At 43.9% G+C, this 72,089-nt stretch overlaps 1 protein-coding gene and 1 pseudogene across 1 annotated transcript; both read left to right on the top strand.

The window, feature by feature from the left end:
- The first annotated feature begins 19,059 nt into the window (after positions 1–19,059).
- LOC128411121 (uncharacterized protein K02A2.6-like) lies at positions 19,060–21,242 on the top strand (annotated as a pseudogene).
- Positions 21,243–39,254: 18,012 nt separating this feature from the next.
- Positions 39,255–71,019, top strand: RRP15 (ribosomal RNA processing 15 homolog). Its single transcript, XM_053383152.1, has 5 exons — positions 39,255–39,377; positions 44,775–45,049; positions 48,481–48,578; positions 50,534–50,735; positions 70,392–71,019. Exons 1-5 carry the CDS (start codon positions 39,305–39,307, stop codon positions 70,551–70,553), a joined length of 810 nt encoding a protein of 269 aa, XP_053239127.1. The 5' UTR covers positions 39,255–39,304; the 3' UTR covers positions 70,554–71,019.
- The last annotated feature ends 1,070 nt before the right edge of the window (positions 71,020–72,089 follow it).

The raw sequence follows: 72,089 nt of genomic DNA, 5'->3' as shown, positions 1-72,089 counted from the left end.
CCTTACAAACCCACCACATATGATAAAAGGTACCCTCTTTCTGCATTTCCAGCATTGGTTATTTGTTTTGAACATTTTTGCTAATTTCACTAGTGCTATGTACCATCCATACATCATTTTCATTATATTTTCTTTAAGAGAACTGCAAGCCATAAAATTTATTCCATCTTTCCATAGTTTTACCCAATCTTCTTACTGTATATTATAACCAATATCCTTAGCCCAATGTATCATAACTGAGTCTTCTTATTTTCTTACTAGCACAGAGTGCTTTTCTAGAAGGGGCCTTTTCTCTTAATGATGTACTGATATATTAATAAGTAACATATTCAGTAGCATTTTCTACATCTCATTTGTCAGCCTCTAACGATTGGCAAAACATTTCGTTTCAGGATACTGCTACAGTAATGAAGATTTTCACTGGTATTTATTCTATAGATACTCAATTGCAAGATTTCACCAATAACACTTCCAAATTCATCATCAAACTGGGGAAAATTACTGTTGGTGGTGGGAGTAGGAAAGGTTAAAAGTACTGAGAGAACTCAGGACACCAAGATGACTTTGGAAACACAGATCAAAAACAAAGAGACTGGAAGTATAATTAACTCCATTACTGCTCAGTCAAATGAAAACATCCGTGACACCCTTCCTTATTTATGACAGCAGCAAATAGCTCTATTCTCTGGCTGGTTATTGCTGTAGGACAGCATTGGTTCTATGGGAGATGAAATGGAAACAAGCCTGCTAATATTTATGTCGCCAAGATCAGGTTATAGATACAAGATTTATGCAAAAGTTGCATTAAAAAAACCAAACCCCTCAGTAGCTTTTTATGTCTTCATTCCACAATCCTTCTCCAACAGTAAACAAAATAGCTTTTAGATTTCAATTTTGCAAGTAATATTATGGAATTATAGCAGGCTTTCTTTAGCTGACTGCGGCTGTATTTCCATTATAGGGATATTTGGCCAACCTTTACAATCTGCCCCCACCCCCCAATAGGAATTAAAAGCGGCTGCTTATATTTATGAATGCAGTTATGATTTGCATTGGAGGAAGGCTTCTAAATTACTGGAATCCAAGATTGTATGAGCAGATCAGGGCATGCTAGTTATATGAATACCTATTTTAGGCAACATTTCTAGGGCAGGAGTCAAACATGACAGTGTTGAGGGTTGTGGGTCCCCTTAGCATGCCATCAAAGTAGGACTTGGGGGCAGATGTCTGGAGCCCCACTCAACAGAATACATGGGGGGCAGGATTCCAGATTTGACATAGCACATTACAGTGATGTAAAGGGAGGTTTGAGTGAACACCCTCTAATATACGCGATGGAATCTCCCCAAATCACTATATCACTAAATGTTATAATGAGAACTTCTCTTAGAATTATCCAAATTGTAATGGCGGGGACATATTGGTGCCTGGGACAAAGTGATACGCCACATTTGCTTTTCTCAATCTCTACATTGTCTTTGAGTTGGTTTCTAGACATTATGTATTCACTTGGTTTCAGGGCAAAGCAATCAGCTTGTTCACTGGAACATGCTGGTCTGACACTCTAGCGGGCCACAGACAGTCAGTGGGTACAGTTTTCAGCTAGATGGTACAATGGTCTGACAGCTTTCAGTGGTCATATGTTCCTCCTTCGCATGCAGGTTCAGTTCCTGGGTCGTGCACAGGGCCTTGCAGAGTCAGGCAGAGGCCTGGGCCAGGTAGATAATGTGCCCCCCCTTTTTACCCTGGGAATAATTGAAGTCTTATAAATAAGTAAGCATATAAATAATTTTCACAAAAGTTATGCTGACAAATAATTTTATTTCAAGGCTTGAACCATATCTGCATATAAAGACAAAATGGAAAATATAGATAAATATACTGACCGAGGCCCCCTTTGGAATCAGAGGCCCGGGCCTAGTGGCCCATATGGCCCCCCCCCCTCTGTCTGGGCCTGGTCGTGCACTTCTAGGTTGCCCAGATATCTGACTACTCATAGACCGAAACGGGACAACTGCTTTGGGAGGACTTTGGTTTTGAAAAGCAGCACAGTGTCTTAAGTAATACAATATTTGTTTGAATCGCCATTCCACGTAAATATTTATTTGTGGGGGAACAGAAGTCGATCCTTTTGTTGCACCTTTAACTGCTACACTTTTGGAAACAAATGGTGGCCGGGATAAATCTGACAGGAGCTTTTGATTTACAACAGCTTCCTTGAATGAATATTCAGGTTTCCATTTACTTCTGAGGCAGGTGGAATTTGGCAGATTTAACATCCGGTACAAATGCTCTCACTGCAACTTTATGAAATACAACTGTAAACATATTGGGAGACCAGATGCAACTGGGAGAAGAGGTCTGCCTTCTTCTGGCAATGTTGTCTTCTGCACAGCTTCGAGGCTTTAAAAGGTGCTCACCACACTCACTGTGACCACTTTGGGCCACACCTCATCTCATACCACTCACTTTGACATGCAGCCCAAAGCAAGCTGGGTCAACGCAGCCCAAAAATGGTTTAGCCACCCCAATAAAGGTACTGTTTTGCTTTGCATTCTTGTCTGAGATAATATAGGGCACTGTAGTGTTAGGATTGTATGCTGACATGACATTAACCAGAGGAAAGCTGCTTTCATTAATAATCACTATGGATCAGTTATTTATGTTACCGCCTTGGACTACAATGTTCACTGCTGTGAATGCAACAGTAATTAAAATGATGTAATGTGCACATAATGAGTATGAGGTTTAGTGCACTTGAGGGGCTGTGTGTGTTTATGCATATGCAGAAAATATTTTTTAATCTCTCCTCCCAATGCGCTCGCGCTCTCTCACTCTCTCTCAAACACACACACATGCACACATGTGAAACTGTCCTTCCAAGAGGAGTGCTTGTAGGCCAATCCCGGTGGAGTGTGCGTGTGTGCTTTAAAGTCCTGTCATAAAATCTCTAAAAGGGGTTTTTCATAGAGACATGATAATTTATAATACTTCTGCCGTTTTCAATTATTCAGATGTTCATAGCCCAACAAATTGAATAATGAATGGAATAATGAATTGAACCCTGACAAGATGATAACAGAAAATATTATGAGTAGTCACTACACAGTGAAGCCCCCATACTGGGGAGGAGTGGGGGAGGAATCCCTGAAAGAAATCAACTTGTTTGAAGGACTCGTTTTCTCTTCCAAGTTCAAATACTTACACTGTGAGGAGGAAATCTGTCTAGGGCTTAGCCATTAACAAATAAATATTAAAGATGAACACCTGTAAAACAATTTATTTGATGGGGACTAAACAGTGAATCAAAATCACAAATAGCCCAGTTATATTTTCGAAGGGTGTAGCTTATGCATTTCATTATTGCTTTTGCCACGGCGAGAGAGAGGAGAAGGACAGCCATATAAATTCTTAAACACTGTAGCTCCAGGCTCAGCCTTGGAGGACGGATGATATTGCACAGATGCTAAAACACACGAGTTTCCTAACAGTATTAGAGGCATTTGCATCAACACTGCAAGGCGGAAGGTTCAATAATAAAAATGATAAACATGCTTCTCAGGTAGGAGGGTAAGCCATGCATATTTGTATCTCCAAGCCAGGAGTGTAAAAGATGAAGGTTATGCTCATGCAGTTAGCATAAGTCACATCAAGAATTGCGTTTTGGGATGACTGTTTCCGGCCAAGTAAACGGAAAACTCAAATAGAAGTACATTATCTCTACATATAATGGTCAGTTCCCAACATTCAGTCTCTTTGTTATATTCTGAGCTGTAATGCTCGGAGCGTGTGTCAAAGAAAATGACAATCTGCAAGAGAAGGTTAAGGAAGCAATGCAGTTGCAATGCATAGCAAAGGTTCAACCCAGGATTGCTGTGGGACAGCGGAGGGATGGAGTACAAGAGCTGTGAGCCAAATTATAGGTGGTCCTATAAGTCCTTGGATGGACACATTTTCTGTCAGAAGCAGCAAGCGCGAGGGGCTCCAACTCACACCAGGATTTTCCTCTGTATAAGAAAGAGGAAGGGGTAAGAGATGGCCCAAAATGTGCCTGCTAACAGGGATGTTTTCCAGGTTTCAGTTGTTTTAATGATGTGGCAATTCCACACCCACACCAAAATCCATGGAACTTCCTTGAAGGAAAGAAAATGACCTTCTAGGAAACATTTTTAAAGTACAAAATCCCTTCATGCATTTGGAAAACAGTCTTCTCTTGATATCTGGTGAGAAGGATGTGTGTGATATCTGAGATGGTTTTCAAAGATTCTTTGAGTCATTTTGTTCTTTTAATGGGAGCTCTGTATAGGAAGAGAAAGCATCCTATTTTATCCTCAGCTGCTTTGCAAAGCCTAGCCTTTTTTTCTTCAAGTGGCTTCTTTAAAGCAATAGATTTCTGTTCATAAGAGGCCACTGATGGATAATGAAGAGCCTTTGGCAAGACTGCTGTGCAGCTCTATTTGATAAGCGTTTTGTATTGTTTTGGTCAGTGTTCATTGTCATATTGATTATGCCTATGAATGAGTTGTGCCTTTTTCACAAATGATCCCTCTTCTTAAAAATCCTGGCTTGTGGTGAGGGGGAACCAGCCCTTTTATAACAGGGTTGCACACTTATTTCCCTATTATTCTTATTCTTATTTTAAGTTTACAGTTATTCAGCTGCTCTGAATGCTTCTGACCCCCTTTTGTAGCATGGGATAAGAAACTCTCCACATCTGCAAGGCTATGTCAACGATGCTTGGAGTTGTACTCTGGCGACATGTGGAGGGCCACAGGTTCCCCACATGTAAGAAGAGCCCTGTTGGATCAGATCATAGGCCCATCTAGTCCACCATCTTGGAGTGAATACTTTCAATAATCTTTTTACATAGAACTGGCAGACGGAGAATTGAAAGCCCTTTTTATTTTCTCTCTCTTTCCCTTTCATTCCTTTCCTTATTCTTTTGTTGCTTTTATCTCCCTGCTTTTTCTTCTTTTTTCCTTGCTTTTCTTTTCTTTTTTGGGGACTTTTTGGTATGTGTGCTCCACTCTGGGTCACTGAGGGAATTATGCACACATGAAAGCGAAGGACCCTGTGTGAGAGGCAGGGAAGGGAAGATCTCTTGGAGTGAGAGACGGGAGGATCCACCCCTTCTGTGTGAGACAAGGATTAAGATTTATTTAAATTTCATTTATTAAATTTGTATGCTACCCTATACCCGTAGATCTCAGGGTGGTTCACAACATAAAATCACAAAATATCTACCTTGGAGAGAGGGCATTGTATTTTCTTCACTCTTTTTTATTATTATTACTTTGTTTTTTATTGTTTTTATTTATTATTGTTTATTATTATTATTACTTTGTTTTTATTATTATTACTTTGTTTCAATAAAAAATTATGGGAGGGGAGAAAAGTCTACCTTCCTGTTTCCCACAGCGGTCATGCACATGGAAGTCCACAAGCAAGACACGAGTGCAATAGCCCTCTCCACTTATCATTGGTGTTAGAAAATCACATCTCCAGTGTTCACAATGCAATTGTGAGTGCAACTGCAGAATATTTAATTATTAGTATTAAATTTACCACGCACCCTTTTCTAGCAGGTCCGAGGGTCGGTTACAACAATGTAAAATTCAGAATATAAAACAGTTAAAACAAATCCTTACACCAATAAAGGCTAGTGGTAGTTAAAACAAATTAGTCATAGGAATAGAGTGGGTCCTAAAAAGACACATCTCGGGTATCTAAGAGCCTCATAAAGAGGCATGTCTTCAGCATTCGCTGAAAGCCGTATAGTGAAGAAGCCAAGCACGCCTCTGTAGGGAGAGAATTGGACAGCTTAGGGGCTGCCACAGAGAACGACCTCTTCTGGGCCACCCACTGAACTTCAGAGGGAGGCAGAACTGCCAATAGGGCTCCCCCTGCTGACATTCCTACCTGAAAGGATCTGTAGGTAAGGGGGGGTGTCATCTTTAAGATATCTGCTGCCGTCACACGGCTTCATTTCTATTCAGTGCATGTCCCGTCACTTCCTGCTGAATTCCTGTAACTTTTTATACCACCAATATTCCAGTCCCTCCAAGTGTCCCTATTTTCCAGGGGCGTCCCTGATTTAGAGAAGCCATCCCAGTTTCTGCTTTGATCCTAGAATGTCCCACTTTTCCTTAGGATGCCCCAATTTTCATTGGAGAAATGTTGGAGGGTATGGAGTTATCTGACCCCCGAGGCATCTGAAGGCAATCCTGCATAGGGAAGCTTTTTTAATGTTTTATTATGTTTTTATATATGTTGGGAGATGCCCAGAGTGGCTGGGGCAACCCAGTAAGATGTGTGGGGTATAAATAGTAAAATTACCATTATGGAATGGGGTGTCCCTATTTTCATCAGAGAAATGTTGGAGGGTATGATATTCAGATTTATTTTTGCCCTGCTTTTGTTGTGCTGCAGCCCTTCTGGGCAGCAACAATGCTGCAGCCCAGGGCAGGGACGGACTTTGGCCTTTCAAATTTCAGTGGCGCCCTGTGCAAGGCCTTCCATTCTACTCAATTCAGCATGTCATCATTGTGATGCCCTTCAGTGCCCCCTAGGCTTGGCACCCAGTGTGGCAGAACTGCCCTAAATCCGCCTCTGCCTTGGGGAACCACCCCAGAACAAACAAAAGCAGAACTTATCCACCACTAATTGTCAGAATATACTCACAATAAAACAGCAGGCTGGGGAGGCGCTAACTTAGTCCTACAGCACCTTGCCTACTGCTCCCCTGCCTCCTAAGGCGCCTCGTTCACTTCGTCTCATGGTAGGGCTGGCCCCACCTCTGCCTGTAAAGGGAAAAACACAATGTCCTCATTCTGACGTCTTTAATTATATGTTTCCCCTTCCCCCCAAAAGCATATTGGAAATCACTGGTGGACATTTTCAGAGTGATGCTCTCGTACAGCTGGTGCAATTAACGCTGTCTGACAGTTTTCTCCCCAGCTGGCTCATAAGGCTTGTTTGTTCCTTCCTATTAGTATTTTAAAGGGGTGTGTGTGTGTTATTGTTTTCTGGAGGCTTAGAATGACTATCTTGCCCCAAGCTGAGGTCTTTACTTCCAGCAGCCTAACCTCTGCTTGCAGGGATTAGAAAGGGGATAAGCTCCGCCTGATACCACCATGGTTGCGCCTGTGCAAATCTCCCCATAGAACGCAGTCAGGATTTGTCATTTGCACATTTTATTTCCAAGCAAAACAAAACCACCACAAGCTAATGGTTTATGACCTAAAGGCTAGTCCCTCCTGCTTAATGGGAAGAAATATCCACACACAAAAAGGAGGACAGATTTGAGTTGGTGTGTCCTTATGCGCTGCCCGCTGTGGTAATTGCATGCCTTCACACTGTCGTTCTTCAGATGTTGTCACAGATTGTTCTGTGTCGCCTTGCTGTGCTCTGATAAATAGATGCTGCCGTTCTGGCGGGGCTGACGTGATTCCTCTGCCCATGGTGGCTCTCCAAAGCCGCGGAGTACTTTGAGATCTGGAGAGATGAAAGGCTTTCCCCTGTCTCCCCTCCCTCCAAATATCGGCTATTATGTGATTTCAAATATCCTTCAGTGCGCCAGTGCTTCTCTTTCTAGGAACGGCAGTACAGAGAACAGTTATTTCACAGGAGGGACATATTCCAGGAGTCCTGCACTCGTCCAATTCCCTATTTGACCCCAAACATAAGGATAATGTCTGAGTGTCAAAAGTAAAAGTGAGCGAGAGGCAGAGAGTTCTTGAAGGAAGTAAAAAGAGAGAGAACAGCTTTCATGGAGTCTTAGGGCGCTTCCCTCCCACCTCGAGACATTGTTAAATCATCACTGTCAGGGATGACTTTTATCCCAAGGGCTACTAAAAATTATTTGAGGAGGATTTATCTTTTATCTTTTCCCTCACCTGGGTGGTGCCTGAGTCCTCACGGCCTGCAGTCTTTTACTCCTTCCTCTCCCAAGGCCATGGTGTAAATCATCCTTCTACAGCCACAAGCACACTGTAACAAGGAAGTAGCTTTCTTCCAATGAGATGTATTGGTTTCTGTAGCTCCCTAATGCCAGCTAACATTTCCCTAAATTTAGCTATCCAGTATAAGTTCCAAGGAATTCAAGGGGCCTTGTGGTGGCACAGCCCCTTCTCCTGGATGCTCCCAGTGAAATACAGTGGGTGACTAGTAGATCTCACAGAGGCAGCACAGCATATTATGCAAGACATTGGAGCTACCCCTCAAAAAACAGCATTACAGTGGTACCTCGTGTTAAGAACTTAATTCGTTCTGGAGGCCCATTCTTAACCTGAAACTGTTCTTAACCTGAGGTACTATTTCTGGGTTAGCGGAGTCTGTAACCTGAAGCGTCTGTAACCTGAGGTACCACTGTACTGTGTGTTGCTGAGTTCGCCCACATAAAGGCTAGCTGTAGCATCTTCTTTACCCCGGTGCTAGTCTATTTTGTGCCATAGCTAAGGTGCAGGTGCACCCCCCTAAAAAAATGGCTAACTTCGGTTTTCAAAAACTTGTAGAAATGATAAAATTATTCAAAATATAAAATATTATCAGGAATTTATGGGGTATAACAAAAACTAATCATATAATTGTAGAGCTGGAAAGGACCCTAAGGATTCTTGTCCAACTGCCTGAAATGCAGCGGTTCCATTCGGGATTCGAACCTGCAACCTTGGCATTATCAGCACAACACTATCCAGGTGTAATCTATATGAAACCATGCCCCTCAAAGGTAAGCACGGCTCCCCTCTGAGGTCTGCGCCCAAGGCATCTGCCTGGTTGGTCTAATGATAGCACTGGCCCTGACCCCATGAACCATATATTGAGATGCAATTCTGCATCTGAGTTACTTCAAATTAGAGTTTCCTGTGCAAAATTTGAGATCTAGCCAGCAGAGCTATGCAAAGATTTACTGAGAAGCGGCCAATTAATGCTCATATTTTACAGGTGAGGATCGCTGAGGTTCAGGCAGAAGTGATTAGCACAAGGCAGCTATAATGGTTTTAAAAAAAACACAGAAAAAACTTGCTCTGGATTTAAACTATTTGCAATCAGAAACCTTTCCCAATCTGTTGAGGGTGATAAATAAATAAATATTTATTATTTATACCCCACCCATCTGACTAATCAAGCTGTAGATTAGTCTACCTTTTGCCCATGCCTAACTTACACCACCACAAGGTGGGTCTCTCTCTCCCCCCCCCCCCCATTAATGTGGTGTTTAGCACAATGCTTCCTGTGTTTAGCTCCTGGTCCCTGTAGACTGCTGCTTGAACAGGAGGTCCATAGAAATCTTGGTGTGAAATTTAACCCTTCCAGCGAACACAAGCTCTGTTGCAGTTTCACACCAGCAGCATAAAAAGGAAAGCTGAGGAGACAGAAACATATCTGTGATCATTAGGACGAATCTAGTTGTCTGCACATTACAGAAAATGAGTCGCTTTTTAGAAAGGGCTTTTAATTGCTTAATCTCAGAAATGTGGACAATGGCATACGTGTTTTATTTTAGGGTCTATCTAGCCCACTCAGAAAATGTAATGGACCTAATTTTCATTTAGTGTAGGTCTGTGCAGTTCCTAAAACATCTAAATGGCTATTAATTTAATCAGGTAATTTAACTATACCTCCAGAAAAGGCCACTAGCTAGTTGTCACGCATTGATTATGAGGATGACATTTCTATCCCATGATGCCAGAGGCACACTTTGATACATCATTTTCTTTTTGAAGGTTAAACTCAGATAACCTGCCTTTGGCATTTAATTAGCTACATATTAAACACTCTTTTAATAATAAAATGATTAAAAATTTTATTGCTTCTCAAATGAGGCCCTTTTAGATAGATTTAATGACTTGGTTTGAGCACTGTAGTTTGTGAACCAAACCTTAGGCCAGGATGTGTTCTAATGATATGCTTTACAGCTTGCAAAATCTGTGTTTTATTCAAATGGCTGCCATAATCATTTTGGGCAAAACTTATAATGCTATCTTCTGTGTTTTTAAGTTGAACTGTTAAATGTCATTGAAAAAGTACACAGAACCTTTTTGATTTTCTTTTAAAAAAGCAAAAAATCGGTTCAGTTCAGCACTAATAGTAAGTGGACCTTTGGCAAAATTTGTGTCCTGGATGCTATGCACACACAAGTTTATTGTGGAAAGGTCTGTTTTTTTGGTGTGCCTGTAAAACCATATCATTCTACCGGCAATGAAGAATCATGAGGTAGCTGACCATTTTTGGTCCTTAGTTAACAAAACAAACAAAATCTGCACAAGGAAAAAAATCCTTGAAGAATAACTGTGATATGAAATTTCCATATTGGTTGAACAGTAAACAAACTAGTTTACAACCTAAAGAGGTGGTGTGGTTTCAGTCTGTGACTGATATTTATATATATAATTTAAGGTGTTTATATACCACCTTATATTATTCATTTTTATTTATATATATAATTATATACTTCAAAGTTCCAAAGCAGTGTCCAAAAAAGTTATAATCGTCCACTGCATAAATCAGTTAAAATTAATAACAAAAACAGGAAACACTCTTTAAATTGGTCTGTCTTTATTAGGTTGTATTCAACTAATATTTACTCAGAGTAGACTAACAGGTCCTTTAATTGCAATGGGTCTACTCTAAGTAAAGGTTAGTTGCAAACAACCCGATAAAGACATGTAAAAAAGAGGGCTTTCCTTTGTTACCTAGGACATGTAGTCCGTTGAGAAACGCTTGATAAGCTTGCTAGAAAAACCTCAGAATTTTTCCAAGCAGTGGTTAAAAAACACAGCACGCTAGTTCAGTTTTCCTGAATAAAAGCTTTGAAAGTTCATTCCCACTGGAAAGTATGTGGTACTAGGCTCCAGCTGCCTTTTTAAAGTAGCATGTATTTCATTGCCTGAGAGTCACACAAAGACAGACCTTTGCTCTTCCACCTCCAGTTAGGAGAAGCATCTGAGGCTTTATGGAAACGCAATGTTTCTGTTAACTTTGTAAATTTATGTTATGCAAAGCCAGCAATTCTCCCTTCTGCAATTTAGAGGGCAGCCTGTGGAGCCTGGCAGGTACAACGCGAGGAGGTGGAAGGAGGTCTGAAAGGGCTTGGAAGGCTGCTAATTTACAATGCCTAAAAAAACCCTAAACTGTAAAAATGCCAGCAGAGCTAACAGCAACAAAAGTTAAGCAGGGATACTCTGTGCAGTTGAGGACTTAGGAGAAGGGCTGTAGCTTAATGGTAGACCTTTGGATGCAAACGGTCCCTGGTTCCATCACTGGCAGCTCCCGGTAGGGTTGGAAATGTCTCTTGCCTGAGACCAGGGACAGCCATCACCAGTCATTGCAGATAATACTGAGCTCCCTGGACTGATAGTATAAGGCGGCTTCCTATGTCCCGATTTATATCAGCCCTTTGTGGGGAAGGCCACACCTCAGTGGTAAAGAATCTGCGTTGCATTCAGAAGACCACATCTTTACCAGTTACTCTGGCTCCCAGTGGAGTTTCGGGTCAGGTTTAAGGTGCTGGTTTTGACCTTTAAAGCCCTTTGTGGCTTAGGTCCCTCGTACTTACAGGACTGCCTCTCCTGGTATGCCCCGCAGAGGACCTTAAGGTCCATGAATAATCATAGTTTAGAGGTCCCGGGCCCTAAGGAAGTTAGATTATCCTCCACCAGGGCCAGGGCCTTCTCAGTGATGGCTCCGACCTGGTGGAATACGCTGTCCCATGAGACCAGAGGCCTGCAGGATTTAACTTCCTTCCGCAGGGCCTGTAAGGCAGAACTATTCCGCCTGGCTTTCAATTTGAACCTGGCCTGATCTTTTGTTCCCCTTCCTTCCCTCCCCCTCCCCTTTTTGTGAAGATTCCCCACTCTGGGATCCCACATCTGGTTCTCCCCTGGCCTCCTTGCTGGCCCAAGTGGGACTAATTTAGCCAGCTAGCCCTGGTGTTCATCTAATGTTTATTGGATGGATTTCCCCCCTAAATTGATTTTTGATTCTTGATTTTATTGTTATTTACACTTTATATTGTATTTTATGCTGGGGTTTTTTTATAGCATCAATTAAGTGTTTAAAATTTGGTGTTAGCCGCCCTGAGCCTGGTTTCCTGAACTGGGAGGGGCGGGGTATAAATAAAAATTTATTATTATTATTATTATTCAGTCTACAGCATCTGCAGGTAGGGCTGGGAATCTCCCCTTTCTGGAACCTTGAAGAGCCACTGCCAGGCAGAATGAACAATGCTGAGCTAGACGGACTAAAGCTCTGACTTGATATAAGGCATCTTCCCGTGTTCCTATCTTCCTGGTTGCAGTACCTGTCGCAGTACCACCTTCCCCCATGCAGTGAGTACTATGAGGTGTGATAGAATGAGCTCCAACAATGCTTAGCCAGCCAGCCAGCAAGGTACTGCCCATCTGGGGCTTCCGATTGGCCTATTTAAAGCCCACATTTTTGCAATGAATCCCCACTCCTTGATTCTGCCGGCCAGGGAATTTCTTAAAGTCCAGCAAGACATGTGAGTCCTAGCTGCTGGGGAGGATGGACAGAGTCAGGGTCCACAACCACCACCCTCCTGAGAAGGGATGAGCGGCCATTTCCACAAAAGAGGCCAAATGCCTCTCAGCTGAAATACGGCATAAAGTAGAGGGAATCATTTATTATTTGCTCTTCCTGATACGCAAAGCAGCAGTCAATCCACAACAATGAAAATTTCCACAGAGGTGATGGAGAATGCAGGAAGAGCATTGTTTACCAGGCTCTTCTCGATTCTTCACCCTGCACCTGGTTTTCCATGTCGGACATATTTGTTGTGGTGCGAATACATTCAAGGACCTGCAGGAGAGACCCAAGGGAGCCACATACAGACTGCAGATTGCCTACATGTGTGTTACTGTTTTGAATGTTATGTCTGTCTGTCTGTCTCTCTCTCTCTCTCTCTCTCAAGTTTCTGAGAAATCTTCAGAGGCAGCCCATAGCTACATACCCTTCAGGGCATTGCACATGGGACTACCACCTTGCTGAAGCTAATTGGGCCTATATCCAGTCAGTGCCTGCATAGAGAACCATCTGGAAAGTCTCATGTACACCCCCCCCCCCCGGTTCTGTGAGAAAATAAATAAATGTAGGACGAGCAGCAATGCTTGGTGAACTGTGTTTAGTTTGTTAGGCGACAAGCTGTGCCAAGTGGGCATCAGTGGTTCATATATTTCACACATAGCCTTGGTGCTATTTGGCTCACTTCACACATGTGATATTCTTATGCAGGCATACTTGACCATTGGTCATGCTGGCTGGGGTTGATGGGAGTTGGAGTCCAGTGACATTTGGAGGGCCACAAGTTTGTCATCCCTAGTCTAATACAAACCCTGCTGCAGGCCTGTATTTAGAGGTCTGCCTGAGTGCTCTGTAAAGCCCCTACTTAATGAGCCAGTTATTAGTGCCTGTTTGGAGACAAAGTACAACAGACAACGTGTAGGGGAAAATATGTGTGTGGCCATACAGATGGTCATGTGTAAAGACTGTGCATATTTTGAGAAGCCACTATTTCCCAAAGCATGTGCATGAGGCAAATTAAACACATGTGAGATCTTCACACATTGTTCCCCACTACCACCAGAACTAAGCAGAAAATCTATTGTATTTGAACCAGCCATGTATTAATTATTATTATTATTTATGAGACACCTCATAAAGTAAATGCTGTAGGCATCATACAAAATAAGAAATGAGAATAGAACACCACAATAAACGAACAACAATAAAACCACACTGCAATAAAAATTCACAAGTAGCTTGAGAGACAAGCGCACGTTAAAATCAAATACAAAACCAGTGTGATAAAATAGCACAGAGAGCACAGAACCAAAACATCCATCAGGTTGCATATCTATGTGCACACTTACCTGAGAGTAAACCCCATTGATTACAGTGGGGAATATTTCTGAGTAAAAACACATAAATCTGCACTGATAAACTGTGAGATATGGAGCTGGTGTGTGTTGTATTGTAAACTAAACTGCAAGAACCTTTTCAAAGGGGGGGGGGATGGGGATGGAGAGGAATACATGTGAAACTTCATCCATGGGGAAAATGTGGCGGCATTCCCCGAAACCTCGCCTCCTTCGTCTGGATATTCTAGTATTTTTGAGTGATAATTTGGTAGGATTAAATTATGTTCATGTGACAGCTCAACCTCACTAATGAGGTACATTTCAGTAAATTGTTGACAGAACTGTCTGGAAGGCTTCTTTAATTTACCAACACGTAACAACATGGGAAAAGCATTATTCAAGCCGATGAAGATGAATAAGCAGTGGGGATTGAAGGTGGGGGGCAACCTTTCAGCTTTAAGACATGACAACCTGAAAGCATTTTTGTCACTTGCTGTACTTAGCCTGAGGCCGTTGTACCTGTTAGTGTGATTGACTTACCAAAGCAACAGAAGAGATTATGCATTTTAAACACTACATGGTAAAGCGAGGGGGGGCAGGCTGGGTGTGAGGGAGATTCTTTCTTCTTTTGGGAGGGGGAGCCTGTTTTGTGCGAGGGTGTTTTACAGAGAAGAGAATTAGAGAGATATTTTTATATATATATAAAAAAATACATTACCTTCCATCAATCTGCTACATGGGTGCTTTTATCTAAAATAATTCTTGAGGAGCGTCATTGGAAAATACTTCGATATACCACAGCGGAGAGAGAGATTCAGAAGGAAAACATAACCTTTTGCTCAGATGAATAATTTCTTCGAAATGAAGGAAAAGGGGGAGGAAGTGGGAGACAAACTTAATGTCCTCTAATAAAACTGGCATGCTGATTCTAAACAAGTTAATGTGGAGCTAAATATTCTTTTGAATTTTCCTGGGTCCCTCAAAAGTATTGCAGTCATGTTCCTTTCACTAGGAAATGTCAGATTTCCACCCCACCTCCCTTTCTAAGTGACGAGTGCAGTTCTATGTTTCAATACACAGAACTGCCACAACACACCACATTTGGTCCTGCATGAGTCACGGTTCTGCATGTGCCTTCTGACTGGAAAAAGGCAAATTCAGTGCAGTAACTCAGGCAGAGAGAAGATGGGCAACCTCTGCTGAGGGCAAACCTGTTTACTGTGTCTCTGCACTGGGAGCGACTGTGTGAGCCAGACTTACCAGTTCAGAGGTGTGTTGCAGAATGACCTGCCCACAGCAAAAGCTGATTGGAAGGGGACAAGGCCAGAGCAGTAAATCATGCAGAGATGCAACTGGCAAACTCCTCCAAGGACATGCAATTTTGCTTCATCTCTGTACACTGGACAGGCTTGGCCAAGCCATTCAATCTCCCTTAGAGCTGCTCTTCTCCAACTGATGCCACTTAGAAAGGGGCAATGCCAGAGCAATGACTCACAGAGAGTTGTGATTCGTGCATGGGCTGGTGGTAAGGAACCGGAAAACCAGTCCCTGGAGAGCAATGGTGGGAGAGAGCTACTGCCTCACTGCCCTGCTTTGGGGCTTCCCAGAGGCATCTGGCTGGTCACAACACACTAATATCCTCTCATAGCACATCATACTGGGATAACTGCTGAGCACATTCTGTCCATGCATTGCTTTGGGGATTTCTTCACCTCTGTGGAAAAGTGCAAAGTTTTGATGTATCGAATTGTGATGTTTGTTTGTTTGTTCATTGAGAACGTTTTCCAGACGTACGAAGAAGTGTCTCAAGTGAAGAATAACCTGGAAGGCGGAGCAAGGGAAAGGAAAGGCGAACGTCTGACATGGAACAGCTCTTTTCAAATTGTTTCTGAGGACCCCTGCTCCTTGTACTCCTGGTGACAGCTGATTGAAAGCACCGATGCACTGCAGTGACATCAACAACAAAGGAGAAAAATAGAGCCAGGTAACACAGGCAATGTATCTTAAAACTCTCTCTCACACACACCACTTTCTTGAGCTAGAGAAGGCTGATGTATGACTTGGGGGTTCCGTCCAGTCCAGTTTCGTTTCAAACGTCAATGCAAAACCATACATTTTGCAAACAGTGCCATGAATATGTGCAACAAACAGATGAGTGCAAAGGAGAGTATGATTGATAAAACATCATTTACACAGCAGTTTCAAACATATATAAGAACATCAATCTAGACACTAATAGCATGGGCACAGGGAGGGGAGGTTTAAGCCTTCCGTCTCTAGCTATGATCTTGCAGGAAATTGCTCCCACCCCACACATACTGCAGTTAGCATTGGAAGCAAGCTCCCAGTTTGTTCAATAAATTTATATACAGCTTATAATTAGAAATAGTATCCAGGACAATTTGTCCCATATAGCCAATGGTACAGGAGCAAACAATCACAACCCTTTCCCTTAGTGGTAATGACTAGGCCACACATATAGCTTATCTCAATTCTGCTTGACGATGAAATGGGACTAATGAGAAGATGGTAATAAATCCTCAGATCTATACCTTTTATACTCTGTGAAACGGTGACTGATTATTGGAAGTATTGATAGTGTGTTTTCATTGAACGACACGTGTGCTTTCAGATGTGCTTCCTATATTTGACATTTTAAAGTGTATACATGTTTTTCATTTTTCTTAAAAAAAAATACAGTAACAGAATTTCTGGTTTTGTACTGTTCTGAGAATTTGGTCTTTTCGAGCAAATAATTTGGATGATGTTGCTGCAGTATTCTGGATTTCTTTTAGCACAAAATATACTTGGCCCTGATTCCTTTGAGGTGTCATTATAAGAAAAAATGTGCTCCCTTCACTGAGTTGCTTTCAAACTCAAACATGTCAGACCAGCTGACCACCTAGATCATGGGTAGGCAAACTAAGACCCAGGGGTCAGATCCAGCCCAATTGCCTTCTAAATTTGGCCCGCGGACGGTCCGGGAATCAGTGTGTTTTTACATGAGTAGAATGTGCCCTTTTATTTAAAATGCATCTCTGGGTTATTTGTGGGGCCTGCCTAGTGTTTTTACATGAGTAGAATGCGTGCTTTTATTTAAAATGCATATCTAGGTTATTTGTAGGGCATAGCAATTCGTTCATCCTCCCCCATATAGTCCGCTCCCCCAAGGTCTGAGGGACAGTGGACCGGCCCACGGCTGAAAAAGTTTGCTGACCCCTGACCTAGATGTATTCTCTCTACTGCAACCGCCAGTGGACATCTCTTTGGTCTGGGGCGGCGGAGGGGGCATTTTTCAGCTGGGAGGTGCACATTCCCTTCTGCACAACCTCCATGGGGCAGGACCAGAGGTGAAAATGGCTTTTCTGTGGCTCCAGAGAGTGAGACTTTGAATTACAAGAAAACGAATGAGGGAGCGTGTTATGTACAGAGTTGAATAGGATCCAAACTGCAGCAGTCTGATTGGTCCTAGAACAATAGGATCCAAAAGGCAGCAGTCTGATTGGTCCTAGAACAATAGGATTCAGAATGCAGCAGTCTGATTGGTCCTAGAACAATGCAGCAGTATGATTGGTTGGCAGGAACCACCCAATCATGCTCCAGATAGAAGTGAATCCACAACCTGATTGGCTTACAGTAGAATTCTGGAATTAGCCAATCATGTGCAGCCCATTGTGTAAATAATGTATATAAAGCAGATACTTTGAGGGGACTTTCATTCATTCCTCCTCACCACTATGAGCTGAATAAAGAGTATGAAATCACTTTGCGACTCTGAGTATATTTCACTGGCGACGAAGGTGGGATCCCGCTGAGCTGACTGCCACACACAGCACCGCAGTACCGCCACCTGCCGCACCGCTGCCTCGCACCGTGTATCCAGGCTTCAGCTCCAGGACACAAGGAACTCAGAATGGCAACCGACAGCAGCTTCTCGCGGTTCAACCCAGCATCTGGAGACTGGGAAGCGTACGCCTCCCGTTTCACCTTCCTCCTAGAAGCCAAAGGGGTCACCGATGAAGAAGACGCCAAGAAGAGGGCAATATTCTTCAGCGTCTGCGGAGAGGAGACGTTTGAAATCGCCCGGGCTCTCCTTGCGCCTGAAGACGTTGCTACTGTTCCATACAAAACAATAATGGAACAGCTGAAGGGGCACTTTTCGCCACAGCCCTCAGTGGTGGCTCGTCGAAATGCCTTCTACGCAAAGCGGCAAGCCCCTGGGGAAACCATAACTGGGTTTGTGACCTCTCTCCACCAAGCTGCCCGGTTCTGCAACTTCTCAGAGCTGGAGAACATGCTTCGTGACCGCCTCGTCGGTGGCCTGAAGGATGAGAAGCTGCAACGACGCCTCTACGCTAAGAAGAACCTAACGTTCCAGGTCGCTCTGGAGGAGGCCCTGGCAACAGAAGCTGCCGAGAGGTTGACGCAAGAGGCACGGCCGAGTGAGCCGTCCCAACCGAGGGTCCACCACGAAGACCTCACCGACGACTCAGGATCCAACAGGGAGGAGGTGCACCGAGTACAGCAGCGCACTCAAGCAGCCCACATACCACAGCTGCCTCGACGAGAAGGAGGGAACTGCGCAAGCTGTGGAGAAAGTCACGAGAGGAGGACCTGCCGTTTCCGCAACGCAGAGTGCAGGCAGTGCAGAAAATTGGGACACATCGCACGGGTGTGTCGGGATCGGCCCACCCGACGCCAGGCATCAGATGACCAATCCAAGAGCCCCAGGTCCCGGGGCCCAACGCACCAAGGCAACTCGACGGAGCTCACGGACTTCCAGGTATACCAGTTGCCCCACCCCAACGTAGAGAAAATTTATGTAGAGGTACAGATAGAGGGGGCCCCATGCCGCATGGAGCTTGACACGGGTTCAACTCTATCCATAATCTCGGCAAGGACCTTAAGGAAACTGTGTCCTACTGGGGGTCCCAAACTCAGGCCGGCCCCATTCACCCTCCGGGACTTCCAGAAACGTAAGGTCCCCACAATGGGGATGGGGACCTTCAGGGTGCAGTACCGAGGACGGACACGGCAACTGGACTTGCTTGTGGTCAAGGGCCCCTACATTAGCTTACTGGGATTGGCATGGCTTGGACCACTGGGGCTAGCCGTCACTGGGGTGAACCACACTACCTTACAAGTGGACGTGGATGCCATATGCAAGGAATTTCCAGGGGTTTTTGATGGGAAATTGGGACAGTATACGGGCCCCCCATTGCTCTACAGCTTGACCCCGCAGTACAACCAGTCAGGCTCAAGGCCCGCCGGGTCCCGTTCGCCCTGAAACCCCGTATAGACGAGGAATTGGACCGACTTGTGGAGCAAGGAGTGCTGGAGCTGGTGCCTAATGCCCCCTGGGAAACCCCAATCGTCACACCCGTCAAGCCTAATGGTTCGGTCCGCATCTGCGCAGACTACAAATGTACCATAAACAAGGCCCTCACGGCCCATGCATACCCAGTGCCAGTGGTCAGCCATGTCCTTGCTACCCTGGCTGGGTCGAAAATTTTTGGCAAGCTGGACCTGGCCCAAGCATATCAACAGCTGCCAGTAGATGAGGCCACAGCAGAGGCACAGACGATTGTGACGCACAGAGGAGCGTTCAGGGTAAACCGACTGCAATTCGGTGTCAGCGTGGCACCAGGCATATTCCAGAATCTAATGGACTCTCTCCTTAAAGGGATTCCTGGTGTCACCCCCTTCTTCGATGATGTGTTGATTGCCGGGCCCACACCCGAGGAGTTTGAGGACCGCCTCCGCACCGTTCTGCACCGTTTCCAGACGGCGGGTCTCAAGGTGAAGCGGGAAAAATGTCTACTAGGAGTGCCTCAGGTGGACTTTCTGGGATTTATGGTGGACGCAGAAGGGGTCCACCCGACTGGGGACAAGGTACGGGCCATTTGTGATGCCCCAGCGCCCAAGAACAAGACTGAACTTCAGGCCTTCTTGGGACTATTGAACTTTTACCATTCCTTCCTTCCCCACAAGGCGGCGGTAGCGGAGCCCCTACACAGACTCCTGGACAAGCGGGCCCCTTGGGTGTGGGGCCAGCGCCAGGAGGCCGCATTCCAGGCAGTCAAGGACTTGCTTGTCTCAAACTCGGTCTTGGCACACTTCGACGAGAGGCTGCCGGTGGTGCTAACATGCGACGCCTCACCCTATGGCATTGGCGCTGTCCTGGGACACCAACTCCCGGATGGAAGAGAGGTACCGGTGGCATACTTTTCCCAGACACTCAACGCAACCGAGCGGAACTACTCGCAAATCGACAAGGAGGGTCTGGCAATCGTGAAGGGAGTAAAAAAATTCCATGATTTCTTGTACGGGCGGCCCTTCACCGTGGTGACTGACCACAAGCCGTTGCTTGGCTTGTTTGCCCCCGAAAAGCAGACCCCCCAAGTGCTGTCTCCTCGTGTCCTCAGGTGGTCAATTTTCCTTGCCAGCTACCAGTATGCACTGATTCACCGCCCTGGGAAGGCGATGGGCCATGCGGACGCCCTCAGCAGGCTACCACTACCGGAAACAGGCCCTGACCCAGCACCTGCACAAGAGGTTATGAGCCTGGAGCTGCTTCCCGAGCGCCCCATTCAGGCACAAGAAGTTGCACACCATTCCAAGAAAGATAGGGTCATCTCCCGGGTCCTGGACTGGGTGTGGAGGGGATGGCCCAGCAGCAGCCCCGGGCCAGAATTCGCTGGCTACACAACCCGCAAACATGAACTGTTGGCCCACAAGGGGTGCCTGTTATGGGGAAGCATGGTCGTTGTTCCCCAGCCCCTCTGCAAAAGGGTCCTCACAGCCCTACACGAGACACACCCAGGGGTAGTAAGAATGAAGGCCCTTGCCAGGAGTTATGTGTGGTGGCCGGGGATCGACGGAGAGATAGAGACCTGGGTCAAACACTGCCAGGCCTGCCAAGAATCCCGCCCAGATCCCCCAAGGGCCCCAGTCCAGTCCTGGGAGTCCGCCCGAGCACCATGGTCATGCCTGCATGTGGACTTTGCTGGCCCCTTTCAGGGGAAAACATTCTTCATAGTGGTGGACTCCTACACCAAATGGCTGGAAGTCGCACTGGTACCGTCCACTTCTACATCCGCAGCCATCCGGGTACTACGCAGGCTGTTTGCAACCCACGGGCTCCCTGACACTCTCGTCTCAGACAACGGGACTGCATTTACGTCAGGAGAATTCCAAACCTTCACAGCGCAGAACGCCATCCGCCACATCCGTTCAGCGCCATTCTACCCTGCCACCAATGGCCAAGCAGAACGCATGGTGCGGACCACCAAGGACACCCTTCGCCGCATGACGCAAGCGGATTGGGAGTACCGCCTTGCCACATTCCTTCTAGCACAGCACAGCACCCCCAGCTCAACAACTGGCCGGAGCCCCGCTGAACTACTAATGGGTCGGCGCCTTGCAATCAGATTGGACCGCCTTCACCCCGATAGAGCTCAGGATGAGGTAGTGGTGGGGGAAGGCAGGAACCCCTGGACCTTCGAGGCCCAGGACCCAGTGTACGCAAAGAATTTTGGGGCAGGCCCTGCATGGGTACCCGCCACAGTCACCAGGGTCACTGGCCCCGTGTCGTACGAGGTACTAACAGATGGGGGGCAATGCTGGCGCCGCCACTGCGACCAGATACGGCGACGATTCCCGGGAGAAAACCAGGAGGAGGAGGACAGGTCAGAGGAGTCCCAAGGGAACAGTGGGGCAGTGAGGCCCATAGAGCAGCAGGGGCAAGCAGGAGAGGCAGAATCAGTAAATACAGAGAGGACCCGTGAGGCCGAAAGGACACCGGAACCAGAACCACGACTGAGCGAGCCGGTTGCGCCAGACCATACAGCCCCATCACAGCCAGCATCCTTGGAACACGAGCCAGAACCTGAACCCCGGACCAGGGAACACCACAGGCCGCAACGCACACGTAGGCTGCCGGCGTACCTTGAGGACTATGAATGCGACCTCCCAGGCAGGACTGGAACTTAGAGGGGAGGGGTGTTATGTACTGAGTTGAATAGGATCCAAACTGCAGCAGTCTGATTGGTCCTAGAACAATAGGATCCAAAAGGCAGCAGTCTGATTGGTCCTAGAACAATAGGATTCAGAATGCAGCAGTCTGATTGGTCCTAGAACAATGCAGCAGTATGATTGGTTGGCAGGAACCACCCAATCATGCTCCAGATAGAAGTGAATCCACAACCTGATTGGCTTACAGTAGAATTCCGGAATTAGCCAATCATGTGCAGCCCATTGTGTAAATAATGTATATAAAGCAGATACTTTGAGGGGACTTTCATTCATTCCTCCTCACCACTATGAGCTGAATAAAGAGCATGAAATCACTTTGCGACTCTGAGTATATTTCAGAGCGCTTCCTGGTGGTGCAAGCTACTGACACTTCAGAAGGTGGTGGGTTTTCCTTTGCTTTTGTTGTTTAAGTAGAAGAATATCTAGGTGCGCTTTTTTGATAACAAGAATACAAAGCTCAAAATGAATGAACTGCAGCTAAAATATTATCTTCATTTTTCACATGGTCTAGTCCTTCCTCTGCCCACCCACCCCCCTAATATTCTTAGGATAGTTTCTTCTCCAGTCTTCAGAGAGTAGCTGGAAGTGGGGAGGCAGAAAAAGGTCCTCCTCTCCTTACACTATGCAGTTTTAATCTGAAATCTTAGGTGCGGAGCTCAGAAGCTGCTCACGGCTAATGAAATTCCCTGTCGCAAAATGCACCTACAACAATGGGAGATTCAAACACTGCTTTTAAGCCAATGCTGGGTCACCTCTTGTTTTGGAGGCCCAGTTACATGGTATCCTCAGTAGCTCCTCCAACCCCAGTTTGACTGGGCCACCTTCTCCTTGCCCCTGATAGTACTCCCCATTCGCTTGCCTTCTCCCTTTGGGTTGAAAAAAGCACCACCAATTTGCACAACTATAGCATAACTGTAACTGTTGAGTGGATTTCTGTTTAACTTTTATATGTTGATATTATTATTTTATACTACTCTAATGATTGTTGAAGGTTACTTTTTTGATGGAGGTTGCCTATTTTAAAGTTATGTTTTATTATCACATTTTTGTATTGCATTAGAATGTTATAAGATATACATTTTTTGTTTCTTCAGCTTGTAAACCGCCTTGAGTATTGTAAGATAGAAAGGCGGTATCAAATTAAGAATGATGATGATGATGATGATGATGTCTGGAAAGATGGCTGGTCTCTACCCATCCAGGCTGGCTACTGGTTTATCCTGTTGCCAATTATTATTATTAATAATAATAATAATAATAATAATAATAATAATTTATACCCCGCCCATCTGGCTGGGTTTCTCCAGCCACTCTGGGCAGCTCCCAACAGAATTAAAAGCACAATAAAACATCAAACATTAAAAACCTCCCTAAACAGGGCTGCCTTCAGATGTCTTCTAAAAGCCAGATAGTTGTTTATTTCCTTGACATCTGATGGGAGGGTGCTACTACCGAGAAGGCCCTCTGCCTGGTTCCCTGTAACTTCATTTCTCGCAGTGAGGGAACCGCCAGAAGGCCCTCAGCACTGGACCTCAGTGTCCGGGCTGAACGATGGGGGTGGAGACGGTCCTTCAGGTATACTGAACCGAGGCCGTTTAGGCCTCTAAAGGGCAGCACCAACACTTTGAATTGTGCTCGGAAACATACAGGGAGCCAAGTTGCAGGAAGGAGTATAAAACGACTTCCTTTTCCAGCTGAGTCTTGCTTGAGCAACATGGTATACCTGGGTCTCATCAGCAGCGTGGCAAGCCCCACTGGCGCCTAGGGAGTGGCACACCATGGGGGCAGGGTACGTGCTGGAGTGACTGCAGGGCCTAGCAGGGATGTGGCTGGCATGTGCTGGCCCCATGCTGCTTTTTCAGGCAGCGCTGGTCCTGCAGGGTGCCCGAGTTGCCACGTCCCTCCCAAGCACCTTCCAGCCAGAGAGCGCCTAGGAGGGATGGGGCAGCTCAGGCCTGTTTTCCAGCCCTGTCTCTTGGTTTCTGGCTCCCAGTTTCTAAGACTCACTCCGGGTTGCTACTCAGGACTGAGCCTTGAAAAAATATTTAGAATGTGGTCCAAGGCTGTTGTTGTTCTTAAACAGGCATTAGCACCTAGAATGGCTAGTTGAAGACGTGGCTGCACTTCACCTGGGGAGGTGTCACAGTAAAAGTAAAAGAGAAGTAAAAGAAAAGTAAAAGGGCATTACCCTTTATACTAATGTGGAACCCACTGCTCAAACAGATACAGGATCCATTCACCCAAACCATGTTTGCAATATGGAAGTCACGGCACTCCTGTCTTTCCCTGGTTTGTTCTTTGTTATCTCTATTGCAACACTGCACGGGCTTAGTTGATGTTACTGAAATATACTCAGAGTCGAGTGTGAATTTCATGCTCTTCATTCAGCTCATAGTAGCAATGAATGAAACTTTCCCCAAAACGTCTAGCTATATGTACATTATTTACACATTGGGCCCCGCATGATTGGCTAATTCTGGGCTGCTCCTGCGGGCCAGTCAGGTTGCGGATTCACCTCCTCCAGAAGCCTGATTGGCTGCTCCTGCAGGCCAATCAGGTCGCTGATTCACTTCCACCTGGAGCTGGATTGGGTGGCTCCTGCGGACCAATCAGACTGCTGCATTCTGGATCCTATTGTTCTAGGATTCAGCTCCGTACATAACAGTTACATTGGAGAAACAAATAATTAACAAATGGTTAAGGTGGATATGGATAGTATGGGCATGCTCTTTCACTATCTCCTGAGACAGACAGATGCCAACAGCTGGTGAAATGAAAAGGTTTTTTTTAAAAAAAAAACACATACCAGTGAACTGGGCTGATTAGGGGGTGGTTTTCACATTTCTGAGTTGAATCACACTGTTAACTAAGTGTCTTGGTGCAGATCATGGACTCCCTAAGCTTTTGGGAGGCTGTATGGCTTGGTTGTCCAACAAGTGCATGGACACCCCACCTCCTGAGATATGAGACCAAGCAGACTGAAAAAACATCCTGTCCTCAAGAAGGGAGGGGTGGAGAAGTGGGAGATCTTTCGTTTTGAGGAACAGGTCGAGCTTTTCATCACAGTGAACTCTTTTCCCAAGGCACTCTAACTGGCGGAGGAATTAAAAACTGCATTTTTGACTTGGGTCTATGCCTTCCCCTGTGCAAATACAGTCATACCTCGGGTTGAATACACTTCAGGTTGAGCATTTTCGGGTTGCACTCCGTGACCACCCGGAATTAACGGAATGCATTACTTCCGGGTTTCACCGCTCGCGCATGTGCAGACGCTCAAAATTACATCACACACATGCGCGGAAGCGGCGAATCGCGGCACGTGCAGATGCGGGTTGCGTTCGCTTCAGGATGCGAACGGGGCTCTGGAACAGAACCCGTTCACATCCAGAGGTACGACTGTAAGTGGAGAGAGCTCTACTCTCATGTGGGGTCAGTGGGTCCTCGCTGAGGATTTATGCTATTTCTTCACCATCCTTTCCCTATCCAAGTCAATTAAGAAATCACTGTATCCCGAATAATCCATGGGTTGCTTATTGGGGAGTCTGCCTCCCAATTCCTCTCAAAGAGCTACCTATAATTCCAGAATGGCTTGACAATCAATTCCTCTTCCCAGGGAACTCTGGGATTTGTAGTTCTGTGAGGGGACTAGAGAGTCTCCTGATAAACGCTCAGTACTCTTAACAGAATACAGTCCCCAGAACTCTTTGGGGGAGGCCATGACTGCTTGAAGTGGTATCACAGTACTTTAAATGTATGGTATTAATGTAGCCGACATTTGGATGATCCAGTATGAATACAGCACTAACGCACTATTATTGAAACAACCATAGAATCATAGAATCATAGAATTTGAAGGGACCCAGCCCTCCGCCCCCTCTCCCCGGTAATGCACAGCTCAGTGATACACAGCAGAATATGCCTGCAAAAACCACCAGTCTGGGAGCGGTCATTGTGGGGTTTTTTTGCATGCTGCCTAAGAAGGTGCCCACTGAACATTCTTTTTCCTTTGCTGTCGTCCTGTCCTGTTGTTAACTTTGACTGCAGATTGTTTTAGCAGTGATGGTTTTTATTGGGTTGTTTTACTATATGCTTTTAAAATGTGCATGCAGTTCTGAGTACCGTTTGTAGAAGAGAATTGTGGCAGAAAGATGCTAAAAATCAGTGTTGGCCTCCTTCCCAAATAGTGTGAATCCGAGAACCCACCAAAGAACATTCTAGAAGACAGAGCAGGATAGGCGAGAGGAGAAGTCGTGAAATTGGAAATGTGTGTGTGTACTTATACACACACAGGTGTACATTGTGGCACTTGTCTCAGGAAAATTAATGAAAACAATGTATAGCATTTGGATTGACGATGGGAGAGACCAAAGAAAATGCTTCGGCCTAAAGCCCTTGCCCCTTTAATCCAGCCTTGATTGAGTGTGTTTGTTTTTTCTTATAAAAATGTATACTCTGATATTTACGCATGCATTACTTAAGGAGGTTTGCAGTAGTTAAAATCACAATATGAAATCAGAAGCGCAAAATCAACCAAGCAAAGGCCAGGACATAAAACATCTATTCCAGTGTGTCAAGTTAAAAGCCCGCAGAAATGATAATTGCAAAGCATTCAGAAGCCAGAGGAAGGCAGTCAGAGAGGGAGCTATTTGAACATCACAGACAAGCTGTTCCTCCAGTATTGATACGGCCGCTGAGACAAATGCATTTATAAACAATGCATGTAGTATTCTGATTCTGAAATAGGATCGTTTTGCATAACTTCAAACCCCACTATAAATGAGCGGGGTTTTTTTGAGAGAAGCATTATTAACATCATGCATCCATCCTGGAGCAATTTGTGGAGCTTTTGCAAAACTGCATCAGATTCAGACTATAAATGTCAACACTGCCATTTTTTATGTTGACACCTCCTTCCTCCCCACCCCTGCTCCCTGTCAAGTGCCATTGTTGGTGTCTGGTTGGTTCTCGCCCCCCCTGGCTGCTGGGCTAATGCAGTTGGGCTCGGCATCTGCATGATCCATCACATCCAGGCTGAAGCGTATAAATCATCTCGTGAGGTTTCTGCTCTCGTGCCTCGACAGTGACAGATTCGGTTTCATCGGGGTCCTGCAACCCCATTGGCTTCCCCCTTCCCCTATGACTAAGGAACAACAGCAGGCACCGGGAAGAGCATTTAGGCTATGGAGCCTCGGCACTCCTTTCCCATCACCGCCATGTCCGCCGTAAATGGAGACTCTAGGGAGCAAGTCGTGGCCTTCCCATCGCCTCTCCTTTCATCAGCGCCACAAAGGCTTAACCTGAACACAGGGCCTAATAACTGCCCTGCTCTGCCTATATAAGGCACAGCAGCAACAGCCGGGAAGTCTGCACGGTTTCTTGAACCGCCATCCATCATGCCTTGCTCAGTTCTTCCGCTTGGACTCCTGAGTCACCTTAATGGCTGAGGGCCAAACTATACATAGCATGCAATTGCAAGTAAATTTACCTGAGTCTTCTCTCTCTCCTCCTCCCCCTTTTGAAAGAAAGGTGGTTTTGAGCTGAACACTGTATGGAGAAGGGCTGCTCAGCCCTTTCTCCTTTGGGCTCTTTTCCCACTCAAAATCCTTCTGGGCTGCTTTTCTTCATGTGGGGAGGAGGAATACATAGGGGTTTTCCTCTCTAGGTGGTGAAAATCAGCTGGGGTTGCTGTTGAATAGGAAAGTAAAAAAAAATGTATTGCATATTGAAACAATCTAAGAAAACAACTATAAATATAAAAGATAAAAAACAACAGCAGTACATATATAAGATTAATTTAGATCCAGGACAGAAACCAAGTGGGATATTTTAGCAGGCAATGGAAAGTCAATAAAGAAGGTGCCTGTCTGACAGGCAGTGTGGGGCAGGTGCTGTCACACTAAAGCCCCAATGTGGATTGGACCTCTTGATATGATGCTATCTGTAGGATGTCCTCTCCCACACAGCACAGTGATTAGTTGGGTGTGCAAAGGAGTCATGTCTGCAGCATTAGGAATATCTTTCCAATGCTAAGAGCCAAGGCCGTCATAGTAGTAGTAGTAAGGTAAAGGTACCCCTGCCCGTACGGGCCAGTCTTGACAGACTCTAGGGTTGTGCGCTCATCTCACTCTAGAGGCCAGGAGCCAGCGCTGTCCGAAGACACTTCCGGGTCACGTGGCCAGCGTGACGAAGCTGCTCTGGCGAACCGGCACCAGAGCAGCACACGGAAACGCCATTTACCTTCCCGCTATATAAAGCGGTAGTGATGTATGGAAGTGAGAGCTGGACCATAAAGAAGGCTGATCGCCGAAGAATTGATGCTTTTGAATTATGGTGCTGGAGAAGACTCTTGAGAGTCCCATGGACTGCAAGAAGATCAAACACATCCATTCTTAAGGAAATCAGCCCTGAGTGCTCACTGGAAGGACAGATCGTGAAGCTGAGGCTCCAGTACTTTGGCCACCTCATGAGAAGAGAAGACTCCCTGGAGAAGACACTGATGCTGGGAAAGATGGAGGGCACAAGGAGAAGGGGGCGACAGAGGACGAGATGGTTGGATAGTGTTTTCGAGGTTACCAGCATGAGTTTGACCAAACTGCGGGAGGTAGTGGAGGACAGAGGTGCCTGGCGTGCTCTGGTCCATGGGGTCACGAAGAGTCGGACACGACTAAACGACTGAACAACAACAACAAATATAAAGCGGTACCTATTTATCTATTTGAACTTAAGGGTGCTTTCGAACTGCTAGGTGGGCAGGAGCTGGCACCGAACGACGGGAGCTCACCCCGCCGCGAGGATTCGAACCGCCAACCATGCGATCGGCAAGTCCTAGGCGCTGAGGTTTTACCCACAGCGCCACCCGCGTCCCATAGTAGTAGTAGTAATAATAATAATAATTTATTATTTGTACCCCGCCCATCTGGCTAGGTTTCCCCAGCCACTCTGGGCGGCTTCCAACAAAGATTAAAAATACATTAAAATGTCACACATAAAAAACTTCCCTGAACAGGGCTGCCTTCAGATGTCTTTTAAATGTCGGGTAGTTGTTTATCTCTTTGAAATCTGATGGGAGGGCGTTCCACAGGGCGGGCACCACTACAGAGAAGGCCCTCCACCTGGTTCCCTGTAGCTTTGCTTCTCGCAATGAGAAAGCCCTCGGAGCTGGACCTCAGCGTCTGGGCAGAACTTTAGGATATGCGCCACTGGGGTGCAAAGATCCGCCCAGCACCCCCAAATTTAGTTTAGCCCCCAAATTAACTATTATTATGCTTATGTCACTATTACCATTTGATAAATAGTGCTCATGCCTGTGCGGCTCCAAAAGGAGGGTTTTTTTGTGTTTTGTGTTTTAAACCAGCTTTTCTAAAGAAGACAAAGAACACATTGGGAGTCAGTGTAAAAACTCCACGCCTGCGCTTACGGTCGTAGGGAGGTGTCTGAAAGATGAGACGGGCGGGCATTGTGCGCATGCATGGGAGAGCCATCTCGGGTAGCCTTTCATTGTGGGAGCAACCTTATTTCTAGAGGAGCTGGGAGGGCTCTTGTGAGTGCACAACCTTCTTGGGAAGGTTCCAGAGCCTGTGCATGAGAGCAGTCATGTCAAAGGCACCACTGACCCTGCTGCCACATAGCAGCCCAATACAATATGCTTAGGTGGCTTCAGCGGCGGGTGCCTGGCGCCCCCCAGAATTCGACGCCTGGGTGCCCTGCACCCCTTGCACCCCTGGGTAAAGACGGCCCTAGTAAGAGATGTATGACTGTGGAATGGACTCCCTTGGAATGACATCCCTCATTGGAGGTTTTCCCACAGAGCTTGGATGGCCATCTTTCAGGGATTCTTTACATGAGATTCCTGCATTGCAGGGGTTGGATTGGATGGCTCTTGGGGTCCCTTCCACCTCTATGATTCAAGCCGTGTGTAGCCAGGGGGAGCAAGATGCAGCCAGCTGTGAAAAATGACAAATTTGATTACTCATCAAACCTGGCACCTACAATGAGCTTTCTCTTTGAGGAGCAGCCGAATAGGTAAGTGTGAGGCAGGGAGAGGGAGCAGGTTATCAGGCTGGCTTTATCTTTTAGATCCGATTGGGACATTTTCCCTGGAGACATGACTTTTGTATAGGGAAAGCTTAGAGCCCAGAGGATTTCCAAGGCTGGCACTTCATTTATTTAATTATTATCAGGTGGCTAACATGTTAAATTTGTATCCCGCTTTACCCGCAGGTGAAGCTGAAGGTGGCTCTTACGAGAGATTCAGCCAGGGAGGGGAAGTAGCTGCCGCGAGCTGTGAAAAATGGCTTAATGACAAGCTTGATTATGCGAAATATTTTGCATTTGCTGTTATTAACAAAGAAGAAGAAAACGAAAAATGCATCCGTTGCTGGAATGGGAAGGTGTGTATGTGTGTGTGTGTATGTGTGTGTGAGGGGAGGGGGCAGTTGGGAGCGCTATCATAAATTCTGAGTTACCATAAATTTCTGATAAAGAAATTAAGTAGGCTCAAGTTTAATCACACCACCAGTAAATCAAATATCAAATTTAAACCAATGAATTACAGAGAGTCTCCTCACAGTCACTTAGCATTGATAAATTAGTAATGTAATATTAAATTATTCATATCCTTTCTCCCCCCCTCCCCCTCCTCCTTAGGACTATAATGATATACTGTACACAGCAATGATAATTTACTTAGGCTGAGTCCATTCATTTAATTATGCTGCTAAACTTGGTAGGCCAATTGGTCATCATGAGAGTTTCCAGGCAAGCTAATCACAAATATATAGAACATGTCCCTTATTGTCCCCAGCGGCTAAGTGCTAAAATGCTATTTAGTACTCAGAAGGTTAATGTCCTGCTTATGTAAATTGTCCAATTTAACATTCAGCAGCAGTATCATAAATTCTGGCTCCAGGATTTCATTAAACGTATGTTCAAACTAGTTGACCTTAAAGGTTAACAAGCACAAGTTAAACAGGACAATTATTTAACTCGCTTCTTATCAAGAGACTGGAGCACTAGCCATTTAACAGTTCTGCATACTTCACAATTAGAATTCTTAAAAGGTCCCCGATAAAACTGCAGGTCATGAATTTTCATAAGGATGTCAGATAATAACTATTTATCTGTGCTTGTTTTTCACTCTTATAAACTTAAACTTTGATCTTAACATTCAATTAGAAACAATTCCGGTGAGAAGGACTAGGTGACTCAAGGATCTTGCCTTTGCGTTTGTTTTCGTCTAAATTATGCGTCCAGAAGTGTGGCATCAATGAAACGAGTTTGGAAGTTATAGGGGAAGTTATCCCCGTGCAGAGAAAAATGCTCTGCACTTCCGCCTCGGAGCTGGACACATCACAAAAATGCTGGCTGTGCCATTTATGTCACCCAAATGCAATTTTTATTGTGGCTGGCAGCGTTATCTGATTAATTGGTGTAATTAATCAATTGATTTAACTGGAGATTTAAAATGTGGATTTTTAAGTAGGTATTAATCAGATGTGCTCCCAGGTCCAATGGGCAGCTGATCTCCTTGTGTACGAAGGGTCTTCAGATTGTTTTCCAGCAGTGCCTGAGGAGTTTGGGAAGCTTATTAAGGATTCCTCAATGAGAACACTAGCATCCCTGAAACACTGTCTGTCTGTCTTTATTACTATTCATTTAGGGTATATCTCTCTGCGTTTTGACTCAAACAGACCCCCACAGTGGCTCTCAACAACAATACCATGTTTTAACATGATAGGTTAACCGAATATCATAGGTCAGAAACAAATTGAAGTGACTGATTTTTTTTATAAAAATAAATAAACCAACAGAAGCAACGGCAGTTAAATACACCCCAAAACCAGACTTAATAGAACCCAGATGCAACATACATCACCTAAAAAGAAAAAAAGATAAATCAGGATTTATTTGTGTGTTTTATTTAACAGAATTTGTTTCCTGTTTAATTGTAAAAACTTCTAAGTGGGTTATGTAAAAGATACATTAACATTATCGATAAAAGTCAGAAGTTGAAAACAAGTAAGTGTAAAAGATTTTTCAAAACAGAAATAAAAAACAGCAGTTTAAAAAATAAAATAAAAGTGCATAGTAAAGTACATATTAGCATTACATATCTGGGTAGACTTGCCTTTAAATATGGTGTTTAGCAGCCGCCGTAAACAGTACAGTGAAGGCATCTGCATGATGTCAATGAGCAGGGAGTTTCAGAGCATGGGTGCGAAAAGATTGGTTCTTTATAAGTGTGGAATAAACATTACATGTTAAAATGGCAGCTCCACAGATCGAAGTCACTTGAGTGGGCATATATGAAGTAAGGTGATCCTTTCAGCAAACTGGTCTCAAGCAATTTAATACTTTTAATACAAATAGTAACCTTTCATTTGGCCTGGTGTAACATGAAGGTTTCCTTCCTGTCAGCAATCGTGCTGCAGCATTCTGAGTTACGATGAGTCCTACTTGGGAGTGCATTCCACCATCTTGGTGGTGCTTCTCCTAACTCCCAGCCCAAAACATGTCAGCAGACGCTCTTACTTGTACAGTGGTACCTCAGGTTAAGAACTTAATTCGTTCCAGAGGTCCGTTCTTAACCTGAAACTGTTCTTAACCTGAAGCACCACTTTAGCTAATGGGGCCTTCTGCTGCTGCCGCGCAGCCAGAGCACGATTTCTGTTCTCATCCTGAAGCAAAGTTCTTAACCCAAGGTACTGTTTCTGGGTTAGCAGAGTCTGTAACCTGAAGCGTCTGTAACCTGAAGCGTATGTAACCCGAGGTACCACTGTAAACTGTTTTAAGGTTCCCAACCCCCTACAATCAAGTGGTATATAACTGATATGAAATACTGTAGGAACAAGGAAGTGAGCTTTATTAAGCAGAATAACGTTACAGGCTCAACAGCAGGAAAGGAGCTAATCCAGACCCAGAGCTCTCATGAGGCAAAGGGTTGGCGGAGATGCCTCTGACTGAATATCCAAGGGCCAAGGCTCTTGAGTCCAAGACCAGTGAAGAGATGTTCAAGATGGGAGCTGAGAGGCTCATCCAACAAGTTTTCCACTCCCATCCACCAAGCTTTAAAGCTGATGCTTGGTATAACCCTTACTTGCAAGAGGTTACTGTGCCTTCGAACATGGCCCAGTGGAATACAGTGGTACCTTGGGTTACATAACTTCAGGTTACAGACTCCGCTAACCCCGAAATAATACCTCGGGTTAAGAACTTTGCTTCAGGATGAGAACAGATATTGCACAGCAGTGGCGTGGCAGCAGCGGGAGGCCCCATTAGCTAAAGTGGTGCTTCAGGTTAAGAACAGTTTCAGGTTAAGAACGGATTATGTAACCAGAGGTACCACTGTAAATGGCAAATTGTGTTATTGTATAGTATTTAACTAAAGCATTAAAAAACAAACCAACCCTGAAAATGCCCTCAGGCCAACAACAGCAAAAAAAGAAGACCATCCTTGATTTGGGGAATAAAGGTAACATTTCAAAGAAAACCTGATTCACAGCAACATTTCTTCGTTAATTGCTGTCAGCCTCTCTTTTACTACCCTTCGTAAAACATAACAACAGCCTGGGAAAATGTGGATTTGGGAGAAATCAACCCAACCTGTCTTCTGTTGCATGGTCCTGGTTTAGGGTGTTGAATTTTGTCCCCCCTTCTCTCTAACTGCATACACACCATACATTGAAAGCGCACACAAACACACACATACTCATACATACAGAGGAATGTAGTTTATCCGTCAGAGCTACTGAGTTCCTGCCTTGTGGAACTTCTTACTAACAGAAGTTCAGTTTTCTCTCAGATGATGATTAAAAACTGTAAATCACATTTAGAATGTGATTTATTTCTTTTGTGTGTTTTTTACCAACAGGTTTTTGTTGATATGCTGTTGGTGTTTTTACTGTTGCTATTGTAGCATTGTGTTTTTATGTTGTATACTGCTTTGCCGTATTTGCAGTGCGTTTTACAAATAATTAAGTAACTAAATAAATAAATACTTAATTATTTGTAAAACGCACTAGAAATACGGCGAAACAGTATACAACATAAAAATGCAATGCAACTATAGCAACAGTAAAAACATCAACAGCATAATTAAGTAATTAACTAAATAAATAAATAAATAAATAAGGGACGCGGGTGGCGCTGTGGGTTAAACCACAGAGCCTAGGACTTGCCGATCAGAAGGTTGGCAGTTCGAATCCCCATGACGGGGTGAGCTCCCATTGCTCGTCCCTGCTCCTGCCAACCTAGCAGTTGAAAACGCGTCAAAGTGCAATAGATAAATAGGTACCGCTCCGGCGGGAAGCTAAACGGCGTTTCCGTGCGCTGCTCTGGTTCGCCAGAAGCGGCTTAGTCATGCTGGCCACATGAACCGGAAGCTGTACACCGGCTCCCTTGGCCAATAAAGCGAGATGAGCGCGGCAACCCCAGAGTCGGCCACGACCAGACCTAATGGTCAGGGGTCCCTTTACCTTTAACTAAATAAATACAAATAAGGATACAGTATTGCTATGTCATTGTAATGTATTTTCCGCTAGCACCAGAGAGGGGCAGTAAGGAGCCATTCTGTCCTGGCCACCAGGTCTGATGGAGAGAGGCTTACTTGGTTAATATTGCTTCTTTGCTTTAATTTTGCACAGGAAATTACTTTAGTTTGGATTTAATTCTTCCAGTTGATCCTTGAGAGGTATTATGCTTTAACAGTGCCAGGAAAAACAAAGATTAGATGAAGGTTAATATCCCGTGGTCTTTCCAAAGTAGGTGTCTGCAGAGTTTAGTTAAAAGAAAATAAAAAGGATCTTCTAGCATAAAGGATATGTCAGTGTTTTATATCCTTGTGCACTGTGTGCCTCTTCCAAATTTCACCTCTTGAATTACTGGCTCCAAACTCTGCCGGAAAGGGGACATAAATAAACCGGAATGGCTAATGGACTAAAAACACTTATGATCAGGTTTTCATAACTAACATTATTGATAGCTTCCTTTGAACACACACTCCTATACAGTGCAATTTTCTTTTCGAAAGTAAGATTTAGAACCCTATTTGCAATAAAAAAGGCTAACACATGCAAATAAAAAGAGAGAGATAGGCGAGAATCCATTACGTAGCTACATGCCATGGACTTGTACAGAGAATATAAAGGGACACCCTTTCCTGAAGACAAAAAGGAGGCAGCCTTTTGCAAGGTTCCATCAGGGCTTCTCACGCACACCTCTCATAATTAGTTTTAAAAGGGTCTGGATAATATTTTCTTATCTTTGTCACAGCCCTGGAAGCACAGAGCCTAATTTTCAGGCTTGATCTGGGAATGATGTCACACAGTCCTTTGCTGTAATATCTACTGGCCTGGTCCTGCAGTGAAATTTTATGCACTCAAGTTGCCCTGCATATAAGATAGGAGCAGTTATTTTGCTGAAAATCTATGATGATGGAGTGGGGAGAATAGAGAAGGGATGTAGCTAAGTGGTAGAGGATTCACTTTGCAGAAGGTCCCACATTCATTTCCCAGCATCTCCAGGTAGGGCTGGGAGAGACCCGTTTCAGAAACCCTGGAGACAATACTGAACTAGATGGACCAATGGCCTGAATTGCTAAAGGCAGCTTCCTTTGTTCCTCAGAGCAGCTCTCCCAGCTCACACTAAGTGGTCCATCTACCCAGCTTCCTTTTGCCCCAAAGTAGTCAGGCAGATGCCTTTGGAAAGCCCACAAGCAGGACACAAAGGCAATTGCTCCCTTCTGCTGTTGTTCTGCTGCAGCTGTTAGTCAGAAGCCTGCTCCCTCTCAATGTTCAGAAACCTTTTTCCAATCAGGTGCCCAGCCGTCCAGTTGTCTGGGGCCATGACTCCCACCATCCCCAACTACCACCACAGCCAAAACAACGGGAGAACACAAGATCGGGACTGTACAGTGTTACCTCGGGTTAAGTACTTAATTCGTTTCGGAGGTCCGTTCTTAACCTTAAACTGTTCTTAACCTGAAGCACCACTTTAGCTAATGGGGCCTCCTGCTGCCGCCGGGCCGGCGGAGCACTATTTCTGTTCTTATCCTGAAGCAAAGTTCTTAACCTGAAGCACTATTTCTGGGTTAGCGGGGTCTGTAACCTAAAGTGTATGTAACCTGAGGTACCACTGTATCATGTTTTGTATCTGTTTACGCTGACTAGCAGCACCTCTCCAGAGTTCAGGCAGCCAGGCATGCCAAGCCCTGCCTGGAGAGGCCAGGGATTCAGCCTGGTACCTTTTGCTTACAAAGCAATGCTCTCCCACTGAGTTGCAATATTTCTCCTTAAGTTGTACCCATGTGGGCCCTCTTCAATCTTCAAATGGATGTGCATAGGTCAAGGGTGGAAATTTATGGAGATTCTGTGAGTGGGTGGGTACAGGCATAGGTGGGGCATCCTGTTCTATACAGGGCTGCCTTCCCCTTGAAGGTACAGGCATGTGGCTCTTTGAGTCATTTTTGTCACTTTTTATTTATTGCATTTGTATCCCACCTTTCCTCCAAGGAATTCTCCTCCTCCCCATTTTATCTTCACAACAACCCTGTGAGGTAAGTTGGGCTGAGAGATGGTGACTGGCCCAAAGTCACCCAGTGGGCTTCACAGCTGAGTAGGAAACTTTGGTCTCCCATCCTAGTCCAACACTTCAACCACTACACTACACTGGCTCACCATTTGGCTCCAGTGGCTGGTACACCAGCTTTAGCCATTTCTGGACAGAGGCAGGTGGGATATTCATGCTCTGGGAACTTCCAGATGGAACTATGAAAATGCACTGTATATGGGGCTGTCCTTGAAAATGGTCTGGAAGTTGCAACTGTTGCAGCCAGGTTGCTAGCGGGTGTCCTGGAATAAACAGTGTGGGGTAGTGGTTATAGAGTGTCAGACTTGCACCTGGGCGACCTGGGTTCAAATCCCCACTCAGCCATAAAGTTGATTTGGTAACTTTGGGTCAGTCATCTAACTCAGGGGTCAGCAACCTTTTTCAGCCATTGGCCAGTCCACCATCCCTCAGACCATGTGGTGGGCCGGACTATATATATATATATATATATATATATATATATATATATGGGGGGATGAACGAATTCCTATGCCCCACAAATAACCCAGAGATGCATTTTAAATACAGTGGTACCTCGCAAGACGAATGCCTCGTAAGACGAAAAACTCGCAAGACGAAAGAGTTTTCCGTTTTTTGAGTTGCTTCGCAAGACGAATTTCCCTATGGGCTTGCTTTGCAAGACGAAAACGTCTTGCGAATTTGTTTCCTTTTTCTTAAAACCGTTAATACCCAGGGAATCTGTGCTTCGCAAGACGAAAAATTCGCAAGATGAAAAAACTCGCAGAACGAATTAATTTCGTCTTGCAAGGTACCACTGTAAAAGCACACATTCTACTCATGTAAAAACACCAGGCAGGCCCCACAAATAACCCAGATGCATTTTAAATAAAAGGACAGATACTACTCATGTAAAAACACGCTGATTCCTGGACTATCCGCCGGCCGGATTTAGAAGGTGATTGGGCCGCATCCGGCCCTCAGCTCTTAGGTTGCCTACCTCTAATCTAACTCATTTCTCAGCCATACCTACCTCACAGGTTTTTTGTGAAGATAAAATGGGGGATGGGGCGAAGAACTATGTACACTACCTTGAACTCCTTGGAGGATATTTGAAATGTAAACGCAATAAATAAATAAATAAATAATTTCTGAAAACAATTGTAGTGGTTGCCAGTCCCAATTTAATGTGTTAATGTTTGAGACCCCAAAGGACCTAAGCCACAAGTAGTTGAAGAACTTTGTCCTCCATTGACCTACGTACATTTTAAGATTTGCAAGGGAAGCTTTGCTGGTGGTCCCAACAGCCTTATGAGATTCGTGGTGCGAGGGCCCACTGACAAGCTTTCTCTTTCATGACGCCTGCATCTAACCAAGACACTGATGCCTTTTTGTCGGCAGGTGAAGAGACACCTCTTTGCCTTTTGAAGAAGGGTAGAGGTATATTGGGAATTTGAACTTCTTCTTCTGCTGCTTATAGAGCTGAACTATGTACTGTATTTTGCTTTGTGGTGTTTAAATTTTATTGCTTAACTTTTGATTTGGACTCTGTAATGTTCTACCCTTGGGACCTTTGGGTGAAGAGCAGATTGCAAGTACTTTTAACAATGAGTGATTGAAATAAATGCCAGGCAAACCTCTTTGTGGAGAAAGCTCCGTAACTGGGGTGCCTCAATCACGAGGGCCCTTTCTTTGGTAGCCGCCTCAGTATAAAGTGGTATTTATTTATTTTCACTGTAAACTGGGGACACTATTTGAATTTTACAACTCAGGCACCGAGAGTTATCTGGCCTGAACAATATCAATGTGGAGATCTACTGTGCAGTGTGGGAGACCTCAATCCTGGGCCTGTCTCTGGTGGCCAGAACATTTCCCAGGTCATACCCCTAGCTGGCCCTGCTTGTATCCTTGAGCCCCAAAAACAGCCCATGCATCTGCACGGCCATAGTAGATGGGTAACAAGGATGCTAGAATAGATGGACAATTTAGTGTCCACCCAGGCTTGAGGCAACACTTAAGATTTTTGCACGGATTAATCCAGGGATGGGGAACCTGTGATCCTTCAGATCAGAGGTAGGGAGCCTATGGCAAGGTAGACAGATTTCTATTGTTTACATATATATATATATATATATATATATATATATATATATATATATATATATATTTGCAAACTCATGTTTACAGCTGTTCTTATTTTATCTGTAAACCGCCTTGATTTCCTGTTGGAGGGAAAGGCGGGGTATAAATATGATATATGATATAGTATTTGATATGGCCAGGGCATCGACTCCCACCAGCTCCAATTAGTACAATGATCAGGGATTGGAGAGGGGGCCACATCCTTGCTGTAGATGTTGCAGCAGGGCTACAGCTCCCACCATCCTTGACTACTGGCACTCCTGGTTGGGGTTGGGAGTCCAGCAACACCTGGAGGGGTTCAGCTTCGCCCCATCTCTGCATGAAGCGGAAACCTCCAACCACCACAGAGATGGGGGAAGGAGAAGTGAAAGCACAGCCCTCGCTTCCTGTGTCATATTCCAATATGTACCGCCGTACGCGAGGGAGCCGGTCTAGCCCCATGCCTCTATGGTAATCCATTCTATGTTCCCATCGACGTAATAAGGAACATGTTTTCGTATCCGTCACTGAGAAGCGGAGGCGCGTCTGCGTTGGTAACTGCTTTAAAATAAAATGAGGCATGCCTTTGCTGCCCGCGAGAGCTTCCTTTCCGCCGCCCCTTTCCAGGCATCTCGTTTCTTCCCGGAACGTCCGTGACAGCCGCGCGGGTCACCCGGACCGCTTAGGAACAGGGACATACCTTAGGCAAGATGGCCGCTGCCATGGCGGGTTCACGTGGGGAGGCCGAGGTTGCCGGAGCCGAAGTCGAAGCGAGCGATAGCGGTAACGGGCGCGAGGATCCTGTTTGCGCTGGGTGGGGAGCCCCGGTGGTGGAAGGGGGTGGCGGCCAGGGGTTGTAAAGGGAGAAGTTACGGGGCGCGTGGATGGGCAGCGATGGAGAAAATCGCTCCTCTGCACCGCCGAAGGGTGGAATGGGGCGAAAGTGCCTGGGATCGAGTACGGTCTTCGCCCCAGTTCCCCGTTCTCTTTGTTTCTACGCCTCATTCTTGCCTTCTGCACAGTTCCGTGTTCTTCTCTCTGCCCACTGTTTGATGCTTTCCAGTGCTTTTAGGTTAAGGTTAGGGGCACTCTCATTTTGACTCAAGAAAATCACCATTATATAGTTCACATCGGGGAAAATAAATACAGTAAATGGACAGAAGTACAAAGATTCACAAAATGTTTAGGGGTATTCGTCCCCCCAGGAAAAAAAGCACTGCTGGTTTTGTTTCTGTGCCTAACGCGAACTTGTTATCCAGGATGCCTGAATCTTGATCGCCGTTGCCTTTTCTAAGCTTCCTGGGTTATGTGGTGCAGCAAACAAGAAGAAAAACCTGCTAGCCTATTTGCAAAGCTAAACAGGGCCGGGTATGATTTCAAATTGGATCGGGGACCACGTGTTGAGATTCCTGGATTGCAGGGAGTTGGACTAGATGAGCCTTGGGGGGCCGTTCAATTCTATGATTTCTGTCTCCCTCTCCGAAGATAAGGTTGCTATGTATTTACCCTCTCGGCTCTTCATATACCCCTTTTCTATCTCTCTCAGCACACTCGGAGAGACAGCACCAGCCGCGCTGTGGGTAGTGGAAGGAGAAAGAATAGAAGGATGGCTTTCTCCTCTGAAGAGCAGGGAACAATAATGAACTTTGCTTTCCCTAATGATGCAGCCGTATTATTGCTCTGGTTCATATCGTCATTCTGTAGAAATAGAAATCGCTTTGGGAGACAGAATCTGATGACTTGGTTCATTTTTTAGTCCTTCAAATTATTTGTACTATTTTTTATTTTATTTTTTATTATTGATGAAGTTGAAAGCCTTTAGATTTCACACATTTTTTACTGGACAAAAATGGAGCAGCAGTCAAGTGTCGGCTAGGAAAAGTAAAGATAGTTGCAAATAGAAGATCACCCAGTGTGTTATTGGCTTATATATTGGCCCAATACCACTGCAGTAGCTAGAGATTTAGCCCGTATTAAAAACTTACTAGCTAGTTCAGGATTGTTTTACGCCTTACAAAATTTTGATATGAAAGGTGATATAGAGTGCGACAAGTGAAGACAAATTTGGTGTGTGATTGAGTACTGATCCTGTAACTTAGAATCCAAGAATGGTTGAGTTGGAAGGGACCCCGAGGGCTATCTGTTAAAACCCCTAATTTTTATTCTGCAATCTTGTACCCATTTGGGAGTTAAACTCCATGGAACACAATGGAAATTACTCATTGATAGGTTTGTATAGGCTCATGCCATCAGACATGAAGGTTTGCTGGGAGGAAAGAATTCTGGATTAGGTGGGCCTTTGCTCTGATCCAGCTGGCCTCTTCTCATGTTTTTATATACTTGTGATCTTGAACATGCTTTCTATACAAGTGCTTTATTACTTTATAGCTGAGGCTGGCATCTACTTAAGTGATATCACCTGATGCTTGGCAAATTACAGTCTGTCAAATGGTGATAAGAAATACCTCGACGCTAAGGATAATTGGGATTAAGTGCTTGAAAGCATGTACTGCAATCTAGAAATAATGGTGAAACTCATGAGTTAACTTTCTCCTAGGTCAGGGGATGTTTTTTGGCTGCTGATAAATCGGCATCCTGTTGTGAATTTATTAACTGAGCCAGGAACTGCTTGTACTTGCCAATATTGAACTTCAGCTGCTGAGGAAATGATTTTATTGTGCTTATGAATATATTTGTGCTGCTCAGCTGCAGTGAGGAAAATAGGCTAATTCTTACAGTCCATTTTTGGGTTGTCACTTTCCACATTTTTGTGATTTTTTGATTGGCCCAAATAAAAGTATTACAAACATGAGGACTTAGCAGGTTTTTTCTTATGACCCAACACATATTGTTTTTATGCTAATCTTTGAAGATATGTGTGCAGATGCAGAATTAATCTCATGCTCTTTCACGAGAATGAAACCATTTAATATTTTTGAACTGGCAAAATGCTCTCTCCCGCAACCCCCTTGGATGTCAAAGGTGGATTCGTGGTTAATTTGGTTTGGTTCTAGTGGCTGGCTAGTGTTAGTCTGCATACTCTGGCCTTCATAGAGATGGATGGGGTCATTCAGTGTTACCAGATGCTAAGCAGTGTTTTTCATGTCTACTTTTGGACAGATTGACAGTGGTCTACACTATTTGAATTTTAGTAGGTACCTTGTAAGCAAGCTTGCACCTTGGGTATTGGAGGGACTTTGTTCCCAGATGATTGGCAAGTAAATATCATGACAGGATAATATGGACAATTGATACTTTGTTCTCTGAAAACATAGCATACATAATAGGTCAGGCACATCATGTTGAGTGCTGTGTTACTCAGACTTGCATATGTTGTTTGTAGCCAGAAATTGATGAGAAAATGTTATTGATGGGAGTGGCTGGGGAAACATAGCCATATGGGCAGGGTATAAATAATACAATTATTATTATTATTATTAATTTTTATTACTGCATTGTCACTTTAACATCTCTTGTGGCAGATGTCTGTCTGCCAGTTCCCAGACTGAAAGTGCTATCTGCTATATATTGTGGGAGCAAATTCTGTGCTGTGTGCCAAAGTACATTCTTCTGCCCATCATTCTTCTGCCCATCATTCTTCTGCCCAATGACTGAGGTTTGTATGAGAATTAGAGTTGATTAAACATGAGCTGTGTTTAGTCTTTTTTGAAATAATGTTAGCTAAGGGTTGTGAGGATTTTGATTGGTGGTAGGCTGTGGCTGGTGTTGCCATGTACTTAATCTGTCAAAAAACAAGAAAGCTGTACCAAAGTGAGTTGAAAGGTGTTTTGGCTATCTTTTCAACCTGCTTCCCTGTGGGGTTTTCTGAAACTATTGGGTGGGAAGAACAGTAAGAAAATGTGTCCTAGTAATCTTTTCTCCTTTCCCAATAGACTGCTGGGTGTGTTCTTCCCCTTATCAACCACTAACTAACTATAAATTCTTATAGCCTGATCAACTAAATTCTTACAACATAGATGTAGTAGCCTTAGCTTTATTCCTTTAAGAAGTATCAGAATAGAAGGGATGGACAATTGCAGCAGAGCAAAGCCTCAGATTATCTTCTCTGTATGGAGAAAATAGCAGTGACTGTTTTAATCAAACTTGCACCAAGTGAAATCAGTGATGCACTTAGCATGTATATGCACAATTGGCTTGTATCACATGCTTATTTTAATCTATCTTGATTTTGGCATTTCAACACTAGATGTCAGTGTTGTGATTGTAATCTCTTTAAAATAAACCAGAAGCACGTTTCCCCCGCAAATGTTTTGCTCTTACCCAAAACATTATTAATTCCATAATAAAATATTGAGGTTTTGTTGATTCATCTGCCATGACTTCTGAAATCTTTGTTCTGAAGAGGATTTTATTTTTGTTTTTTATTTTGCGTGATGTGGATCCTCATATTTTCTCAATTTGCTGCAAATAGTTTGTTGTAGATTAGTTACAGCAGGAAGTGGTGACTGGTCCTTTGAATTCCAGTAACTTGGGACAAATTATCCTTGGTTAAAGATGTTGTCCAAGTAGCAAGGAACTGGGCATACCTCCTCTCAGGGTGAATTGCAGTTTAAATCATGATTTAACAGCAAGGAGACAGGCCAATTTTTATTGTCTAATTAAATAAAGGTTCCTGTAGATAGTTTTTAATGGTGCAAATTTGACCACTAAACAAAAAAGCTTACTGGAGAATTACTTGCACTATTGTTTCATTTTTACAATTAGCCACTACATTGCTTTGTTGTATGGTATGTGTTAATTTTGCGTGCTTTGCTTTTCTACCTCTAGAGAGAATATCTTTTAAATGTTTCCAAATAGGGTCATACCTTGGAAATCAAACAGAATCCGTTCCAGAAGTCCTTTCAACTTCCAAAACATTTGGAAACCAAAGTGCGGCTTCTGATTGGCTACAGAAAGCTCCTGCAGCTAATCGGAAGCCCTGTCGGACGGTTTGGCTTCCAAAAATATTTTGCAAACAGTTACTGTTTGCGGTGTTCGGGAGCCAAAATGTTTGGGAACTAACCTGTTCCAAAAACCAAGGTATGACTGTGGTAGGGCTAGAGAACATCAGACCTGGGGGCCAAATACACAGCCTCTTTTTCTGCCCTTAGGAATGCTCTCCTCCATAACTCTGCTTTGCACCCTAAGCATTTTTGCCTGGCTGGAATGTGCCCTAGAGTCCTGCCTCTTGCTTGTTTGGATGGCGGGTGGAGAGGGGTGTGGGTAGAAGCCAGCCTATTGTACAAAGGCAGAACTCACATTCGTCGCTCCGCCCAATTTTGCCTGGCATGTGCCCCCAGGAAGCTTGTCCAGAATGGAAGTAGCCTTGGGATAGAGACTCCTGCCATATAGGATATTGTAGCCAAGGCAGTTTGTGCGGCAAAGTCTAGGAATATAGGAACCGTGAGCACTGGAAAACTTTACTTCCTCTTCCCAGAGTTGCTCCATTCTGCTGGCGCAATCGCACCCTCACAAAAACAGAAAGCAAAGAAAACATTACAAAACCCTCTGAGTGACAGATTGAAGCACTTTCTGAGTAGTTGCTGGACAAACTTGAACACTTTATTTATTCTTAGGTGAACGTGAAATACCTGGCTGTGTTTGGGTGGTAGGTGGAAGTTTATGTATTAAGAAGTGATCTGATTCGTCATTTGTGGAGAAAACCCTTCCTTATCTCAGTGTATGTAATAGAGGCACTGGTTCTGTTTAGAGGTGAACTTTAGGACTAACACACTTATCTTTGATTGTTTTAACATGAATCATAGAGTTAAGGGAAGGGACCATGAGGGGCTTCTAGTCCAAACCCCTGCAATGCAGGATTATTTTTGCCCAATGTGCGGCTCGAACCCATGACTGAGATTAAGAGCCTCATGCTCTTACCAACCAAGCTGTCCCACTGTATTGGTATCCTTTAAGGGAAACTTGTAATTTACTTGGAGGGGGAAAAAATCCATTTGAAATATGAAGGGTTGCATCCAAAGCTCTACAATTGCAACTCTGCAAGTGTAGTGGGACTTCGCCTTCCTCTCCTGCTTTGTGCTCCTAAAATCTGCTTCTGAGTTCCCCCCCAGGGGCTGCGGAGGAACGTTCCATCCTGCAAATAGAGGTCTCTTTTGCTAGCAGAGCAAGACCATTGCATACATGTTCACTGAGTTTGATTTTTCTCCACTTTTCTTCTAGGTTCTGAGTGGAGCTCTGGCATTCCAGAGGACAGCTTCTCTTCGGGGGGTGAAGAACCTGATGGCGACGATGAGGATGAGCCTCAGACCCCAGACACGAAAGCCAAAGATGCAGGAGAGTCGAAAGATGCAGGAAATGCTGGCTGGGCTGATGCCATGGCAAAAGTGCTCAGTAAGAAAGTTCCCAAGAGTAAGCCCACCATACTGGTTAAAAACAAAGAGCGGGATAAGGAACGAGAGAAGGAAAAGCAGGAGAGGCTGGAGAAGAGGAGAAAGGTAAGGAAGCAGATGCAACGTCATGATACTATACATTATGTCCTCCATAAAAACAGTCCTCCCCTTTAGTATTTATTCACACTTACTCTCAGTAGCCAGATTGCTAAACTTTTGCAGGCATTGATTTATGAAAGGTCAGTTTGAGAGAGGCCTCTGGGTTACTGTGAAGCTTGCGCTCTGTGCATATGCTTTGGCTTGTCATGGTAGGGATTGCTAGTGTGCTCCAGGGGTAAAAACTAGCAGCCAAAACATAAGCAAAGTTATGCTTGTGCAGAAGTTCAAAGCTCGTTGGAGGAGCAAGCTTGCTTCCTAGCTGCTGACCTGGGACCATGCCCATAATTTACTAAAAGTACCATCTGAATTCAACCTCGGACTGTTGTTTCCATCTCAGTTAGCATATTAGCACTGGGGAAACTGAAACCGGGACAAGTTCTGGCAGGTTATCTATGCAGAATGAACATGTCGCTCAAAACAGATGATGCATACTCACCTTTGCATTGTTATGTCTCAGAGTCCAGGAAGGAGCAGTCCCCTCCCCTCAGTAAGCCAACTCTTAAATCAGAATTCAAAGCTTGATTGCCACTGTGGTGGCACTTGGTGATTTTAAGTTATTTATTGTTTGAAGGATGCTGGTTTCCTGACCCTGTAAATGAGCCAATAATTTGTGTAGTATGTGGTAGCCTGTATTTTAGGACCGGGGCTTGCATGGCTCCTGGTCCTTACGGCTGACAGTGCTCCCTGTGTTAAAGTGTAAAGTTTTGGGAAGCAGTGCTTTTCAGGGAGTTAATAAGACATCCTTAGGTCACCGCTGATACACCTGGTGAACAAGGTACTAGTCTCTTTAGAAAGGCACTTCGGTTTTCCACTCTGTTAATGACAGTGCATCTGGGATAGGGTGAGCTAAATTTTTAGGGTCTGGTGTTTCACATCTTTTAATGACTGCACAGTGGTGCTGTATAAACTGAACTGATTTATATGGTGTGCTTCACTACCCAAGTAAGTCAGGGTACCAAGTAAGCCAGCTGCTCTTACTTGGTATGAATCTAATGAAGCTCTAATGTGTATTGAAATGGCTTCATTTCAATAGCACTGTGTTACCAGACCACGGTGGCTGCTTTACTTACTCCCGATATTTTCGGATGAAAATGTAAGGCTATAATATAGGATCTATTCAGTCACTGTTTGCTCTCTGAATCTGATTTTATCGGATAAATATGTGGGGTACCACAAATTGGTGGTGTGCTGTTAGTCTATAAACTGATTTGTTCATCATGAGATAAACTTGAAACAGCCTGCCTTTTATTGATTCCATGCTGATGGAAAACTAAAATAGGGTTAGCTGTTTGATCAGAGGCCAGAGCATAGTCATCAAGACATGAATTCATAGTGGTCTGCCTGGAATTATAAAGATAAGAGTTTTCTATAACTTCATAAAAAGAGGCTGTGGGTAATGGAGACTTAGTGTTAAGAGGGTTCAAACAATGTTAACTTGCTGTTCAATTGTTTTAAGAAGCATGACCATCAGTTTTGCTAAAGTAGAGTGCGGGGAAAGGTAGGATAATATACATAGATGTGTACACAAATGTGTTTGTGTGTGTATGAAATTGCTGTCGATAAAGACAGGAACCGTGATTGGGTTTGGTTTTCCTGTCTAAATCTAGAAATCTTTACACACTGAAGTTGGTTTCTTTTTCTCACAAAACATTGGGCTATCTCAAAATATAATAAATCCCAGTCTTAATCTTCATAAGTAAAGTGCTACGTTGTTAAAATAAAGTGGGAAATGTCTCCAGTATTCCAAAAATCATGATAGCGCTCTTTATCTCTAATGAACAAGCTTCTGCATATTTGCTTTGGAACTGCAGCTAAGACATCTGCATATTGGCATTGAAGCTGCCTGATCTCCCAAGTAAAGCATAAACTCCAGTTTTAACTATATAATTACTGGAAAACAATTGGTTCATGTTATATTAAATATACAGTGGTATCTCGGGTTACATACGCTTCAGGTTACATACGCTTCAGGTTACAGACTCTGCTAACCCAGAAATAGTGCTTTGGGTTAAGAACTTTGCTTCAGGATGAGAACAGAAATCATGCTCCGGCGGTGCGGCGGCAGCAGGAGGCCCCATTAGCTAAAGTAGTGCTTCAGGTTAAGAACAGTTTCAGGTTAAGAACAGGCCTCCAGAACGAATTAAATACTTAACCTGAGGTACCACTGTATAAACTTTTAGCAAGCGGCTATAATTGTGTTAAAGTTGAAGTCTGGCTGTATGAAGAAGTTTGATGGCTCTACCCTACTTAAAAATTATGGCAATCCTTTTATTTTTGAAAAACTAACTGCATTGGTTCTGAGCTATGTCAAGCAACTTTAAAAGTGTCTGACAAAATAGCGGATGAACTGAAAAATGTTTCGGCTTATTAAGACAGGTGGATTTCAAAACAGACACTGGGAGTTGAGTCTTGGAAGGAAGTATCTTCTCTGTCACACCTCCTTAAAAGTTGAAGAAAGGTCTGGACAATAGCTAAGCATAGCTATAGTATGTATTATACTCCAATTTAAAGTTGTGTTTATTAGTGTATCTATAAGCTCCTTTGCTTCCAGTGTCTCAGGCTTGGATGGTTGTACTATTGGAATGATTTCCAGTCTCGGAGATTGTTCAAGGTTCCCTATAAAATGCAATAGTCGCATGTATTGTCAGAGTACTGAGGTTGCTCATTTGCTCCCAAAATATTTAGAGTCTGAATACAAGGTCACTATCACTGGGCACCACTGCTTATTTGCGGGCAAACTTACTCAAGTCATTCTTGAAGAGCTGCGCTGTTCATCTGTGGTGGTCAGATAGTGCTGCAAACCATCTTGAGAGGGGGGTAATGCCCCACAAATAAGTTGGGACCTGCATACCCTTCAACTCTAGTTTAGAATTCATTTCATAAGAGGCTATGCTCTAGGTTAACTATTTCAACCTTGCCAATCAGCTTTAAACATTTTGCTTGCCCAGGATAAATGGTTCAAAGTAGGTGTGATGTTGTTTGACTGAGTTTCTTTGTTCTTGGTGAGAACAAATAATCGCCTGCCTGGGTGAGCACCCAAATGTCCAGGTCACACTGCAATTGTTGACTTTGACTGGCAGGAGAACTCAACGCCCAGAACATCCCTGCTCAGGAATCCGCTTGATCCATTGGCTCTAATGTAGTTGGAAAGGTTCGCTGGAGAGCCTGTTATGTGAAAATCCACACCACTGACCTGTTGGGCCTATCGCTTGGCACTAGAGGAGCGATGCTGTTAAGCGTAGTTGTATTCTCCCCATCCTCACCTAACGTCGTCCTACATGATTTATCAACTTGGTTTTCTTAAGAAATATCTATATGTGCATGCTGCATTTTTAAAATGCCTAATGCTCTTTCGCATAACAATATTTATGATGCAGCTTGATAAAAAGCGGGAGTGGGAAATGATGTGCAGAGTGAAGCCAGATGTTGCGAAAGACAGAGAAATGGAGAGAAGCCTTCAGAGAATTGCCACGAGGTAAGAGTGTGTGTTTGGGCTTTTGAAAACAGATCTAAAGGCATGCCTGAGTAATCTGCTTCTAATCAAATTGAACTCTTAAGCAGTGACTCGTGGGAGTCAAATGATTTATACCTAGTTCTGTCTCGTACAGTATCAAGTTCAACAAAAGATTTCAGAAGTCTTATGAAAGCTTAAAATTTGGACAAGACTATAACGTGTTAAGTGTTCACCCAGCAGGAGTTCTGGGCCTGAGCTCATCGTTTTTGTTAATTCCATACTTAGAAAATACACAGATCAATCACTTCTCCCACTCTTTGTATTTCTCTAAAGTGCATTCACCAAAACTCGCTGTTCTTGCGGTCAGATTACTGTCTTGCATTAACCTAGCGTTGCACCACATGGCTCTGGTCTAGCACATAACCAGTCCATTTTCTTGATCATATCAGTGGGCTTGTTTTTGACATCCTTACCTCCACAGAGACTGCTTTAAAAGCTTGCCTCTGAACTTTGCGTAGGTGGGTGTGCTAAGTCATTGGCTGACTCCTCTGGCATGTCCCAAAACCTAGTGTCACAGTTTTCAGTTTGTTTACTACTTGTTGGTGTTTGGCCGAACTGCTTCAGAGTTCCTATTCCCTTCGGTCATTTTTGCATGCACTGACCTTTAGCAGGAATAAAAGCATTTTGATAATTTTTCCAGTGTTCATACACACACCTGAAGGGTTGCATAGACATGCACACAGATACTCTGCCAGTGTGTGCATGCCATGCCAAGAAGTGAGGTTTTGCATGAAGCAAATGCCTTTTCTGTGCTGACTCTGCTTACAGAGCCAAGGTATGTGAGTGTGTTTGAGTTCTTTGGTTTTTCTGTCCTGGAGGAAGATGTAACTTGCGTCTTGACTTAAGGACAGGAGGATGCAGCTAATAATAGCTACTTCTCTCAGACCAAGGGAGATGGTAAAAAACTCTGCTTGAGATTCCTCTGGAATGTGAGGGAGGCACCCACACTTCTTCCAGTAATTGCTAAAATGTGGGACCAGTAACTTTTACTAAGTCTTTTCTCAAACTGGGTGCCACAGAAGGCCACCTGCTTCCCAGAAACGGGGGGAAAGTGAAGAGGCACTAAAACAATAGGGGAGGTGACCCCTACAGTGCACTGAAAATATGCTGCTTATGAATTAAGCCCAGTGTTCTTCGAGAACGGTTACCCAGGGGCACAATAAAAGAAGGGGAGGAATCCTGCGCATCCATATAAATAGTTTCAGGAATAAGACATTTTTATAGGCCATCTGAAAGGTACTGTAAATTACTGAGAATAATTCCACACAACCCACTAGACAAAAGTGTTGGAAATGAGGCTTAGTTCTGTCACAGCAAACGGCACTCAAACCAAAATCACTAACACAAAATGGGCATCAACAGCCTGGTTCATAGGACACTTTTTTCAATGGTAGGCATAATCCTTGCTTTTTCATCATTTTTTCGTGGCGACGCTAGTCTGGTTAAGGCTACAAGCAAGCCTGAAGATAACTGATGCTCGTGAAACTCAATTAGCATGGGATTGCGGTGTCTCTAAATTAGATTTTCCTTATCATGATGCTACTCTCCAAGCGCAAACTGTAGTGCGGTGTGAAACTGGGCTTAGAATTTTTACTGGGTGCTTGAAGGAGTACACATTGTTGCCATCACAAATTGTGGGCCAAGGTCTCTTAGCCTTTGGGTCGGTGACTGTGTGCAGTGTCCTTACATTTCACTGTTCTTTGATTTTACGAAAAGTGCATGATTTGGATCCCTTTTGGCTTTTGAATGGTGTCTTAAACCCACTTGCGTTCTGACTTATTACCCTGACTCCTCTTGTCGTTATCTCGTGTGTCTGGTGCAGTGGGGCTGAGGAGACGCTTTATCAAAGCCATGCTACCTAGCAGGTGTGGCAGTGAAACAACAGGTGCCTAACCACTCCTCCTTCCATCTGCCAGGGGCGTCGTTCAGCTATTTAATGCTGTCCGGAAGCATCAACAGAACGTCAGTGAGAAGGTGAAAGAAGCAGGGAGTTCCGAAAGAAAACGGGCAAAATTGATCTCGTCTGTTTCAAAGAGAGACTTTATCAACGTATTGAGAGGAATGGAAGGGATGGAAACAGAGCAAAATGCTGCCAGGAAGACCTTGAAAAGCAAACAGGTAGGTACCACTTCTTGGAGCAGTGGTTCTAATGTGGCAGAGTGAGCCATTCAACTTGCGTGTTTGTGTAATTTTGCTCTCCTGGCTTCAAATGATTATGGAACTTCTTCAGTGTCAGGTGCGTTACTGCTTGAATGTTATTCACAGTTTTGGAAGCTATATAACATGTCTGGGGAACCTTTGGCCTTCCAGATATTGCTGAACTAAAACTCCCGTCAGCCACAGCAAACTTAGCCAGCAAAGATGAGGGTTCAGCCACACCTGGAGGGCCCAAGGTTCCCTAGACATGCTGTGCTTCATGACCCTTGCTGCTGCCTTTTAGAGAGTGCTGGATTCTGCAGCTGCAGTACCCCCGACAGATGGCAGTCCAGGAAAGTAAAGCCCACCACTTCACTTCCCAAGGCGGTCTAGTCCACTCTCGAAGTGCTCTTACAGTTTCAGTTGCTAAGGTTTTCCCTAAGCAAAGTCCTTACCTCGTTCACATTTTTGTTTTGCCCTCCTTGGGGTTTGGATAGCGTTGAATGGGCTTGGTGGGGCAATGGAGCTTAGAAGAACACAGCCATTGACACCAAATGCCCCACTGGAAGTCCCCACTTCACATTTTCAATAGAGTCCTGGGTATCTTCTTTTGGAGCATCTTAAGGAGAGATGAACGTATTCAGTACTGCTAACTTTCTAAGACAGATTTCCCCTTTTTGTTTTTTGTTTTTTTTAAAGTATTTTTATTCAAAAATTTTTTCATATAAACACAACATAGATAAACATACAAAAACAAAAGCAAAACAAAAAACATGTACCATTTCATATCCTGATTTCTTATACCTTCCTTCCCCGACTTCCTCATGCCTCCCTTTTCTGTATTCCAAATTCTTATCAATTACTCAGCAAATCTTCCCTTATTTTAATTTAAGTTTAAGCTAATCTTCTTTATTCTCCTTGTCTTAACCATTACTAATAGTAACCGTTTACTTTCCAATCCATCATCATTCTAACTCTCATTAACTTTATGATATTTCTTTAAATAGTCCTTGAATTTTTTCCATTCTTCTTGCGCTGTTTCTCTTCCCTGGTTTCGGATTCTGCTCGTCATTTCTGCCAAGCCCATGTAGTCTATCACCTTCATCTGCCATTCTTCCAGTGTGGGTAGATCTTGCGTCTTCCAGTACTTCGCAATGAGTATTCTAGCTGCTGTTGTAGCATACATGAAAAAAGTTATGTCTGTCTTTAACACCCCTTGGCCGACAATACCCAAGAGAAAGGCCTCTGGTTTCTTGGTGAAAGTATATTTAAATACCTTTTTGAGTTCATTATAGATCATTTCCCAGAATGCCTTAATCTTCGGGCACGTCCACCAAAGGTGAAAAAATGTACCTTCCTTTTCTTTACATTTCCAACATTTATTGTCAGGCAAATGGTAAATCTTTGCGAGCTTGACCGGGGTTATGTACCACCTATATATCATTTTCATAATATTTTCTCTTAAGGCATTACATGCCGTAAATTTCATCCCGGTGGTCCACAACTTTTCCCAGTCAGCAAACAAAATATTATGACCAATGTCCTGAGCCCATTTAATCATAGCTGATTTAACCATTTCATCTTGTGTATTCCATTTCAGCAGCAAATTATACATTTTTGACAAATTCTTAGTACTGGATTCTAACAATTCAGTCTCCAATTTGGATTTTTCCACCTGGAAGCCAACTTTACTGTCCAATTTAAACACTTCATTTATTTGGTGATAATGCAACCAATCTCTCACCTTCCCTTTTAGTTTCTCAAAACTCTGCAATCTCAGTTTGTCCCCTTCCTTTTCCAAAATTTCCCAGTATCTTGGCCACTTAGACTCCATATTTAACTTTTTAACTGCCTTAGCTTCCATTGGCGACAACCACCTTGGAGTTTTGTTTTCCAGCAAATCTTTATATCTAATCCAAACATTTAATAATGCTTTTCTGACAATATGGTTTTTAAAACTTTTATGTGCTTTAACCTTGTCATACCACAGATATGCATGCCACCCAAAAATATTATTAAAACCTTCCAAGTCCAAAATGTCTGTGTTTTCAAGAAGCAGCCATTCTTTCAGCCAGCAGAAGGCTGCCGCTTCATAGTACAGTTTGAAGTCTGGCAGGGCAACCCCCCCTCTTTCCTTTGAATCCGTTAATATCTTAAATTTAATTCTGGGCTTTTTGCCCTGCCAGACAAATTTAGATATGTCTTTTTGCCACCTCTTGAAACAATCCATTTTGTCCATTATTTGCAGTGCTTGAAACAAAAACAGCATTCTTGGCAATACATTCATCTTTATAACTGCGATTCGACCTAACAAGGAAAGCTTTAAATTTGACCAAATCTCCAAGTCTTTTTTCACTTCTGTCCAAGTTTTTTCATAATTATCTTTAAATAAATTCACATTCTTAGCTGTCATATTTATACCCAAATATTTCACTTTTTTAACCACAGTCAGCCCTGTCTCATTCTGAAACCTTTCTTTTTCAACCTGTGTTAGATTTTTCTCCAATACCTTTGTTTTTAACTTATTCAATTTAAATCCTGCCAATTGACCAAACTCTTGGATTATTTCCAAAACTCTTTTCGTACTAGCTTCTGGCTCTTGCAATGTAAGTACTAGGTCATCTGCAAATGCTCTCAGTTTATATTGTTTAGCTCCGACCTGAATCCCTTTAACCAACTGGTCCCTCCTAATCATATTAAGCAAAACCTCCAGGACCGATATAAAAAGTAATGGGGAGATAGGGCACCCCTGTCGTGTCCCTTTTTCAATCTTGAACTCTTCTGTAACCACATTATTTACAATTAATTTTGCTTTCTGTTCAGAATAAATTGCACCTATACTATTCTCAAACCCTTGGCCTACCCCCATCCCCCGGAGGTTCTTCAACATAAAGCTCCAAGAAATGTTGTCAAAGGCTTTCTCGGCGTCCACAAATATCAAAACAGCCTTAGTGTTTATGTTCACTTCCAACTTTTCCAAAATGTCAATTATATTCCTTACATTATCCGACAAATGCCTTTTCGGGAGAAAGCCTGCTTGGTCCCCATGAATCTCCTCCATCAATACTCTTTTCAGTCTCTTTGCTAAAATGTCAGCAAAGATTTTGTAATCCACATTCAATAACGAGATGGGTCGGTAGTTTTTAAGTTGGGTCTTTTCAGTCTCTGTCTTTGGTATAAGTGTAATGTAGGCCTCTCTCCACGTATCGGGTGCCCTTTTCCCCTCCATAATCTCGTTACAGACTTCCTTCAAAGGTTGTATCAACCCTTCCTTCAGTACTTTATAATATTTTATAATATTTGGAAGTCAGTCCATCCGGTCCTGGGGATTTGCCCAACGCCATGCCTTGAATGGCATCTTCTATTTCTTGTGCTGATATCTCCTGGTTCAAAATAGTCTTACTTTCCTGCGAGACCTTTTTCAGCCCATTTTCCTCGAGGAATTGTTGTATGTCCATTTCCTTCTGCGGCCCTTGTGTGTAAAGTTGTCTAAAGTAGTTCTGAAAGCAGTTCCTAATTTCAGCTGGGTTGCTTATATTCTTTCCTTCCACTTCTATATTTGTTACCGTGTTGAGTTTTTGTCTCTTCTTTATTTGCCAAGCCAATAACTTGCCACATTTGTCAGCAGATTCATTTCCCCTTTTTGGTCCTTCGGTGTTCAGTCTTGGACAGATTATTTTTTTCTGGGAAATGGTATTGAAATTTGAGTTGGAAACTATGTCAGCACTTGCAGGAAACCTTGGCTCTCTCATCTTGGTTGAAAAGGAAAAATGAGATCTTAGGCAGCGTTGTTCTTGCTCCAAGCTACCATCTCTGCTTTCAAGTGGTCCACTTTATGGTGCTGCCTATCCCCTGCTGTCCTTCTCTGCACAGCTTTGCGACATGCATTGGCTGAGTTCAGGCATACTGCCAAGCCATAATGAAGAAACCAAATGATGGTGCTTATCTGAATTGTTTCCTATTTGCTCATCATCCAGCTTCGTAAGTTCACTCCCATCTCCATCTGCAGTAGCCTCATGAGCTGGAGCAGCTTATCAGTGATCTGTCAATTCAAAAATATACCACAGCTTATCCTAGCTTCAAGCCATGCTTTGAGTTTGAAAGCTCCAAATGTGAGTAGGCTCACATTCAGACATTATGGATCTACAGTTTAAAATAAGCAAATCATGGGTTTGTGTTGTGTATCAACCCAGCCTATGTCAACCACTCTGGCTATGAATACTTTACTGATGGGCCATTGATCTGAACCAGAAGGACTGTTAAGACTGTTGAAAACTTGAAATGACAGGTTGGAGGACTGTTAAGACTGTTGAAAACTTGAAATGACAGGTTGGAGGTTAGAAATTGTCTTTCCTACATTTCATCTGGTACTTACCATTACGGTGGTACCTCTGGATGCGAACAGGATCCGCTCTGGAGCCCCGTTCGCATCCTGAAGCAAACGCACCCTGCATCTGCGCGGGTCGCGATTCACCGCTTCTGCGCATGCGTGTGACATCATTGTGACATCTGTGCATGCGCAAGCGGCAAAACCTGGAAGTAACGTGTTCCGTTACTTCCGGGTCGCCACAGAGCGCAACCCGAAAACGCTCAACCTGAAGCAACTTCAACCCGAGGTATGACTGTATCTGTTGTGGGCTTGTGAATGACTTGGTTTTGGGGCTGACCTCAGACCTCAGAATGACATTTGTTCACACTGGTTTGAATCGGGGAAAGACTTTATCTGCAGTGTTTTGCTTTTCATTAAAAGTTCTGCCGAGTTACCTGTGTTCCAGCCTAGCTGCAGGGTTACTGCCGACGCAAGAATTCCTTCCGAGAGGAATCTGCTTTTAAAAAATCGTTCAAGGGCAAAGATGTTGGATCAGTCAGATTCGAAAGGGAGCAGGACTTGGGGTTTCGGAATCTAGAATTTCAGAAGCTGCATGTTTATAATGCATATTTGCGTTCATGCTTGAACTTTGTGCTCGCTAGTGGGTGGAATACTTCTCTTGGCCCCATTCCATTGGAGTTAACTAAGCGCTTTCCTGTGCCAGCAAGAAATACTTTAATCAGTTGGGAGACAACAGTTTGTCATGCGTTCTTTGTTTAGTGTGCTTTCGGGAAGCATGCCGAAACACTCCGTGGCATGAAGAACCCTCTGAGTTTCACGCAAGTGTACGATTAAAGTATTTTAAAAATTCATTGGGTAATAAGAGTAACTTAGACTGCCGCCAAGTGTTCCATTTCTCCTTAAATCTGTCCGGCTTGCTTGATTTCAAAGGCTGGAAAAATTAGAATAATAAGCTTGATGTTGTAATAGAAGCTCTCCAGTGCTGCTGTTCGTAATCTGTTGGTACACAGAAACTTAAAACTGACTTACAGGGCGTGTTGCATAGCTAGCACTGTGGTCAGAGTTGGTGCTTTGGTTGCTGACAGAGCAGGTCTTGTCACTAAAAATCATTGAGGTTGGGTGGGAAGGCAGACCAGGAGCTACGTGGAAGTAAGGAGGGGGTAATATGCAAGCGTGGCCTAGCCAAGGAGAACGAAACCCATGCCATTATGGTATATTGGGGGGGATGGGGACTGGGCAGGCTCCCATTTGGCAGGGTCTTCACTCTCCTTTTGCCTGGAGTACTTGCAGAATGAGAAGAGAACAAGCTCCTCTTCTCTTGTGAAGTCTTGTGTGTGTATGTGTATGTGTGTGTATGTGTTCAGTTTTACTGTGGGTTAAATGGAGACTGTGCACAACTCGGCAGCACATTCAGGTGTGCTGTGCATGGTATCTAGCCAATATGCATAGTTGCCAGGCAGAGACTCCTGTGGTTTGACTAGGCCCCATACATATTTTACCCGTGGAACTGATGAGCGAAACGGGTGCTGGAGGACGTCTTGCTTCTGTACGGCTGAAATGTCCTGGTTGTCTTTTTGCATGGTAAAAAGTACGATGTGGGGTGTTTGGTTCTCTCCCCACCCCCACCCCCCGCCTGGTAGGTATTTCAGAAAATCAATTTTGGATGGGAGAAGCTTTTGTCAGCTTTCCAAACCTAACATCTGATACCTTTCCCTCAACCCCTTAGTTGAAATAATGTTATAAAGCTGGTGGGGGAGGTGTGCAAAATCCTGGATTTTTTAGATCATATGCATTTGCGGCAAAATCTGTCTTTATAGTAATGCCTTGGTATTTGTGGCTATTCTCTCCTCTTCTCTCTCCCCCCCCCCCCATTTTCACTTCCTGCAACTTTTTGAACTCTAAATCTCTTCCTACTATTCAACTAAACCAACTCTTGGGGGGGAGGGGTTGCCATGTGGCTCTCAGTCAAGGCTGGCTTTGGTTTTGCTTTTGTTCCCCACCCTTCACCTTTTAAAGAAATAAATGGGAATTGAAATGTTCAGCATCAGGTAGGAACTTGACCTCAGAACACAAATATTTGTGGATGGAGGTATTTTGGGGACACGCATATTAAGCGTTCCTTCCTTATGGATTTCTGCAGCTTTTATGTGACAGGTAGGTTGTTAATGCATCTAAACTCTTGAGTGGAACTGCGAAAGATGGAATTTGCATGAATATCTCCAGGGTAATCAGTTTGCAATGGAGAAGTACTGTTTCATTGTATTAATGGGGGGGGGGGTTGAAGCTCGATTGTGGCCATAGATCAGAGAGAGGTGGGGAACACAAAATTTCCTCCAGCTGCATGCAACGAGTAGATGTCAGAACTAGGCACATTTTTGTGCCGTGCATTGCCAAAAGTGTGCACCACCACTTTGTGTTCTTTTGTTGGTGTGGGAATGCCTATAAATGCATGGTTATTAGGTTTCTAAACTGCTTTGAGCATCTCTCTCTCTCTCTCTCTTAACCTGGCAAGTCCAGCTTTGGAAAACAAGTTTTAATTGAACTTGAAAAGTTTTGATTGAACTTGAAGAATGAATGCTCTGGTAGGCCAAATTGTAAGTGTCGATATTCAAGGCCACAGGGCAGGAATCTTATCAGTTCCTACGCTATGGTAGCTTAAGGTCAGCCACAGATCATTCAGAAGCCCGTGAAGAAAGTATTTATTTTGTCTCTCCGCTATGACACTGCCTACTCAGCAGTACACACCGTAGCCTGAACGGTCGTGTGAGCAGCAGATGTGCTGCTGAACAAACCTTGAAACAGAGAGCAAGACCTCTCCAGTGCCTGCGATTCCGTATAGCTCTCTTCTGCTGCAGGTTAGACCTGCTTTGCTTGTGCTCAAGCATACACTTTATCTCACCGTGTCCTCAAAGTAGCACATGCAATCCTTAGTGAATAGAACATACTGTAACACAGAATTCTTCAACCTTGGGCCCCAGATGTTCTTGGCTTCTAACTCCTATGATCCACGACTAGCTTTGCCCAGCTTTCAAGGATGATGGGAGTTGTCCCACACCATCTGGGGACCCAAGGTTGAAGAGAGTGGCACAAGCAGGGTCTGAAGTAGTTGAACACCAGCCTCGGTACCTAAGTGCCTTGTTTTCTCTTTAATAGAGGAATTTAATGTCATGGAGGGTACATTCCTAGGAAGGGTTTGTGGTACATCTTGCTCACTACATTGTGAGCTGGATTTCATTGATCTTTTTGAAGCTTTCAGAGTTCTACAACTGCAAAATAATAATAATAATAATAATAATAATAATAATAATAATAATAATATTTATACCCCACCCTCTCCAGCCAAGACTGGGCTCAGGGCGGCTAACACCAGGTATAAAAACAATTGATTAAAATACAACTTAAAAACAACATTAAAATGCAACATTAAAATGCAGCCTCATTTCAGTAGAAACTCAAATCAAAAACTTTTGGGGATGAAAATGTCAAATCTTCACCAAGGCCAACTATCCAGACTGGTCCTACGTGGGCCAGAAAAAAGCCAGGGAAGTCCCCAAATAGGAGTTCCATCACAGAAGGAGAAAGGAAAAAGGAAAGATGTAAGGCAGGTCTTTACGTGAAGCGGAATAAGGTGGTAAAGTCCCAAAGTTTTGGAAGTGTGGGAAGTTTCCCTGCCTAAAATTGTATGCAGCTAGAAAGCCAGCATTTTGTGTGTGTTTTTTGGGGGGTGGGAGACCACAGTTTGATTTCCTTCCCCACCCCTGCTTACAATCTGATACCATCTTTTATCGTGCCACCTAATTTTGCTGCCTGTGCAGATCCTGTGCATGCTCGTTCACGTTCACCAGCAGAGAAGGGTTTTCCTATCGCCTGTCTCCTCTACAGCTCCAGTGAGGTTTCACGGTCTGGTGTTTGAAAACTTGTTCATGCTCCTTTAAAAACTGGAGCCCTCTCTGCAGATTTTCTGTGCTCAGATGGGAGTAATTATTTTTTTGAACGGGATCCAAGGACTTTGCCTTTCATATCATTAACGGTTTATCAAAGTATTTTTTAATCCTCGCTGAACCTGCTGACTTTTGTAATATATTTTTTTCTCTCTCCAAGGTACATAATGCTTGTTTCTGGGCAGGATCTTGTGGTCTCTGCCCCCTTCCCATCTTCCTTATCTGGGAAGCCTGCTTGGGGAAGGCAGCGGGGTTTGTTTGTGCCGTGCCATTTAGAGTATGGTAGCAGTGAGGGGGGGCAGGCTTGGAACATTTGTATTCCCAGCGTTGAGTTGAGTTATTCTGAGCATGGCCTCTCACAGAGACATAATGGGGACTTAAGTCCATTGAGTCTACTCTATCTTTATTGGATATCCCCCAGTACTTGAAGAGTTTTATCTCCACCACTCCAGTGCCCACTGTAGGGCCAGCCAGGAATACCAACCCTGCCTTGGACCCCTTTGCACAGGGAGTACTAAGATACAATCTTCTGGGAGATAGAGGATGAGCACAGCGTGGTTTTGGAGGGAGATAATGCAAGAACTTGGCAGTGGAGAAAGAAGAGGGGGCAGGCTGTGCCGTAGCATTGATTTCTACACTTCCCCTCTTCTACTGAGGCTAGATGCAAGATTCAGAGAGCGTCTCCCTCCCTACTGGTCAGGATCTTCCTCCCTTCATCATAATTCATCCCCTCTGCAATTTGGAAAAGTTTGTGGTTTTGCTCCCCTTGCTCCTGCAGTTGTGTTGTACGTCAGTATCTGCATATCTGCACTCTGTAGTCAGGCTGCGTCCAAGTCCGCACTAAGGAGACAATTGGGGAGAGGAGCAGTTACAAAGCTCCTCTGTGCTTTTAAAAGTTTGTTTTGCGAAGTGTAGCTGAACCTCATATATCCTAACAATTGTGCAAAAGTGGAGGTGCCTCTGCTGGGTGTCTCTGCTAGAAGCACTGTAGCTGCTTGTCTGCATACCAGAATCTCCCTCTGCTATTATAATATATGAGCTAGGGAGATGTTTGGAACTTGTTAAGTAGCCTGAAGAACAGGACTGCATTGTAGAAACTTGCAAGAGAAAAAAGCGTATTAAATCATAGTGATGATAAATCAACAATTACATGATCTGTTTTGTGCATGTGTTCATATGTAATGCATGACCTTAAATTAACAACCAGTACTATCCATTGTGTTGAAATATCTTGCAAGGGGAACTTGAGTTGTTACCTTATTTCCCCCTGGTATTACTGCCAGAATGGTTTTTTTGTTTAAATATAGCAATGGTATATAAAACAACTTGGAACAACCTGCGATACACACCTTTTGATCTAGTACATGCATTGTGCACAGACATCCAAAATCTCTAATTCAATTAGGACTGCTTTATTAAACTTTAGAAGCATGATAGTCACATATATTTTATTTGAGTTTTAACTTGACAGTATTATACTAACAGCTTCCGTAATTCCTGTGGTCATGATTGTCTTGAATGCTCATTCACCTGCACTATCTCTCATTTAGGCTCCCCTAACCCTAAGCTGGGACGCGGGTGGCACTGTGGGTTAAACCACAGAGCCTAGAACTTGCGGAAGGTCTGCAAGAGCCTTGCAGAAGGTCGCGGTTTGAATCCCCGTGACGGGGTGAGCTCCCGTTACTCAGTCCCTGCTCCTGCCAACCTAGCAGTACGAAAGCGCATCAGAGTGCAAGTAGATAAATAGGTACCACTCCGGCGGAAAGGTAAACGGTGTTTCCATGCGCTGCTCTGGTTCGGCAGAAGCGGCTTAGTCATGCTGGCCACATGACCCGGAAGCTGTACGCCGGCTTCCTCGGCCAATAAAGCGAGATGAGCGCTGCAACCCCAGAGTCGGCCACGACTGGACCTAATGGTCAGGGGTCCCTTTACCTTTACCTTTAACCCTAAGCTGTCTTTTACATTGAAGCTGAAAATGGCACCATTCAGATTTTTGTTGAGTCACGTAGTTGTGGACTACCGTAACCATAGTAAATTCTGAAATATAAACTTCCCAAGCTTTCGTTAGGTATCATTTTAATTCCAAATTGACTTCTAGCTTTGGGCTCCGTTGTATAGATAGACAACGTGCCTTTTTTTGCAGAACGTTGCCTCCAAATTTCTTCAGGGTCATGGAAATGTGTTCAGCAATGTGGAGTGAAAGGCCTTGGTAGTGAAGGTGTGACTTTACCCTTCTCCCTCTTAAGAAGGTGGTCAAGAAGAGGCCTTTTCTGGCAAACCAGTCAGAAGCAGATGGGAAGGAAGGTGTCTTTCTCTTCCCCTGCTCTTTAGCCCGTTGTGCATGGAGCTGTGTGTGTCCTAGTTTATGAGACTTTGCACCCACCATCTTCTTGCTTTTCAGTAGCCAGCCTGCTGCTATCAGAGCCTTAACCATCAGTAAGGAATGCACCTTGGGAAGCAGTTTTGATTTTATTGTGTGTGTGTGCCTTATTGAGCTTGCATCTTAGTAACAACCTGGAAAGATCATAGAGGCTTTGGAATTAACTGGCCAAGCGCAGTCCAAGCCCTTTTATATGGTCCATATCACACTTTAGGAATTGGTACAGAATGGCCAGGATTTGGCAGGCTCTTCTCCAGGCAGGCCAAGGGCTAAGCTAGCATAAAAATGGATTCTTTCCGATAGACGGTCTGATCTTTCCAGGTCGGGATTAAGATGTTCAACAAAGCATTATGCCTTCGTTAACCCTACCTGGCTCATGAACAGAGAATTTAGACCCTAGTACTGCCAGTCTCTCAACTAGCTCTGCACATATTCCCCTAATAGGGAGTGCATTCTTAAAAGTAGGGGGAATTCTGCAGAGAATCTTGGTCTATTGAAAACATCTCAAGTTTAGTGATGCAGATTTAAGTTAATAAGTATTTTTTTCCTTTATGGAACAATGAAGCTTTTCTGCCCCAGTACTAATTGTATATATTTTTGAACATGGAATCCCAGGGGTGGAACAGCGCTGAACACTGGTGGGTCACATGGAAATTATCTGGCAATGTTGCAAATCTCATAGAGCCATGGGACTGAAAAGGATAATTAGGATGCTGCTTCTAAGGCCCCTCCAGGTTAATTTGCAGATGCAGTTTGCCACTTGTCTGCTCATTGAGTTGTAGTTTGAAAGCCATTGTAGCTGCTGCTGCTGCTGAACTATATCTGCTTTGACGTGACTTTATGCATGCTCATTTCTATAATTCTACTGCCATTTTGTTGTTCAAAGTACAGTTCTGAAAAGCAGTTCAGTTTCATTCCTGTTTATTCAGAAGCAAATCCTGTCGATCTGTTAGTGCCCTGGAATTCAGCAGCTTGGACTGGGGCAGTGGAGGCTGATTCCATAGGGCCAGTGGGGCACTGCCCCACCAAACATATTTTGCCCTCGATTTCTACCTGCCTGCCTCCTTGCAACCAGGTCAAGGGGGTGGCACTGCCCATCAGTATCCTGCTCCTTGGGCTCAGTGTTGACTTTGTAGAGGAGGAAGCAGGGAAAACCAGGGCATGAAGCACTACTGGACTGGAGGTAGGAAAACGTGAGTTATTTGCCCATTTTTTATGTATGTGCTGAATATCTGACCTGATTAAATGAGCCGCCACTGACATGTACCAGTGCATAAACCAAGGGTGATGGTCTTGAGTTGCTGTTGAATCCTGAACACCAAAAATGGAAGAGTCAGCAGCTGGAGAGGAATAGTATTGGAAGCAACTGAATCTTAATTGGGAATACTCATCTGTCAGTTGGATTGTGCAGTTTCTGTCCACATACATTTAAAGCAGCATGGTGTGAAAGTGGCCATTGCCTCCATGTCAAAGAACTGCTATAGAAACTGTGCACATTCCAGCTGATAAGGAGTGAATGTGGCCAGGGAAGAACTCTGTCATAAGCAAGGTAGATGGGATGAAACTGGGAGTAAGTAAGGTTGCATCCAAAGGCCTGATGTTCATTGTGGCGTCCACCAACTGTATCATGCTTTAGCTTGCCCTGCCAGATCAGACAAAAGACCTGTCCATCAAAGCATCCTGTTTCCTACAGTGGGAGACTAGATATTTTGGGGAAGCACCCCAGGCGGGCGATGAGCATGATATCCCTGACATGCTACAATTCCCTAGTGACTGGCATTCGGAGGCAGCCTTCCTCTGATCCTAGAAGTGCTGTATGGCCCATTGAGGCCCTCCGTGCATGTTTCTGATTAAGTGCTGGGCTTAAGCTTGCAGGAGCTTCATCCTTGGTCAATGTCAACCTGAAGCACGCTTTTATTCGCATGGTTTGAAACAGAACCCAAGTGAGGCTGTTAAATATTGGGTGTACATGGAGTGAGGTTGCCTTCCTTGGGTGGTCCCCCAGCAAAGACTCAGAACGCAAACCTGTAATTCCACAGCTCTGTGGCTAATTAAAGCAGGACAAACACAACACTTCTGTGCGCTGGAGATGAAGTTATCCAGAAGAGAATGGAGACCAGGTGCTGTAAACAATTCTCTGTGATGTTTGCTTACTGGGAATGCTTTCCAGCAGCTGTAGCAGAGCCTCCTGATTAACAGCTGCTGATGGGACTGGGGGTGTACAATTGTGTACATCATTTTTCACATTTGTGTTTTGAAGCCAGTATAACTTGCTGCTTGGGTTTTGTTCCAAGGCAGCAGTGGCCAATTCCATCACCCACCCACCAACTGAAATTGCATTCTGCAGAGAGGACTGGAGTTTATTTTCAGTATGGCTGTCAACTAACTGAAGCCTTTTTTTAATGATTTATCACTTGGCTTTGCTTAAATCTAAATGCATTTTGCCTATTTCCAAAGCTGCAATGCCCCTTTGAGGCCCTAGAGGGATTTTCGTTTCTTCATCGTAGAAATTCTAAACGACCTGATAAACCAAAGTTGCCACATGAAAGAAATAGTTGTCTTTAATATTCCTACTCATTTTGGGGACCTGGGATATACAGTAATTATTACAGTAATGCACCAAAGTCACAATGGCTTAAGAATGAAGCAAGTTCAAGTCCTATCAGCCAGCATTAGGGAACACTTAAATGCCATTGATTCCCACTGCATGCTGTTTGCTTCAGTTACCTATTTTTACTGAGGAGGGGGGTGAGTGAGGGAGGTCAAGTTCCTTCCTGGTGTGCAATGTACATGGTAGCTACAAATGCAGATGGGAAGGAAAAGCCATCGTAAGATTTCCTTTAAATCTCTTTTTGCTATGGAGAGATGCTAAGTCGATACAGCTGGGAAAGCAATGCCCTTTTTGGTCTCAGTCCCACTGATTCATATGGAGCTTAAATGTTCAAGCTTGCAGCAGTTGTATTTAGCAATTCTTAGTATATAGCATTCTCTCAATGTCCCAGCTGATGTCTTTGCCTATCAAAAACTTGATTTGTTTTTACATCCAAAGACTGCTCATGCGATCGAGAATTAAATGGGTAGAAGCTCACTTGTGCTGTGGTTTGGCAAACTCAGTGACAGGAGAATTCCTAGGTAAATTCCAGCTTCAGAGTTTGGCCACAATCCTGTGCAAGGCAAGTGAAGATTTTATATACCTAACTAGAAAAGTCACAAGCCCACCCCCTCAAAAAATTTTTTTGGGTGAAGGTTTGAATGCTTTCCAATGATTGGCATTCAGCCCCCCCGTAAAAATTGCAGTGCCCCAACTGGGGCTGGTTTTATTGCCTCCAAAGGGTTGTCTTGTCTCTATTTTTATTTTACTAATTGAGCTTGGACTGCCAATATGTTTCTACTAAATGGAGATTAGTTTGCCCTGGTAAATGAGTCCTCAGAGTAATGAGCAAAAAGCTGCTGCAAAACATGTTTACTTGTAAGTCCTTTTGATTTCAGTACAAGAGCTTAAGTTTGTCGTTTCTAAGAAGTATTTCTCACATACACGTTGGGCTGGTTGGGAAGCAACAACAAACAATGGTTTGTTATGAGCACCAGTCTTGGGATTTCGGCCCTCCATTGTGCTCTGTGTGTATGAGGAGAGGCGAGGTAAAGCTTCTGCTTCTGGTGTAGAAGAAACTGCAGTTTGTTCCACCAGAAGCTGGCCTTTGCTGCAAGGATAATGTTAGGAAATAAGACAAGACTATCCAGTCCCCATTGAAATTTTGCATGCTTTGATGCCTAGTAAATGACAACTTGTTGAAAACATGAACAGAGATGAGACACTGCACCTAAGCACCAAATGAAATTTACATTTTTTTTTGCTTTGCACCAATGAAGCAAACGTGGAAGACCAGTCATCATCTTTTCTGGGTGGGTGAGTGAGGAATTTTGCACACTATTCCTTCAGCCATATGAATGTATCATTCTTATTACAAAAATGCAAAAAGAAGTGCCTATCTAGGTGTGGGGTTTTGTGAATATACACCTCTCTGCACTGCTGTGCCAAGATACGGATTGTTTTGGCTTCTCAGGAATGTGCCATTTTGGAAGGCAAGGAATGTAGGCCTTGGCTTAATAAGGTAGAATTAAAGTTGCATCATGTTGCAGGTGCCAGGAATAAGTTTGTTAGAGGAAGTTGGATTCTGGCATTAGATAATACGTTTTTGCAGAGGGAGAGTCAATGTGAGCTGATTGCTAATCATGTAGAGAAGGACCTTATTGTGTTCTTTGGACTCTTTTCTCTTCTCTTTTAGGAGAACTGGGTCAGAATCGATTCACATGTTGGCCCATGGGGTGAAGTCAATGAGCACATCAGATGTGCTGATTTGTGTTTGGGGGCTTTGAGTTTTAAAAATATGTTAGGTGGCCCACAGTGCTTCCCTGTCTATGGGTGTCCTCCCACAAGACAAGTTTTCCATATGGCTGTCACGTCCATGTAGAAAATCACATATACTCTTCATATACACAGTGATGTATGAAAAGTGCATATGTCTATTTTGCTATGTAGATGTGGTGCAGAAACTCAGGACTTCTCACTGTACATATAGCAGATCAGTGTTAGAAATTCAGATATATAAGCTAGATGCCAAATAGCTCCTTAAACCAAGGTTACAGTCACCAAAATAGAATGTCTAGTTGCCATTTGGGGGCAAGACAGCTCTAAAGCCTTGTTTTTCAAATGTTTTACTGACTGTGATTGATTATCAGTTAAACATCTGGCTACTTCAGATGACAACCCTTGAGAACTAAAAGAAGAAAAGTCACTTTATCCAGGGACAGTCCACATACCTATTGGCCTATTCCTACCCCCTTCTTCTTAATGGTGACACAGACAATTCATAGTATAAGGATATTCTTCACAACTGTGAGCAGGGGCTGGGGTAAGTGAAGACAAGATACAACAATTAACTATAATGTTGTTCACTGCTCCTGCTCAGGCTGCACAGAAAAAAGCATTTTGGTTTCTGACATTCATTCTGATTGGTCAGATAAAAATATACAGTGGTACCTTGGGTTAAGTACTTAATTCGTTCCGGAGGTCCGTTCTTAACCTGAAACTGTTCTTAACCTGAGGTACCACTTTAGCTAATGGGACCTCCTGCTGCCACCGCGCCGTCGGAGCATGATTTCTGTTCTTATCCTGAAGCAAAGTTCTTAATCTGAAGCACTATTTCTCGGTTAGCAGAGTCTGTAACTTGAAGCGTATGTAACCTGAAGTGTATGTAACCCGAGGTACCACTGTAACTAGTAGAATTCTACAGGATGTGGTATTAGTGTGTGAAAACAGTCCAGATCCATTGATCCCCAGGCTGGCACCTCCCGATGGTAGAGATGCCCAGGCATCTTGACTTGGTTGCAAGTGGCCAAGAGCCAGGTGAAGAATGCACCTGGTGCCTGGCTGATTTCATGAATTCATGTGTTGCACCCATCAAACACTAGACACATGAGATCTGTGCTGGTTTCTACCCTGCAGGAAAGAAAGGAAGTGATCTTAATGGTGATGGGGCTTGGTTAGGAGGGAGCGTTACAGCTTGACGATTCTTGGTAATAGCAAGAACTCTCTTGGTGGGTCTGTGTAAGCCTCAAAGCTTACCAAACCAACCAATCCATAGAATTAATTACAATGGAACCTAACAATAATTGTAAAAAAATGCTGTTTAATTTTAATAGTGGGATGTGAGGAGCAGGGGGAAGGAAGAATGCAGATGGGTCTGGTTTTGGGCAAGATGACATCCTTCTGGAGCAGCCATGGATATGAAGTATTTCATCAATACTTACCTTTAAGTTAAAAAAAATATTTAGGCTGCAGTCCCACTATACCTGCATACCAGGGAACTCAACAGGACCTGGGAATTTCTGATTAGATGTGGTTAGAATTATGCTGCTAGTTTGATGTTGAACACGGCTGAGCTGTATTTAATGGGACTGAAAACGAATCATAACTGTGGATCTCTGTAAATTTTCTTTGGTAAATGTTTATTAAAAAGAAAGCACTAAATGCCTTGTTGATGCAATAGCACTGCAGTCCTATATGTTTCTATCTAGAAGTAAGCTCCATTGAGTTCAGTGGGATTTATCCCCACATAATTGTATATAGGAATGCAAACTAAATTTGCTAAGCCACAGGACATGCTTAGCTTTTGCTGCAAAGGCTATGTTTTGGTATGCTACTGCTTGAATTGTAGCCACCACAAAGTGGTGCTGTTGCACTGTAGAAAATGTCTTTTTTGCTTCTTCATTCTCAAATAACGGACAACTAGTGAAGTTCTAAATCCTTAGTAAAAAACAAACTTCTGTCTTTTTTATACCTTCTCAAAGTAGCCTTATACCACCTGCTTCCAAGCAAAAAAACAAATTCAGAGTAAAATTACCAGTGTATTGCTATCCAGATATGAACTTGTTAAACAACAACAACATGGCAGCTTTCTGCTATGATGATAGACAATTAAGTCATACTCTGAATAGACCCACTGAAATCAGTGGGTCTTCTTTGAGTGTGACTATCATCAGATATTGCCCCATATGACTGGCTGACACCAAGGAGGCTTTTGGGTAACTAACCAGATACGCTAAATGTTAACTTTGGGGTGAGTTGTTTGTTTGAGGGCTTTATGAAACCCATGTTTTGTGTTGGTGCAATGTGCCAGGTAATGTCTTAATGAAGCTGTATCTTGAGAGTAATTAAAGAGAGGCAGCTTAGATTGCCACATAGAAGCTTTTTTTAAAAGACACTGTTCCCTGGGTTAACTATAGATTAATCCATATTGGGGGGGGAGGTCAAAGTGCGCCATGCCATGCTTGTATGGTGGAGAGCCAGTGTGGTGTAGTGGTTAAGAGCGGTAGTCTCGTAATCTGGGGAACCGGGTTCGCGTCTCCGCTCCTCCACATGCAGCTGCTGGGTGACCTTGGGCCAGTCATACTTCTCTGAAGTCTCTCAGCCCCACTCACCTCACAGAGTGTTTGTTGTGGGGGAGGAAGGGAAAGGAGATTGTTAGCCGCTTTGAGACTCCTGAAGGGGAGTGAAAGGCGGGATATCAAATCCAAACTCTTCTTCTTCTTCTTCTTCTTCTTCTTCTTCTTCTTCTTCTTCTTCTTCTTCTTCTTCTTCTTCTTCTTCTTCTTCTTGTAGCTTGTCTGAAAATAGCCAGCACTCTTGCTACTTAAGCACCCAACGCTGTGTCCTTGCATGCACCTTGTTTGCAGAAATAAAATGAAGCCGGTCCTCAGTTCACATGTATTTTGAAATCTCTTGGAATGACACGGAGTTGGGAGTTGCACGCACGATCCAAAAGCTTTTTAACTTGATCCACCAAGAGAGATTTGGGAGTATGGGGGAGATGTCGTTGTACATTCCTGTACACTCTGCAGCGCTCTGTGCTTTCCTGTAGATCCCAGATGTAGTTTTTGCGTTCCCCTTCTAGTCCTCGAGTGCTGAGAGATTAAGTGATGTATGTCATGCATGAGCCAGCCCTCGGATTACTACTAAAACGCTGCATTTCTTACAGATGTCAAAATAAGCTCTCTAACATGTTTGATAATGGAGTATGCTGTAAACTATTTACTGAAGAAGTCTCCGGTTAAACATCTTCAGTTTTTAGAGGTGGGAATCACCCTTCTTTGGGGATTCACAGAGCTTATGTGGTTGCCATACAGTGCCAAGCACTCGTGGGTGAGGGCTGAGTTTCTGGAGCCATTTCATGTAGGCTTTAGGCCTGCTTTTGGTCACCTCGAGGGACCAAAACCACCAGGAGTTTGCGTGCAATTCTCCTCGGTCGCTTTAAATGCAATTGACCATGGTATTCTATGGCTCAGAATTTGAGGCACCATTTTAAAGTGCTTTGTTCAGTGGCCTCTTCCAAAAGAGGTCCTGGCAGACTGTTCTTCTACTCTGTTGCATTCATGTTTTGGTGTATTCCTGGTGGGTGGTTTACCCTGTTCTTGACATGGTTGTGCTACCTCCAAAAGGGGCGGGCTGCCTGGGGGGGTGTTCCAGCATTGTTAGTGAGGCCACATGTTTCCTCTGTAGGCCAGGTTGCCCTTCACTAGCTTAGGTTGGCAGTCATGCAAGGTACAGGTCTGCTTTGGGTAGATATAGCCCAACTTCAGTCTTCTATGTTCTTCTGATAACCTATATTTCAGTTGGGCTGAAACAGTTGGTTGGGCTACTGTAATACCATACACGGGGCTGCCTAGGCCAGGCAACATGATCGGTTTGTGGCAGTGCTTTGTCAGCTCTGCAAGCTCCCAGTCTGGGTTTAGTTGACTTCAGGCCTGTGAAGGACTCCCTGCTAAGCTCTTCAGTAGAGGCAAGTCTTCTCTTGAGTACCTCCACTCTATGGGGTATCATGGGTAGCTACTGGAGAAAAACCCCTTTTGATGCTTCTTTGACTTACCGATTTTCTTGCTTTTAAGATTCCTTGTCTTACCTACATTAATTTCTTTTTTCAATTGGATCTTGGGCCTTTCTTTTGTAAGCTCTAGCCATGTGAGTAGGTGTCAGTTGTGAGCTACGTAAGTTGGAGTTTGAGTGAATATATTAATAATAGTAATTTATATGTCACCCATCTGACTGAGTTGCCCCAGCCACTCTGGACAGCTTGCAACAGATTAGAAAACCACAGTAAAACATCAAACATTAAAAACTTCCCTATACAGGGCTGGCTTCGGATGTTTTCTAAAGTCAGATAGTTGTTTAGTTCTGTGACATCTGAGAGGAGGGCGTTCCACAGCTGTGAGTGAGAGACTACTGTGATACTAAGAAGGCCCTCTGCCTGGGAATGCTTTCATTACTTTTTAAAGGTTTCCATTACTTTTTAAAGCAAGATCCCTGTAGGGATCAGGTAGCATATCTATAATTCTAAATATAGTCTGTCTTGGATGCTTCCAGTTAAGGAAACTTAATTTGCTTCTGCTTGATATTACCATTCACGCTCGTCTCCTTTCCCAACCCTCAGGATGAATCTAGATCGGAAGAGGGACCGGCCTGGAGTATATTGCGAGACGACTTCATGATGGGAGCTTCCATGAAAGACTGGGATAAACAGAGTGATGGGGAAAACGCTGCTGGAGAAGACAGTGGAATCAAGGAGGAGAGTGAAAGTGACTCAGACCGATGAAATCCAAAGCGATTCAAAAACTAGTGGGGTTTTTTTGGGGTGGTGGTTAATATAAAGATACTTGATTCAAGCAAGGATGCCTTTTTTCTTACAGACAGTCTCTTTGAAGGTTGAGGGGAAACTCGTTTTAACAAAGCATCGTCCAACAATCCTGAAATCTGCAGTATTTCCTCTCTAAAGATGTCTAATTTATACATATTTCCAAAACAAAGCTGTACAGTCAAAACAGCAGCACCTGCCCAGTCGGAAAAAGGGAGGGGTTTTTGCCAAGGTCTCTATGAGTTTAAATATTAACATGATGCTTGCATTTCCACCTCTCTGTTTGTAACTTGGCTAGGTGTTTATCAGTTCATAAAATAAAACAGTGAAATATCCTTACCATGTAAAATTATTTGCTTCTATAGAGACTTAACCTTTCTTGGCTTCGAAAGGCTTTGTAGGTAATAAAGCAACCATTAATGTGTGATTTTGGTCTCTGAGCGTTGATATAACTGGAGACGACCATGAAAACTTAATTTTAAAAGGAGGAGGAAAAGCCAGGAAATGTAGCCATACTGTGTCCTCTCCTTTTTCCATATGTGTGTTTGTGTGTGGAGGGGGCAATGGCTTTGAATTCTCTTTAATATATTAAGTTTGCACTCTGAAAGTTAATTGAAATTTGAGATACTAGGGCTGGGATCCAAAGGACTGTGTAACTAATTCCACACACCCAGGGAGACTTTGGGATTTCTATGCTACGTGATGCATCCCTTTAGAAGCCGAGTGGAGTTTCAAAAACAATTTGTTGCGAAACGACTGTTTTTGTGTTTCTTTTCAAAAGCTTTGTTGGGTAAATAGCAAACAAAATAAAACAAGAGCAACAACAGTGTGTTAAACTGCAAATAAAATTAGGCAGATCCTTCACCAGGTACAGCAAGAAATAAAAGCCACCATAATCCAGTGCAAGGCTCAGTGTAGTGGTTGGGTTTTTAAAAATATAAATAAAAGCCATCTAGGCATGCGGAAGCTGTTGGGCCTAGCTAAAGGATATCTTTTGAGTCCTCAGAATTTTCTCTTTTCTGGAATGAAAATGATCCCAATGGATTGGGATAATGATAACAACAGAAAAACTGAAGGGAGGAGGGTGACAGAACTTTGCTTTCTTGTGCCTGTCCCATCTGAGATCCTCACCCAGTAGCAACATGACGCCTGGAGAACATACTCTTTACTGAGGCTTCCCCAGTCCTCTTCTGCAGGGCCATGGAATTGGAGTGAATTGCTCCCTCTTCCTTTTCTGGCCAGAAGTCATTGACTGGGTTTGTCTTGGTCTTGGTGCCTGACCACTGCTTGATGGGTCTATCCCCTGAGTGGAAAGATCCCTCTAATTCAAGAAACACTATTAAGAGTTGAAGGGCAGTAGGATGAGCAAGAGTAACCTCCCTCGACTGCAGAGTCTTTGTCTTGGTTCAAGTAGAGCCCCTGGTTGATTTTTAGACCCCCAGGTTTTGCTCTCCCTAAAAAATGCTCTCTGGCTCCCTAAAAAAAGCTCAACAACTT

The sequence above is a fragment of the Podarcis raffonei genome, chromosome 3 (genome assembly GCF_027172205.1).
Source record: "Podarcis raffonei isolate rPodRaf1 chromosome 3, rPodRaf1.pri, whole genome shotgun sequence".
Classification (NCBI taxonomy): Eukaryota; Metazoa; Chordata; class Lepidosauria; order Squamata; family Lacertidae; genus Podarcis; species Podarcis raffonei.
The sequence above is the reverse complement of the archived record's forward strand: the minus strand, read 5'-3'. Positions and strand labels throughout refer to the sequence as shown.

Bases quoted from the DNA above. Each gene is read 5' to 3' on its own strand.
- RRP15 (XM_053383152.1), top strand. From the start codon at position 39,305: ATGGCCGCTGCCATGGCGGGTTCACGTGGGGAGGCCGAGGTTGCCGGA. The intron at 39,378-44,774 runs GTAACGGGCGCG...CTTTTCTTCTAG, and splicing joins AGTCGAAGCGAGCGATAGCG to GTTCTGAGTGGAGCTCTGGC. The intron at 45,050-48,480 runs GTAAGGAAGCAG...TTTATGATGCAG, and splicing joins GGCTGGAGAAGAGGAGAAAG to CTTGATAAAAAGCGGGAGTG.